Raw genomic sequence first — 70980 nt, 5'->3', positions numbered from 1 at the left:
GGGCTCTAAAATTTTAGTTTGAGATATAAGGTGGTGAGTTGGGCTTTTTAATTAAATCTTTGGGCTGATAATTAATAGTGACGAATTATTTAATTAATTCCGGAATATTTCAACGAATGAATAATTATATCCTAAGTCCGAAATAAATATAGTTCGAGGGGAAAATGCTTGCGATAATTTAATTATACACTTTTATCATTTTGGGGATTTTATTTCGATTTCAAGAGGGAAATTACGAGGAGCCATCGGAGCGTTTATTGACGTAAGCGGCTGACCGGCGTCGCACGCGACGCCTTGGGCGGCCGCCGAATAAACGAAAAATCGAGAAAACGAGATAAAAGATTTAAACTAGGGTGCATGCATTTTATTTATTTAATTGGAAAGCATGTTGATATATGTATTATTTAAATTCTAAAGGTGAGACTTCGCAAGGGAATCGAGATACCAAAGGGAAGGAAGTGTAGAGAATTAATCAATTGAGGTGGGCTTTCTTTTAAATAAGGACAACGTCCTAAGTATTTTATCGATGGAAATGAAACTGTATTTATCATGCTATGGTTTGATTTTTACGTGCCTATCTGATGGGGCTTTATGTCATTATTATATAAATCGAATTCGGGTCCTTGTAGGGCCGCAAACCCTACTTGGGCTAGTGTACACCTATGGTAGATCGTGTGCTAGCGTACGGGCTGGCCGGTCTAGTGGCTTGGTTTGTGGCCACATTCCAAGTCATGTATTGGCAGATATGGTAAACGTCTATGGGAAAATGACTTATCAGTCGATGTTTGGAACGGAAATGATTTTGAGTGCCTCGGGCATTTCTAAAGCTAAACCCCGATGGTTACTCGTGAATGGCATGATAAATTACTCTTTATTTAAAATGTTTTCGGCATGAGCCACTGAGTATTCTTATAGTACTCAGCCCTGCATGTGTTTTCCCTATGTGCAGGTTGAGCGGCGACGAGGATGTGGTGGTGTTGAGCAAGTGAATTTAAGATATTATTATTATCTCTGAACCTTGAGAGTCGTTGTATCCTCACACATGGCGTCACTCTTTCTCTTGGTCGTTTCCGCTGTGACTTTTCATTTATTCATGTTTTATTTGGGCCGACAGCTTTAATTGTTAGGATAATGGCTTTTCCGAATTTCTTGTTGGATAATATTAAACTCTTGGTTATTTAATTGGATATTAATAGTTGGTCCAACTTGTGTTGAAATCCTTATCTTATTCGTCTGTTTATTAAATTCTTTTAATCACGATCGCCCGTATTTATTAACCCTAAAGGGCGGTCGTGACAACTATAGAACAGAGATAGTACTTTCCAGGGACAAGAAAGATAGAGAAACGAAGAAAACGCGACAACTCAGTTAATTCACGGAATCATATGTGGGCGTAGCGCCTTGGCACCTGATACGGTTACAACACTCCCGACACCTATGGACGCGCTGGTGCTGACGGAAGAGGCATTGGAGAATAGCAGCGAAGAACAAGAAACTGTGACAGAGGAACCAAGACTCTCCAGGAGACAAGTGCAGAAGTCGGAGTGGTTCAAGGATTATGTTTCACGTTGATTTTGTTATTTTTGTGTTTTATTATTTTTGGATATTGTTGCTTTATTTAATTTTGGAACATTTTTTAGTCGAGCGTATTATAAGCTCCGTTTTGGGTTTTCTTGTTGGTTCTTTCCCGGAATGATCGAGTCGAACCAAACCTTGGGTTCTTAGAATTATAAATAAGTATTCTGTGCATTGAAACACCAAGATATCAATACAACAAAATTATAACCCTAGTTGGGCGGAACCCTAGGCTACTCGACGGGAAGTTCCCGCGAACGAACCTACCCCTTATCGGGCGAACTCTCGCCATCTCCGGTACGAGTAACTTCGTACCAACTGGTGCTTTCACTTGTTCTCTTCCTTCCGTGGTGTATCGTCGATCATGATAGTAAGCAACTCCAACGCTGCTAGGCCAGAAGGTAGCGGCACGACCCCGCCGCCACCATCTTCGGGTGTGACGTCCAGTTCACCGGTGGACGCGCTGTCGTCCCAATTGGTTCAACTCACCACTGTGATTAGCGAGTTGACGGCCCGAATGGATAGCCCTGATTTTCGTCCCAGCGACGCGTTTAGCACGGGTTGCCCGCTGCCGGTGCCGCCTTTCTCCGTGGCTTATTCGGTGCCTTCAACAGGTCCCTTACCGTTGTTTACATACACGCCCACTCTCTCAGTCGGCGTTCCCTCCATGGGCCCCACTCGGCCGCCGTTTTCTTCTTGGATGCCCCAAACCTAGGCATGCCCCAACCGGTCTCCTTTCCATCCCAGGTATTTTCGGACGCTGGGAATGCGATCACGACGACCACTAGGTCTCAGCCGTGGCAGTTCGGCCTCCCCGATCAGAGACCGCTGGACAGGATGCCTCTATCTCGTCCTCAAATGGTGAGCCCTTCCTCCTGTTGGGGCCCACCGCGGCCTTTCGGACCGGGCAACACGGGTCCTGGCAACCAAAAGCCACATAAGGTCAAGATTGAGCCCCCGCGATTTGACGGTACGGAGGTTAATAATTGGAAATGGGGGTAGTCCAGTTCTACTTTGACCATGTGGGCACTCATGAGGCGCAACGATTACACTATGTGATCATGCTTTTTGAATCGGTTGTCGCGGATTGGATCTGGAATTACTGCTCTAGCCACGAGTTTGTGACATGGTATGAATTTCTGGATGATGTGCGACATCGCTTTGACCCTCAATGTTACGTCAGCCACATTGGCCTCTTCAAGAAACTGCAACAGCCAGGTACAGTTTCTAACCATCAGTTAGCCTTTGAAAAGTTACAAACCAAGGCTGTGGGTGTTCCTTCTCCATCGATTGGCCTCCCTAGCCGCAGCCTTCGCGCTAGTGGTCCAGATTGCAGCCTGCAGACCTGAACTATCCCAGCCTCCGTCCTCATTCTCTCACCGGTAGTGGCAACCACGGGACACCCGCCCGCCTACTCTACCGACGGCACCGAACTGCGCGGTGAAGATGGTTAAGGCGGAGGGGCCTTTGGCGCTTTACAAAGGATTCATTCCCATGGTTTCGAGGCAGGGCCCTTTCACCGTTGTTCTATTCGTCGCGTTAGATCAAGTTAGCAAATTATTCAAGGATTTGTAAAATTAGTTAGTTATGAAAATGTGGAGTCACAATTCTTTGATTCTTTATTTACGAGGAAACATGTTTTGAATACAAAAATTCACAACTTATGAATACAGGTATTGTTTGTTTATGCTGATGGCCATGAGCTATTGGCCTTTTCTTTCTTTCCCTTTTCAAATTAATTAGAACATTCATTTTTCATCAAACCAGTTCTGCTCTCTCTGCCATTCCTACTTCTCCAGTTACTTCAAATCCTGGCCGTGCAACGAGCAGATCCAGTCACGTTCAAGCCCCTCGTCTCTAATAGTAGTAGTTGCCTCTCTTGTTGTTCGTCAAATCTTTGCAGAGCATTGACCGCACTTCAAGAATGCACCGCGGGGGCTCCAAGTCCTTCTCCAGCAGCGCGTTGCCCATCAACTGCTGCATCTGTGATGCAAACGCGTCGTCTAGAACCTGAGATTTTCAAAAGGGAAACAAGTAAATGCTCAGCTCATTCAAAAGAAACGCGGCATTTCAAACACCGTACATTTACTGCAACTCGCGAGGCTTTGTAACACGACCGGTTCTCCTTCTTGCCTTCTAGAAACTTCAAGACGTCCTGCATTCAAGATTTCCGTGAGATTGGACTCGATAACATTAAAATTCGATAATCTGATCTGACAGAAAGTTCGACCTGGCCCATTCGATCCCAGAAACCACAACAGACCATCACAAACACTTGAGCTTCAAGCACGCTGTGCAACTGATTGATTGTATTAGTCAGCATCTCCTTCAAAGGCTGCATCCTCTGCCTCAAATCGGACTCTATCACGTTTTCCTTAGCGTCTTGAATTATTTTCTTCAGCTTCGTCACATTGTGCAGCTTCGTCTGTTCATCAAGTACACAAACAGATCAGATCATAAAATGCATTCACTACTATGTTATGCAGCTCATAAACAAGATGATATTCAAGTTTATGGAAAACACGCACATTTTCAACGAGCTTATCTACGACAGCCTGTGCGTAAGCTCTGAATTTGGACCTTATCATTACTGTAATCTCGCTCAGTTTCTCTCCGGGGACCATGTTCCCGACTTCAGGCATGCACGAGCCCCACTGCTTCAACTGCGCTTCTATCTGGGGGCGCAGACTGTCCAGCATCCTTTTCATCGAGTTCAGAAGGACGCCCAACTGAGAGACGCCGTGTTAGTTTTCTTTGGAATGATAAAAGAAAATGCAAGAAACAAAGATAACTGTACCTCAGCAGTAACAACATAAGGAGGAGAATTTCCCTTTGTGAATTTCTGGACATATTTGAGGCCAAATCTCTTATTATTCGTGTTTTCTTTCAATAAAGATAGGACGTCAGCGTACTGCTTCTCCAAGGTCTCAACCACGGTCTTCTCAACATCTGCTATGGCCTATCAAAAGCAAACAATCGAACATTAGTCAAGAAAGGAAAACTGAGAAGCAACAAACAATCCTCAGAAGAAGGTAGGAACGGTCTCTATACAGTTTCCAAAGCAAAAGTATATTCCGGCCAGCGACTGATAATCACATCATATTCAGTCAGGGTCTCCTTTATCCGGCCATAGATATCATCGATGAATGGAGTTGTCGGAAAGGAGGCGGACTTTACCTGCATTATCACATCAGTTTTCAGTTATAGTTGAGATTTCAAGATTCACCACCAAGATTCCCAATGAAAGCACAGTTTTGTAAATACTGAACACATCTGACGATGAAATTACCCTGTCGAGTTTGCATAAATCGAGTAAAGCAAGACGTTTATCTTGGATCCAAATGGTTATGTACAGATGAAACAGCTCTTTAGCATCAACCCCTCCTTTGATATAACTGCAAGAAAGTTGTCACAAAAATGATATCAAAACTCTCACAGTAAGCAATATAATCAACCACCAACGACCAGTTACCTAATATTCCACAAAGAAAGATCCCTTTGAAAATCGGCCGTAGCTACCACAAGTTCTGCAACCGGAGGCGAAGGACCGGAAGGAGGGCAAGATACAAGGAACTCTTTTAATCTGTTGTAGAGTTCTGTGCTATATATTGATGATGAGAGGTTTGGAAGGTCTATAAAACTGCCGAGAAAGCCAGAAGCAGTGAGCATATGAGTTGATACATTAATTGTTTGAAGAAACACAAATTTGAAACATTTAGCTTCAAATTCTCACCTAGGAAGAAGATCTTGCTTATGGATTTCAATGTCTGTTAGGATCTCATTGCGGATGTTCAAGCAAAGTGTTTTCATTTTCTTATATGCTGTGGAGACGGCCAAGGGATCCAATAAAATGTTTTCGTTATTGGTCGAAATGAACTCATCAGTTTCTGACAAGTGCCTCCTTGACCTTTTTCTCGTAGCATTCTGCAAAGAAACGTCACAGTTATTGTCAAAATGGAAATATTAAGAGACTACAGTTTGAGCTCAGGCATCTTCTCACTTGGAAATATCTGCACAGCTTTAACTGCACCTCAGGTGAAAGAATGTCGTGCAGCATTTTGTAGAGCTTCAAAGCTGGATCAAGCGCAGGTGCGGCCACTCCTGTGGCAGGTCCGAATACATCTTTAATACCCGACGGCAATGATTCGTCAAGTGACTTGTAATTCTCGAAGACTACAGTGAGTATCTGCTCAATTTGATCAGAAACTTCTCCCAGAAGACGGACCTGATCAGTAAAACAGTCCAGACGTTCAACTAGATGCTATAACCAGCAAACGAAAAAAATGATAACAAAACGACAACTTGCCACATAACGACCTACCTCTTGGTGACTCAATGTGTGCTTACTTTTGTCTTTGATTACCACGGGCAGCAGGAAGTCATGCACCAAGTCAAGACAATCTGCTGTTGGTGTGGCGACATCCATAACGTATGAAAGGTATCTAAACGATCGAAAAGCAAGAATATGTTTAACAATTGTGGAAACATATATAGCCGTTTCAAGTAACCAACAATGCACATTTATATACCTGAGCTTTGTGTATGCATCAGAAACACCAAAATAAGATGCAAATTCATCCACCAACCATTTCCACGAACCATGTAGCAACAAGTTTCGTTGCTGAAACAGTTGGACTTTCATCGCAGTCTCCAAAACACAATCGTAAGCGATAGTCTCTGCTACAGATGTACACTGTACATAACACATAGTTAGTGATGCCCCTCTCGCCGAAGGATGGAATATTTTGAACGAAAATAGGCGTTAAGCATGAAACATAAAACATCTGCATATACCTTATAACCATTTTCATCTGCAGTGGTTGAATAGTTGATGTATAACTGTATTTTCCCAATTTGTTCGTGCTCTGGTTCTCGAGATATAATACACTGACGATGCTTCTCCCCCTGCATCAAAACAAGCAAAAAAACTTGACCCCTTCAGACACACAAACGGATTTGTTTCAGAAACAATAGAAAACCAAACACTAGGTCAAGATACAGTACCGATTCATCAGCAATGTCAGCCACCTGAACAAGAGCATGCCCACAATACTTTCCCTTTGAATCTTGGACTTCGATTATCAAATCATCTCCAAATCCATCTGGCAAGCTGCACATCAAGAGCAGAAAAATTCACTTATGCATGAACTGCCAAACATAAGAAATAACGGAAAATGAGAAACAAAACATACAAGACACGTGTTTCACCAGATCCCGGTTGCATTCTCAATGCATCCTCTTCAGGCGAACTTTTCAATCTCAACAAACAAGAATATGATTCTGCAATTAAAAATAAGATTTACAATCCGAGTAGAAGTTAGATTGGATGAGAAACAATACTCCATAATTGATATATGAGTGAATGTAAGAAACCTGCATACCTTGTACCAATTCATAAGTTGATGAACTTTTACGCCAAGCATTAAAGCCGATTTTAATGAGCTTGGGTACTTCTCTCAAGTACCTACGAGTCCCAACAATTACGTGTGCAACTCTTTTATGCAATAATGAGCCGTTTAAATTGACAACCGGGGTTATATTTTGTGTCCGCAATGCCCTTGTCTCGGAAGACACAATCGATTTCACATTTGATAACCTTTGCTGAAATGTTTCCAGCTTCACCATGGATGAAGACTTTAAAGATGTAAACGTGCAACCAGTGGGTTGCTCCATCCCCATTTTCACTTTACGAACTGAAAAATAATAGAAAAATGTTATACAGTTAAATACACGCCATGCACAAAAGCAGAAAACAATTTTCTTGCAAAACCACATATAGACCTTGAACTTTAATCTTCCCGATGGTTTTCTTAGACTTTACAAAAGCACCTTCACCCACAAGTTCAGAAGGATCTTTCCTCATCAGCTCTTCCTCTGATTGTAATAATATATTTCTCAACCTGCAAATTTAACAAGGAAAGTTAATGTAACAAGAGATATACCAAGATCTGCTTTGGAAGCTAACATGATCAGTATATGCAGCAGAAAATTAAAAACAAAATCCGGAGATTATCTTACCCAATGCATCCCTCAGCAGCGAACATTCATTTTCCAAAAAGGGAGGAGCTTCCATACAGCCCCTTGCCCACGAGTGAAGGCATAGCCGGACAGATGCATCATAAGATAAAACAGCATACCAGTTGCCTAGACCACTGCATATAGTTTAGATGAATTAACAAGTATTAGAAGATTTGCTTTCACGAAAAGAAGCTAAATGAGAACTATAAACTTCAAGATCTTTCATTTTCATCAGGCATAAAGAATCCGGATGTGCCTATTACAATATTTACTAGCAAGATTACCTTGCATGAAATGTAGGATATCGACCGCTCAAAGGATGAGAAGATACAGCTGCATTCCTGGAAAATGTTCCTTTTTTAGTTCTAAATCTTGAAAGTTGTTATGTAATATCCTCTTATGGAATTGTGGAAGGCATAAGGTTTACCTAGCAGGCACTTTAGAAGTTTCAACGTCTACAGCACCCGGTATTGCGCCCTTGTACTTGTCCGATTCATTCTCGGCTGCAGATGTTCCTAAGCAAGGATTCTCATCAGTGCTAACAGCCGGAAGTTCTTTAGAAACTCGACTTTGATGCTGAAACGACCCAGCTAGCGGAGGTGCACTTGGAGTGTCGTCATCAGAGAACTTATCCTGCTCGTTCACATTGTTCGAATCCTAAAGGAAGCACATAGTAAAAAGAGTCATACCATAGTTAATCACAGGAGAAATAATGATCACTTCCAAAATAAAGCAGAATTGATCACTTAACTACTGTAGGGAGTTTATTAAAACCATTGAATTCGGAATATGGTAAAGTAGCTCCCGGGTGGGGAACGACTCCATTGATGGGTGTCGCAATGGCTCTATTTGCGGTATTTCTATCTATTATTTTGGAGATTTATAATTCTTCCGTTTTATTGGATGGAATTTCAATGAATTAAATCTATAAGCAACTCAAAAATACAGGCATTTGTGGCTTCAATGCGAAAATTGTTATGCATTAAATTATAAGAAACTTTTATATCTTTTCAAATAAACTCCAAACACCAAATAAGATTCTATAAACCTGTCTCAAGGTTTGCCTGTTTGGCTGCACACTGGTGCTAGATGGATCAGCCCCTGCATTGTACCGTTTCTCCACTGAGACGCTGTTGCTACTAGTGGTGTCTGCGGTCGAGTTCACTTCCGAGCTAGTGACAGATTCAGACGACTCATCATAAGCAGAGCCACGGTGCCCTACTACAACTCTGTCATAATAATTCCCTGGTGCATTGGCCACTTTATCATCCTGAGGCGATGCCTCAGGGGAGTCGCGAGCACCATAGCCCCCACCCTCGGAATCAGAGGTGTCCATCGAATCCGAGAGGCTCTCGATCATACGGCTAACAGAGGGCATATGTCCACTGCGAAACTTGGAAACGGAGGGCAGCCCGAGGCTATTGCCACGGTACCTCATCCCCACCGCTGAATCGGAACGAAGCTTGTGTTTGGCCATTTCCCTGTAAATTACTTATCCACCTATTCATAACATACCAAATTCAAGATTAAATGATGCAATTATAACCCAAAAATGCACAATTTAACTAACAATCATATAAATTTATACTCAAACTTGCATTTTGTCAGACAAGTAACAGGCAACAGCCAGAGAGGAAATTCAAAATTGCACTCAGATTAGGATATTAGCAGCTACTAATTTGGTAAATCCAATTTCCAAATGCAAATTGAATATCACCATAAATACCAACTTACAATATGAATTGAAGAGAGCAAGTTTCTGTGTCTACTGTTGAAGAAGCTCTGGGTTTTGGTTCAGCTCAATTTTGAAATTCTGTGAAGCTGTTTCTATAATGAACAAAAAAAGGGGGATAAAACTGAGGGATTTTCAAAAATCTTGTTTTTAGCAACGGCAAAAAGAAGACGTTATTAAGTAATGGAAAAATGGATTTTTAATGGGAATGGTTCATTTATTTATTTTCCTTTATAAGTGAAAGTTATTTTTTTTAGTAAACCTTTTTTGATGTTCAAACTGGTGCAATTTGAATTACTGAGCTTACTAGTAGCATAGTTTATTTACATGGGCCCCACGGATAATAAAGTGTGTTTTGGAATAATTGTTTTTTTCTTAGAGATAGTGTTTCACTATTAGGTATGGTTACTAATTTTCAAAATAAAGGGGGATTGTGAATTGGCGACAGCAAACTTACAATTTAAATTTGAAGCAATGCCACGCACTTTGTAAAACTATGCAGTGTGTGGGCCCACAATAAAACTTGTATCGCAAAAATTGCATCAGAGCACCCACCATGGGACGCCCTATCGCGCAACCTAAGGCGCGCCCTATGGCTCGTCACGTCAGCAGTTTTATCCTCCTACCCTCCCACCTGCAATGGGGCGCCTTGCATTTTATTTTATTTGAATATTTAAATAACAAAAAATTGGGAAAAAACTTCATTTCATATATAAAAATTAATACATTACAATACGAATTAAAAAATTACGCAAACTCAACGACGGCGGTTACGGGCCCAAACTTCTTCAATCATGTAGTTCATGAGTTGCGCATGGTCTTGTTGGTTACGCATTGAGGCCTGTCTAGCTAGAACCTCGTCGAAGCCCGACGGCAATCCTCTAGCGGGGGGCTCGGTCGCCGTGCTGGACGAGCTAGATGCACCGTCATCATCGTTCCACTCGGTGATGCTCCCACCTTCATGTTCGACTATCATGTTGTGCATAATAATGCACGCATACATGACGTCGGCGATGATTTTCTTGAACCAGAGACAAGCCGGCCCTTTCACAATTGTACACCGTGCTTGGAGCACAGCAAATGCCACCAACTTTAATGTTTGATTAATAAAGTGAAAGAAAGAAAGAAAAAAAATACATGGGAAGTAGTGTTAGAAGTGTTAGATTATCATTAATTATACACTAAATATCATTTTGTGTGTAGATAATTTCTTCAATTATACTACATATTCAAATTCATTCCTCGTCTCTAACAACAAGAAATTTTAAAATACCACCAACTTTAATGTTTGATTAATAAAGTGAAAGAAAGAAAGAAAAAAAATACATGGGAAGTAGTGTTAGAAGTGTTAGATTATCATTAATTATACACTAAATATCATTTTGTGTGTAGATAATTTCTTCAATTATACTACATATTCAAATTCATTTTTTTGTATTTTTATATGACATAACATTAAATATGGGTATATATGGTAGCTACTGCAAAAATATTATATATTCAAAAATTGTGTAAAATTTGAATTTGATACAATAAAATTACTTTTGGTATGATATATAGTATAAAATAGTTAAGAGTTTGGTGTAAATGATTTAAGATGGTGCCAGCATATATCCATATTATTAGTAAGGGTTCATTTATAGGAGTAATTGAATTCACAAAATATTATAGGAGTACTAATTCTAATGGTAAAAGTTGTAACTCAAAATGATGGGTAAGGTTTTAAGGAATGGATGTGATATATTATACTTTAGTGGCAGACTTGGGAAGGGACATGGGGTTCCAAGGGACGAGCTCTTTCTACTTTTGTTCTAGTCTAGTAATGGAATTCCATTTTAATGAAGAGGTTTAGATGTATTCCGACTCAGGGAGTGACGCACAACAATTATGCGTCGTTATTAATGAACGACGCACAACCCTTATGCGTCTTTGGTTAATGACGCACAAGGGTTATGCGTCGTTCAAAGACGCATAAGAATTATGCGTCTTACCCTAGTGACGCATAACCATTATGCGTCACACTAGTAAGTATTTCCGCCTATCACCCGGGTGACCCGGGTTCGATCCCCGGCAACGGCGTAATTTTTTAAGTGATTAGTATTTGATAAAAATGAGTTATTCTAAACATTTATTTTTGGCAAATAGATATTACTCTTATAAAAGAATTATGCGCCTTTGCCGGAGATCGAACCCGGGTCACCCGGGTGACAGGCGGGAATGCTTACCAGTGTGACGCATAAGGGTTATGCGTCATTAGGGTAAGACGCATAATTCTTATGCGTCTTTGAACGACGCATAACCCTTGTGCGTCATTAACCAAAGACGCATAAGGGTTGTGCGTCGTTCATTAATAACGACGCATAACTGTTGTGCGTCACTCCCTGAGTCGGAATACAACTAAACTTCTTCATTAAAATGGAATTCCATTAACATGCATTACCCAAAAAAGAATTGTTCCTCCAAGGGACCCCCAACAATTTTACAAAAATTAAGGGTATTTTAGTAATTTCATATTAAAAAATAAATTAATACTATTATTTAGTATTTAAGTGGGATTAACCTTCACTATTAATCGGCAGATTCTGCACAATCCACTCCAATTGTTGTGCGCCGTATTCTATTCTTTCTTTTTAATTCTCTATCTCTCCCCTTCTTGCTTAAAACATTTTTATTCTTGAACAAAGTATTTTTTTCAATACATTATTTTGATATTGATTACTTCTATTATAAAATAAAATTTGATGTACATATAATTAAAAGTGAAAGAAATTGTAAGTAATTAACAGAGAACAATGGAGAAAAAGTGAGAAAATGATGAAAAATTGTGACTAATTGTGATGAAGTTCATTAAGAATTCTCTACATAATAGTATGGGAAATCAACTGTTACAGGATTGTTTAGTTCCTTATATTGAAAATGATGTATTTGTTAATGTTACTAATAAAACTATAATGCAGCGATGATAAAGATAGAACAAAAGTGTTATGATATGATTGAATGTTGACTTTTATATTTATACATGTGATTTAATTTATACTCCCACTATTTTTAGATCGACTTTTCGTTTAGACTGACTCCCAATCCCACTACCGCTACCACGCGGCGCACTATTCCGATATACTCCCTCTGTCCCGTTAGAAATGAAACGTTTTCCTTTTTGGTATGTCCCATTAAAAATGAAACGTTTCTAAAAATGGAAACAATACTCTCTCTACTTTTTCTTTTCTCTTACTTTACTCTCTCTTCATTAACTCACAAAACAACACTACATAAAATCTCGTGCCGAAAAGCAAATGTTGCATATTTAATGGGACGGAGGGATTACGTGATATTATTGTTAAAGACTAGATTAGATACGGCAAATTGAATTTTGGGTTTTGAAGTGAATCATGTGAGAGAAGAGCCTATTGAAAAGTTTTAGTGTTTAACCCTAATCCCAAAAAGGAAATCTTTCACCTTCGCATACTTTATGCAAAAATGCAACTCTGTACTAGGTACCAAAAATCATTTTTGATACTTTGTGATAAAAATAACCCTAGATACTAAACACGTGATTTTTAAGCTATGAAGGGTATCAAACATGTGATATTTTTTCTTCCTTTTCTCTTTCTTTTTTCTTCTTTATTTTCTATTTCTTCTTCTTCTTTATCTCCCTTTCTTCTTTCTTTTTTCTACTTTAGTTTCTATTTCTTCTTTATTCTATTTTTCATTTCTTCTTTACTTTTTTAGTGTGATATAACGAGCTCGAAATAATAGGGTATGTTTTCCGAAACTAAAGATTGTATAAAGATTGTACAAATTTTGTATGACACTAGATGATAAATATAATGACCGAAAATTAAAAAATCTCCATTTTGAAATTCATATAAATAATACTACGAATGACAATCCAAATTAATAGCTATCAATTCAAAACAAATAAACCAAATCATAATCCACAAATCACCTATCATAAGTTCTTAAAATGCAATTCTAAATTGAAAAATAAAATAAAGTAGTATCAAGTCTTAATTCACTGCCCCTAAATAATTGGTCATCTAATAATTGAAAAATTAGCACATATTTTTAACTCGGCAAGTTTTAATTATATTTAAATTAAGATATTAAAATTGAAACTAAACCTACAACTTGAAGTTCGACACAACAAATCGGACTCTGGCTCACCATATTCGCGATACGGGTCGAAAAATTCAACATTGGCCAGCCAAACTACTCAATTGTCGTCGTCGTCATCAAGAATGATGAAGTCTGAAACTTTTCGTTTTCCTTTAGACCGACTCTCAATCCCACTACAGCTACCAAGTGGCGCACTATTCCGATACATTTTGGTGATATTATTGTTAAATACTAGATTAGATACGGCCAGATGAATTTTGGGTTTTATGGTTTTGAAGCTTGTTGCCGTTTGAAGGTCTTGAGAGAATTTCTGCAAGAAAAAAGTCGAAAATACTTCAAATGATAATAACTTGTAGTTAACGGAAATTTGAAAAAGTTTGCGTAGCAAAAAAACGTTCTCTCTACTCAAAATAGAAGTAGAGTAGTTATAGCTGTATACCCAAATTGACAAAAATAAACTATTTTTTGGGGAGGAATGAAGTCTTACGTTTACCTTCATAAAGAATAAAAGAGGAGCTAGTGAATTGGCTAGTGGTAGAACAAAATACTTGAAACAGAATATCTAATCCAAATTAAGTTGAAATATTAAATTTGATTTAATCTTTTTTAGATTTTGATTCGAATCGGTTTAAATTTTTTTAACAAAATTCCGTTTTTCACTTTGTTTCAAACCAAAAATTGAATTTAGTTTTAATATAGACTTAAATTTGATATTTCGATTTAACGTTATATATTTTAATATTAAATTTAAATCCAAATTTTATACTCTTTGTATTTATTCTTTAGTTCATTTTTTAAAATTATGAACGTACTAATTTAAATAATATAAACACTACTAAACTTAAGGAAGAATTACCGCCATTTTACATCAAACTAGTGTTACCACCCGTGCTATGCACGAGACAAAAGATTTTCAAACAAAGAAGATATATTTACAACTTATTAAATATACTTAAAGAAATTATAGAAATCAAGAATAGAAACTATTTAAATGTTGTATCATAAGATTATAAAGATTTAAAAAAAATACTTTTACTTCTACATCTATCAATCCACTATAAAGAAACATTTCACAATAATAATACAATTGAATTATACAAATAAAATATCAGTTATAAGGATAGAAACAAAGGGCATGCGGGAAGGAAACAGAAATAGAATATACAAACAAAGAGGATTAAGAATTACTAAATGCCAAAGGAAATAAAGAAAATTATTTGAAAAATAAATAGTTCATTTTACAATCGATCAACAAAACATAGAATTCAAACATCTTTTCATGAATAAAACATAGAATTCAAACATCTTTTCAACAAAATCGTTAGAAACATTTCTCTTAAAGCATAATAGAGTTATAAAGATATACTTTATAATCTACAAATAAAAAATGAATGCCCTTAAAAATTCATAATATTAACATATTTATAAAAGAAAATAGAAAACATACACTACCAAACGTTATGCATAATGCACTCTTTGAATAGAAGCTCTTGAATTTTGTCACTATCATAATAATATTAACAAAGTTAACGATAAAAATAGTTATTGAAGTAGTATACCTATGGTCATTAGACCTTACATAAATACAAAAATTAATATGATTCAATCCAAATAATAATAAAAAAATACCTCTTTAAAGATGACGAAACAAAATTGCTCTCATCCGCAGAAGATGTGTCAAGTTCATCACGAACAACCTCACTTATAATAATAGGACTTTCAACGGATCCAACAACATTGGCTTCAAAAAAAATTTAATTATTAGTACAATGGAATTAGAATTCAAGGAGTACTATTATAAAAAATATAGCAAAACCGAAATATTCATAGTTTTTTAAAATTTAACATAATTATTCAATTAAAGCATAATAGAATTATAAAGATATACTTCCAAAGAAAATGGCCCAAACATAATTTATGACATAATTATTCAATTAAAGCATAATAGAATTATAAAGATATACTTCCAAAGAAAATGGCCCAAACATAATTTATAGAACCACCCAAATAAAATGGAAGAATACAACAACCCAATGAATAAATATGCTACAATGCTACTGCTTGAATATTGCAGATTTGAAAGGAAACAACTAAAAATATGGAATGCAGAAGATCTATTCAAAGCAGATTAAAAGAGAACAAATCTGGGAAGAAAGAATGTGGAGGTAACTACCTAATATTTCAGTTGCTTGTTTCACTTGATAGTAATTTTGGAAGAATAGTAGGTTTTATAGAGAAAAAAATGTGGGCTTACATTATAAAAGGTGGGCCTGTTGTGTAATCCATATGCATGTTCCCTATAAAAAGTTAAAAACATAATCATAGAAAGGACCTTCTAAATAACACAAATAAAAGTATCAGATATAAATTATCATCCTTGAAAAATATTATTATGGTTAGTAAAATATTATTATGTAGTATTATATAATTAGGTTTAGTAAATCTTAGAATAAATAGAGTTTAGTATAGTCTGTCAATTGGAAACCCATTGCATTTAATAAATAGAATTTATTATACCCACCTGCAAACATAATATTACGATTAGTAAAATATAAATGATCAATATATTAGGTTAAGTAAATCTTAATATGCATCTCAATAAACAGAGTAAATAAGGCCTTGAAATCAAATACTTTAACTTTCAAAACAAATAAAATAGACTTAAAGTAATACATCAAATAAACAAACAAACAAAAAGATTCACCAAACAATAGAATTAAGGAGTAGCCGCCACGTGTCAATTACAAAAACAATGCATTTTATAAATAGGGCTAGCATAACCTAAAAAGATAGTAGCAGCTGCCTTCTTTGTGGAATTGTGGTAGTCCCTAATAGCCTAGACTGGTTCAGGAAGAAGTAGGACAAAAGAAGATAAAAAGGTATACTATTAAAACTTCATTCACAAAACGCATAGGGCTTTAAATTTGTTTCATATATAATATGCTTCATAAGACTTAATAATTGCTGCAAAAAAAATTTAAGAATAGCACCCCTCCAAAAATTTTAAAAATTGCATCCATACAATATCATACTTTGTCAATAACTTATTTTATGAAATAGAAAGATAGTAAAAGTGTATATATAATTTGTTTTCGTTTTAAGTTATGATTTCAGAAAAGAAAAATGCAGTTATGATTGTTGGTTCAAAATAGTGTTACTAATCTTGATTTTCATAAATTGACAGAATTCGATTAGTTTTATAATCATGCCCATGTAATATAGGAGTATATGTTATTATTCTGTCAATTATGAAACATATTAAGTTTATACTCTACAATTATGCGGGGTTGGAATACTTATTTTGATGACAAATATGGTTGAAGGGATAGTAGGAATTAGATTTGTGTTAAATTTTTATTTGCCAATGTAAAAATGAAGATTATACTTTTAGTTATGGCTTCTAAATTATTTTAAATTGCAGGTTTGTAGTAAAGAGACGCACAAGAGGAGAACCGGCTGATTGAAAAGCTAATAAAGATAATCAAGATTTGTAGTAATAGATTTGGATTTTATATTTCCAATGTAAAAGCTAATCATTTTGTTTAAATAGGCCTGCAACATGGATATTGGAACAACCAAGAAAATCTCAAAAGATAGTCATCACACTGCAGTTTAACATGCGCAACAACTGGCCCGAAATTTTTTAAAATATGCTTCTAAAAATTTAAGCCTACAAAAATTATTTAAAAAAGAAAAGGAATGAAACCACATTTTCCCGCCAAAAATGTGCCAAGTGGCATTCTAAAAAACTGTCACTTTATATATTATAGATAACCCAACATGAGCCAAAGAATGACCTTGACTTTTGTTAATTATCATTGCATACGACACAACCAAAGGAAATTGTCGTCGTTGAAATTTGAATGGCAAACTTGGACCAGAAGGAATTAAAGACATTCGAGGGATCAAAACTTTATGCCCAACATTATGGCCAACCAACAAAACATAATCACCTAATCGTGTAATTAGCAATCTTGTGCCATTACATAATCCATATATACAAACTAAAATAATTTAATACATAAATAATATTAACCATATATACAACAAAGTGCAAAAAAATACCTCCACCCAGATTCAAATTTGACGAATTCAAACTAATCTAACTCACGTTACGCGAACCATGTTGATTAATAACCTATCACTTAAAATAATGGATCTATCAACGAATCCACCAACATCAACTACAAAAAGAAAAATTTTTATTAGTCGAATCAATGTAAATTAAATATAATTAAATTTTAAATAAAAAATTCTTTACAAATTTAAAAAATTTAGAGAGAAATTAACATTTACAAAACTATTATATAAAAGAGGAAATATATTTAAAACAATTACTCTTATTAAATTTAATATAATTCATACAAATTTATCATAATAATGGGCCACAAAAAATTAACATCATGCCTATTTTCTTTATCGGTATAGGTATTAGAAACAGCCCAATTCAAATACTCCAAACTAAATTGAGAAGCCCAAAATATTCTTACTCTAGATTGCCCAATTAGATTAACTGATAAAATTATAGAAGCCCAAAATATTCTTACTCTAGATTGCCCAATTTGATTAACTGATAAAATTATAGCGGCCGAATATCTCATCACAACATTCATATTTATAAAAGCCCAAACGATTTTTTCAATAACTTGCTAAAACTTAACATTACACTAACTAAAATTAATCAGCATAATTAAAGCCATTAGGAATTATTAACTTATTGCTCAGAAAATATAAATAATGTTTTTGTCACATTTCATGCGCTGCCTAGATTGGAAACCCTAATTTCTCTCTAACTTCTCCACGGTTCCACCTGCAAAAATGGAGAAAGAAAGGCGGTGGACGGTGACACCGGGTCCAGGAACAATAAATCGGCGACTCCTCCACCTTGAGGCTAGTTTCCAACGACAGTAACAACACTAATCGTCGCCTCGGTGAAAAACCCTAATTCCCTCTATCTTCTCCACGCCTCGACCGACGAAAACGGAGAAAGAGGAAGAGAACGCCGGCAACGACTCGACTGAACAACAAATCGGAGACGCTCAACCATTTGACCAGTCGCCGACGGCGGTCTAAATCCTATTCGCCGCCTCAGTGACAAAATCCTATTTCCCTCTACCTTCGAGCTGCCTCCACCATCGAAAAAAGAGAAACAGAGGACGCCGAAGCGATTTCATCAAACCCCTACCAGATCGGCAACCGATCATCTCCCCCTCACCAAAAAAGGTACTTCACAAATTTGTTTTTGTCATATAAGTTTTAAATTTTCATTACACGTTTAGATATGAACTAATTTCATTGAAAAAATGTTAGCAGGACTGGATCTAAAAAAATCGATAAGCTTTCATTTTCCCAGCTGCAGAGCTTCTAAAATCATGAAAATCAATGCCGGTTCCTGTAAAAGGTTGTCACGACCGCACTTCCTAAGGATAGGAAGCACGTGGAACATCGTGACTAGTGGGGGAACTAAGAAGCGGGGAAGAAGGGGGAATAATCAATTCAAGGCAATACAACTTAACAATCAAAGAGGAAATTCCATTTAAATCGATCAACGTTTCAAAACCCAAGTCTCATAATGAAAGATAACAGAGTTCAACCATAAAGGAAGTAACAGAGTTCAACAGTTCAAAGAAAAATAACAGAAATTCTGAAAACATTGAGTAGCGGAAGCAATTTTGAGAGTTTAGCTACTACTATGTATGAAGACATATTAGTAACCGGAACAGTAATTTAATACGTTCTTGGATCATCGCTCAACATTCTCCACCTCCCGACCCCGCTCAACCTGCACATAGGGAAAACATACGCAGGGGCTGAGTACTTGGTGCACCCAGTGAACTCATGCCCAAAAACATTCACCGTTAAGATATGTCAAGCCATCATCGAATGAATCCCGGGTTTTACTTTAAAAAGGCCGAGAGACACTAAAGTTCATTTCCTTAAAAAGTGTACGCACGGACCAACATCATCCTCCATCATATACCATATCTGAACCATCATGTGAAACGAGACTGTGGCCACAATCTCGATCACTGGACCGGCCGACCTAGGGGACGGCTCACGATCCCCATCAGTGCACTAGTCTAAGTAGGGCGTAGACCCTAGTTAGACCCGAATTCGTTAACCATCAAAGTCTAGTAGAGTTTTATTCTAGTAGACAAACAGATAGGCAGTTTCAAAACATAAACACGGCATAACATACTTATAGAAACATCCTTATAACACCGTAAACATATTGATTTAAAATAAACGTTAAAGAATAAAGCCCACCTCAAAAGCTTATGATTTCCGTAAGAATTCCTCGTTCCGACTGTTAGCGTGCGTGCGAACCACCTTCTCGGAAAATACATAAAATTCATATCAATTCTCGGTAACGACGATATTTAGAATGCATGCACTCTAATTCAAATCTTTTAATTCTCTTTCTCGATTTCCGTGCATTTTCGGTTATTCGGCGGCCACCCAAGGTGTCGCGTGCGACGCCGGTCGGCCGCTTACGCTCGTTCTTTCCTTCTTTGGCTCCTCGTATTTGCCATAACATCGAAAATAATTTCTAAAAAATTATTCAAGCGTATACTTTAAATTTTCATAATTATTTACCATTAATAAAAGGTATCATTTCATACTTAGGTAAATTATCCATTCTTTAAAAAGTCTTCCGGAAATTAATTAAATATTTTTTTCCGATTAAATTTTAATTTCCGGCCCATAAGATTAAGCTTAGCCTACCTTATTCCTCCAAAAAATTTCATTAGGAAGCCCATCAATTTAAAAGAAGTACATGGCCCAAACTTAAAAAATGTTGGCCCAAAATCATCTCCCTCTCCAACACACACACTCTCTCTCTTCCCTCTTTCTCTCTCCCCGTCGTCCTCTCTCTCTCTCGGCAATCACACAGCAGCCGACCGCCACCACTGCCGTCGTCGTCGTTCTCCCTCCGGCTTGCCACCGTCGCGGCTGGAGCCGACGAGGAAGCTGCTGTCTTCGCTGCTCGCCGGCGGGAGCTGCTGCCGCGGAGGAGAGTCCACGTCGCCGCTGCCGTGCGGCTGGGGCTGCTGCCTCACCGTCGCGTCACCGGCCGCCGTCATCCGCACCGAGAACGTCGAGCGCAGCTGTCCGCCGCTGCCCGTCGCCGGCGGCGGCTTCTCCCCCTCCGAAACCACTCCGAACCCGCCCGGAACACTCCGCAAAGGCTCGCAACACGTGTTATGAACATAAAGCTAAGTTCTTTCTAAGTTTCGGTTACGCGCGGCGATCGTTCGGTTGATTCTTAGTTGGTTTCTTACTTGAATTGGTTATGGAGGATAATCAAAGCTATATGCATGTAAAGCTTAAAACAACACATGCTTTATGATAGGAATGGATTATACCTCCAAGAAGATTGAAAAAGATGGAAGAAAACTGTAACACCCCGAGTTTTCATGCACAGATTTTTGGAGTATAAAAAAAAATTTTGGACGAAGAGAATTAAAGTGCAAGGAATTTAAATTTTTTTTAAGAACTATAATTGTTGGAAAGAGGAAATGCCAATTAATCAAATAGAATGCTCTACACCTTATTATACACAAGAAATGAATAGCTATATCTTAGCTATTCTAAAGGACAAAGTCTACAAGTTTGACTCTAGCTATAAATGGTAATGGAATCAAGGAAAGCTTGAGCATGAGTCATCTTCTCTTTCCCTCCTCGATTTTAGCACCCACAATACTCCAAATGTGCAGCCTTTCATCTACAAAAATAACACAAAAATGAGGTTAGGAGATGAGCTCATACATTAAAGAGAAAGGAGGCACAAGCCCAATTTAGAAATAGATGAAATAGACTACACAAGTAGCCAAGAGGCTGCAATAGAGGGCCTGAGGTCAGCCTCCAATCAACCCCAAGACTTACACCATTTTGGAGTAAACAACAACATCCCAAGGCTCAAAAAGAGAGCAAGCTGGCAGCCAAAAATAGGAGACTTTGTCCCCAAGATTTCAGTCACAAACAGCCAAGAAAGGCCAGCCCAGACATTCACCAAAGTAGCATGAAGAACACAATCACAAAAGCTTGAAAGGAAGCTAAGAGAAAGCCCAAAATAGGAGGCTTCCTTCCCCAAAATCGGGCACAAAATGCCAAAATTTAGAGCTATATAAGCAGCCCCCCACCACCTCCATTTCCCTTCACTATTTCATCACCCCAAGCTCCACCACACAAGCAAGAACTTAGAAAGGAAACGAGCGAGGCAGTGGCAGCGAAGGAAGCGCCACAGACCGAGAAGGTTTCACCAAGCGAGGTAATCCCCTCAACACCATCACACTCTTGCATCATGTAGAACAACCATAGATAATCCGGGAATTTAGCAAATCAAGTGTAACTACAAGATCACAATGCTTTAAATCCAGAATCATGACAGAGCATGATAAAACTTAGAGAGCACAAAAAAATAGCACCAAGTGGAAATATGAATAACTACCAGCTGCCTCTTAGGCCTTTAGCAATAGGAATAAAATGATTTTCAAGAACCTCAAATCGTTCCAGTAAGCTATCCTCTTCCTCCTCAAGATCACAAATTTAGAGAATCAAATCCCAACACCACTGTCATGAATTTACTTCCGTAATGGAACAAATCGAGTAGAAGGGATAGGGGAGAGGACTTAGCTTTCGGACGACGGAATCCCGGAGGCTCCGTAGGGTGGTTACGGGCCGTGGCTGAGAGAGAGAGAGAGACGCCTCCTCCTCACCGCTGACTTCGCCGAGAGGGGGGAGCACTCACCGGAGGGCGTTCGACGGAGGGAGCGGGCGCGAGCTCCGGGGCGTGTTGCGGCCGCCTCGCGAAGGAAACAACGGCGAACGGCGCGGAACGATGGCGATAGAAGCCGCTGCTCACGACGCGGGGTATAGGTCGGCGAAAGGGCCGCATGAAGGCGGGCTCCGAGATTTCTATCGAGGTGGCAGCGGTTCGCCGGAGAAGAGACAGAGAGAGGAGTGGCTGGAAGCGTCGATCCTTCACGATTGAAGGAATTCCAGATCCGAAAAACCAGAGGGGGACTCGTCGTAGATGGAGGGAGAAGCTCTGGTCGTGAATTCGCCGGAGAGATCGAAGGGGGGCGCTGCTACGGTGTTCTTCGATTTAGGGATTTGGAATTGAAAATGAAAGAGGAAGAGAGGGGGGTCACGTTGGAGAAAGAGGGAGTATAATGGTGGGCAGCCCATTTTTTTATTTGGGCCAAGATAATTGATTGCTTTGGGCATCTAAAATAATTACATGAGTTGGGCCGATTAAATGACAGCTGGGCCATTTAACTAAATGAGAAGTTGGGCTGAAATGGAAGTGGTGTGATGTTCCATTTGAGATTGGGCCGAGAACTTTTAATTATTGTTGGAGAGGAATTAAATTAAGAAATTAAGCTTGGATGCTTGATCATAAGCTCATTAATTCCCGAATAATTTACTAAGTTTTCGAAGATGAAACGTATTAAAGTTGGAGACGCGAAGGGCCGACCGACGCCGCCCCGTAACGCCTCGGGCGGCCGCTAAGGAAATGGAAAGAAAGAGGGAGACGACGTTCTCAAGTCGCGAAAATAATCAAGCTTAAGAAAGAAGTGCTATTAATTAAATTTCCTGATTTAGTTAATATGCAAGTTCCTAAAATCTCTAGAAATGAAGGAGGAATAAAAGAAATCAATTAGGGCATGCATTCCTATAAGTATAAGAATTTCTCAAGTCTTATTAGTACGTTGTTATTTTCGAAGGTTATCTCCGCGAGTTAAGGGTGGAGTCAGGAGAATTCAAGTTAAGGAGTTTAAGCAAACGAGGTGGGCTTTCTGGTTACTATACAAATTTTACGAAAAGTATATTTGTGGACTTTCTGTTAAAATCACAGTTTTAAGAAGAGTATTTCCGTATGCTTCTATTTAAGATGTGATGTTAAGTGCGAGCTTGCTATTTAATGTGAAGTATTATGAGAATAAATGCTACGTGCGCTTGGTGTTATTATATGATGTTATGTGTTGCTTTATGAGTACTTCTGAAGTAAAGCCTTCGTTGAAAGATTAGAGTTCGGCTTTGACCGATAGAAATGAGTATATGTTTCAAGAATAGTTTTGAGGAAAGAGAAGTTTTGAAGTCATGCCAAGCCATGTTTTATTTTGAACTTCGCCTATCTGATTGCCTAGCAAGGGCGATGTCCCTACTAGACCAGGAGTTTCGTGAATTTATTTCTCCAGGAGTTTCGTGAATTTATTTCTCCAGGAGTTTCGTGAATTTATTTCACCAGGAGTTTCGTGAATTTATTTCACCAGGAGTTTCGTGAATTTATTTCACCAGGAGTTTCGTGAATTCATTTCACCAGGAGTTTTGTGAATTCATTTCACCAGGAGTTTCGTGAATTCATTTCACCAGGAGTTTCGTGAATTCATTTCACCAGGAGTTTCGTGAATTCATTTCACCAGGAGTTTCGTGAATTCATTTCACCAGGAGTTCTGTGAATTCATTTCACCAGGAGTTTTGTGAATTCATTTCACCAGGAGTTTTGTGAATTCATTTCACTAGGAGTTTCGTGAATTCATTTCACCAGGAGTTTCGTGAATTTATTTCACTAGGAGTTCTGTGAATTCGTTTCACTAGGAGTTTTGTGAATTCATTTCACCAGGAGATAGTTCAGATACGGCATATGTTCCAGGAAAATAAGATCGGCGCATCGCTTTTAATAAAAGAAGAAGGAAAATGTTTAGTGTTCTCGGACTTCTCCTAAAACCCCGAGTTCACTCAAAGAGTGGCTTGACATAATCAGATTTTATGAAAATATATTTCGGCACGTGTCCACTGAGTACACCAAGTACTCAGCCCTGCATATGTTTTAAAAATGTGCAGGTTGAGCAGTGATGACGGCGGACGGTGTTGAGCATAGACGATGAAGATCCTTCGATAAGAATAGTACTCGGATGCGACGTGTCTCCATACACGACGTCATCTACTCTTGACTCTTCCGCTGCAATGTAAAAAAATCGAGTTTGCACTCTGTATCATGCACTCTGATATATACTATTTGAGTTATTTCGGTTCAAGTTTCAGTTGTGACACAGTATTCCCCTTTCTTCCCCGCTTCTTTCATCCTCCCCTAGTCGCGATCAACCGGGCTTTCTATCCTTAGAAAGTGCGGTCGTGACAAAAACACAAGATGGATGGCTCAAAGCTTCCTCCTTCTCCTCGGCACTTCCTCTCGCCGCCTCTCTCTCTCTTTTTTTTTGTTGTGTAATATGAAAGTGGGGGTGGCTGTTGGGGTGTAGATATTGATGGGGAAGTGGGGAGGTGAAAACCGTGAACATCATGGGGGGGGGGAAGAAAGAACCGTCGGACGTGGTGGGGGGAAAGAAGAATTAATTTGGGCTTAGCTAAATTAAATCCATACTTGGGCTTCCCATGATTTAATTTCAATTGGGCTAAAATCAACAATTAAATTACAAGCCCAAGCTAGAATGGATTTAAAGAGTTATTAAAATTCAAGTTATTTCATATTTAATTGGACTTCAAATTTATTTTTGGAAAGTCCAAAATAAATTCATACATTTATATTTTTCGTATTTCCCTTCATCAATTAAAATTCACGGTCCTTTATTAAATTTTGTTATCTCGTTCTTCATAACCAAAAAAATTAAAGTACGAGAAATCGTACATAATTTATATTTGGTGTTGTTCCAAATATAATATTCATTCAACCGTTCATTGCTTTACGCGCGTCGTTATCCATAAAACATATATTTCTTTCCATTTAATTCATTCGTCTTGCTAAAGAATAGCAATTTCATCATCGACCTTTCAACGAGACCTTAAACGTGTCTCCCAACGTTCATTTTTAAAAAGAAAACACATTCCTTTTCCCATCAAACCCATAAACCATAATTTTTCCCATATCACATTTATCGAGAAGCATAGCATTTCGAAATAATTTTATCAATTATTCCGTTACAAAAAAGTAAATTTCAAACTTAAGGTACGGGTGTTACATTCTACCCACCTTAACAGAAATTTCGTCCCGAAATTTACTCATTTCTAACGAACAGTTCCGGGTTTTCTCTTTCATTTTATCCTCGAGTTCCCAAGTAGCCTCCTCGTGGCCATGGTGTTTCCAAAGTACTTTCACGGACGCGATCGATTTGTTTCTCAACTCTTGCACTTTCCTGTCCAGAATAGCTTCGGGCTTCTCCTCGTAACTCAAGTCAGGATTCAGAATCATTTCCTCCTGATGAACCACGTGTTTAGGATCGAACACGTACTTTCGTAATTGTGACACATGGAAAACATTGTGCACAGTCCCAAAACTTGGTGGTAGTGCCAACCTATACGCTACGGGTCCCACCTTCTCAAGGATTTCATAAGGCCCTACGTATCGTGGCTTCAACTTCCCCTTTACACCGAACCTCGTTTTCCCCTTCGACAGAGACACTTTCAAGAACACCTTATCTCCCATATTGAACTGTAAATCCGTACGCCGGACATCAGCATACGACTTCTGTAGGTCTTGAGCTTCCTTTATCCTTTGTCGAATTTGTCGCACGATCTCTATCATTTCTTCGACCGAATCTGGCCCGAGTATTCTTCTTTCACCAACCTCATCCCAGTAAAGTGGTGATCTACATTTCCTCCCATACAATGCTTCATACGAGGCCATATTTATTGTCGCCTGGAAACTATTGTTATAGGCGAACTCGATCAATGGTAGTACTACTTCCCAATTTTCTCCTCTGTCAAGCACCACGGCTCTCAGCATGTCCTCAAGAGTTTGAATCGTTCTCTCGGACTGTCCATCGGTTTGTGGATGGAAAGCAGTACTAAAATTCAGTCGCGTACCAAGCTCTCGTTGCAAACTTATCCAAAATCTTGAAGTGAACCTGGTGTCTCGGTCCGACGTGATTGTCACTGGTACTCCATGTAGCCGAATGATTTCTTTCACATAAATCCGAGCTAGCTTGTCGGATCCATGTGTTATAGGGATAGGTATAAAATGCGCACTCTTGGTGAGGCGGTCTATGATTACCCAAATGGCCGTATTCTCTTGCCGGGTCTTTGGTAAACCTGTCACAAAATCCATAGTGATATGTTCCCATTTCCACTCTGGAATCTCCAACGGTTGCAACTTCCCATAGGGTCGTTGATGTAAAGCTTTTACTTGTTGACATGCCAAACATCTCTCTACAAACGAAGCTATGTCCCTCTTCATTCCATCCCACCAAAATGATCCCTTCAAGTCCTGGTACATCTTTGTACTTCCAGGATGGGCGGTGTATGGAGTCTCGTGTGCTTCAGTCAAAATTTCATTTCGAAGTCCTTCGTCGCCTGGCACACATAGTCTCCCCTCGTAGGTGAGAGCATTATCAGCCTCTTCTCGAAACTTCTCTTGTTCGCCCTTCCTCTCTTTCAGTCGAATTTTCTCCAAATTTTCATCGTTGCGTTGCCCTTCTATTATCCTTGTTCGTAGATCGGATGCAATTACCAAGGTTGCAATCTTTCCCTTCACAGTTTCCGGAGCTCTCACCACCTCCAATCGCATCTTGCTAAATTCACGAATCAACTCCGCTTCCTGAGTGAGAAAAGTAGCCAATTGCGGTTGAGCTTTCCAGCTCAGAGCATCCGCCACCACGTTTGCTTTACCCGGATGATAGTTAATACCACAATCATAATCCTTGACTAGCTCGAGCCATCTGCGTTGCCTCATGTTCAAATCTTTCTGCTCAAAGAAGTATTTCAGACTCTTGTGGTCGGTAAAAATCTCACACCGAACTCCATAGAGATGGTGCCTCCAAATCTTCAATGCGTGTACCACAGCCGCTAGTTCTAAGTCATGAGTAGGGTAGTTCAACTCGTGTGGTCTCAGCTGCCGCGAAGCGTAGGCAATCACCTTACCATTCTGCATCAGAACACACCCCAGTCCAATCTTCGATGCATCAGTGTAAACCACATAGTCTACTCCCGGTTCCGGCACGGCTAGAACATGTGCGGTGGTCAATTTCTCTTTCAACAACTGGAAGCTAGCCTCACACTCCGGTGTCCAATTGACCTTGGTCTCTTTCTTCAATTGTTGAGTCATTGGCCTTGCGATTTTAGAAAATCCTTCAAAATCTTCGGTAGTATCCTGCCAGTCCAAGGAAACTCCGAATCTCGTTTGGGGTCTTTGGCGCCTTCCACTGTTGTACGTCCTCCACCTTTGCGGGGTCAACTCGAATCCCTTCGGCTGTCACAACATGCCCCAGAAAATTCACTTCCTTTAGCCAGAATTCACACTTACTGAACTTGGCGTATAACTTCTCTGTTCGGAGTGTTTCCAGTGTGATCATTAGATGCTCCTCATGTTCCTTTTCATCCTTCGAGTAAACTAGCACATCATCTATGAATACCAGGACGAACTTGTCCAAGTATGGATGGAATACTCGATTCATTAGGTCCATAAATACCGCCGGTGCATTTGTCAGTCCAAACGGCATTACTACAAACTCATAATGCCCATACCTCGTTCGGAATGCCGTCTTGGGTATGTCTTCCCTTCGTACCCTCAGTTGATGATATCCCGACCTTAAATCCATCTTTGAAAATACTCCTGCTCCCCTGAGTTGATCGAACATGTCGTCTATTCTCGGCAGAGGATACTTGTTCTTGAGAGTCAACTTGTTCAATTCCCGATAGTCTATGCACATTCTCAGCGTCCCGTCTTTCTTCTTTACAAACAACACATGTGCTCCCCATGGCGACACACTGGGTCGGATAAAACCCAAGTCCAGTAGTTCTTGTAGCTGGATTTTGAGTTCTTCCAACTCCTTCGGTGCCATCCTATATGGCGCTTTCGATACAGGTGCGGCTCCTGGTTCCAGATCGATAGTAAACTCCAACTGTCGGTCAGGCGGAGGGCCTGCCAACGCATCGGGAAATACATCGGGAAACTCACGTACCACCGCCATATCTTCAACTTTCCTCTCCTTCTTGTCATGTCCCTGTAAATACACCAGATAGGCCGGACGCCCCTTTCTAATCATCGTGGTTGCTTGAAGTGCCGATATCACACAGGTTCGTTGATTCATTGAAATTCCGTGGAAGGTAGAGGGCTCCTTCTCCGGGGTTTGTAACGAGATTTGCCTCTCTTGGCATCGGATAGTGGCATAGTTTTCAGCTAGCCAGTCCATCCCCAGAATAATGTCTACATTATCCATCGGCATAACGTGTAAGTTGTGCGCCACTAAACTAAGTTCTCCCACCGTGAGTTCTATATTCGAGCAAGATCGTGAGATTTCTACAAGGCCTCCTACCGGTGAGTTCACGTTCATCTTATGTTCAAGTTCATCAACAGGCAGTCTTAAAGCATTCACGCAGGAGTGCGATATAAAAGAGTGCGACGCACCCGTATCAAACAGAACAGCAACAGGCATGTCAAATAATGTTCCCATACCTGCCAGATTTTCTTGTTTCGGCTCCCCCTGTGGGGCTTTCGCTTGCTTGCGTCCCAAGGCATAGGCCCTAGCTTGAGTCGGGTATGGCTGGCGACGCTGCTGCTGCTGTGGAGGTGGTGTAGGATTCCCTCGAGGTCCGTTCGGCATTCCCCCACCTCCAGTATTGTTGTTGCTCGGGCACTCTTTGGCGAAGTGTCCGACTCCCCCACACTTGTAGCACACGTTGGTCCCGACTCTGCACTCTCCCATGTGGTTCTTCTGACATTTGGCACAAGGAGGTGCTCTCTGACGGAAATCTCCACTTTGGAATGGAGCAGCTTGTTTTCCTTTTCCCTGGGAAGAGTTTGGGGTACTCCTGAACCTCTTGTTGTCGAAGGGTGCGCGGTTCCCATCCCATTTCCTCTTATCCCGGAAATTCTGCTGTGAGGTCGGCGGTGTTGGAGTAGTGGGTGTAACCGTCCTTTCCCGTGGCATCACTTTCTCCACGTCCAATGCACGAGATAATGACTCGGCATACGAGAGTCTACCACGGCACGCCAACGCCATCGTGATTTCGTGCCTCAGGCCGGCACAAAACTTCTCCGCCATCTTCTCGTCGGTGTTTACTTGCTCGGGTGCATAACGAGACATGTCACATAGGGCACGGTCATATTCTGTCACAGTCATCCGCCCCTGCTTTAAATTGTAGAACTCGGCCTCCTTTGCCTTACGGTAGCTCCTTGGAATGTATTTGTCATACAGTTCCTCCTTAAAGTCTTCCCACGTCAGAGTGTCTAACTGTTCCTGCGTCATTGTCCGTTGCTTAGTCTCCCACCAGAATTCTGCGGACCCGGTGAGCTGATAAGTCACGCACGATAGGCGCTCCTGGTCAGTGCACCTCAAGAACTTAAAGATGCGTTCTATGGCCCGAATCCCGGTCTCGGCCTTGGTTGGATCTCCCATTCCATCGAACACGGGAGGACGTTCCTTTCGGAACTCTTTCTCGATGTTCCGTTCCGGCTGTGGCGGTGGTGGAGGTGGTGGTGGTGGTTGTCCTTCGGGACCCACACTGCTTTGGGTCTCATTGCTTGCCCCATTCTCGTGGTGAACTGCGGCACGTCGGGGAGGCATTCTGTTCAACACATGCATTAGTATAAAAAGCAACTTTACCATCACCACTCCACACAACCTTTCCAAAGCGATAACACAACTTTCCATACATAGCATGGTAAAACGAACACAACGATAAAACAACGGAAACTTAATTATCTTAAAACTAACAAGTACGTGTTTCACAAGGTCTTTGAAACAGGGAAGGAAAAACAAACGTCAAAAGAAACTACCACATAGTTCGTCAAAACAAAACATTCGAAACTAACAAAACAGTAAAAGAACACTACTCCTTGGGAGCTCTCTCATAATTCGCCCCTTCCTCGCTATCAACTTCAAACCCCTCTCGCAAGGGGCTCTTCTTCGGGGTCTTCCTCATCCTCCATGGGATCCTCCTCGTCTTCAAGGGGATCTTCTTCCTCTTCCTCATCACTCTCTCGCACCTCAGTAGCGACGTCGATATGCTCATCAACCACCAGGACTTCCGTCGCGGGAGGTGCGGAGGTGCGCATCCCAAGTCTTCTCCTCTTAGGGCAGTTTGGTTGGGGCGTCTCACTCTCGTACCGACCCCCGCTGTAGGGACTGCGGCTCGATGAGGACGCCTCCTTCCTAGGAGGAGCATAGGGTGGCGGTCCATCACGAGCATCGACCAGTGCTTCCAAGAGAACCTTCACAAAACCATGCATGTCTCCCTGCATGCTGTAGTCGGGAAGCTTATGCCAGACGTATGACCGTGAAGCCTCGTCGGCCCACCTATTCCAAGGTGCCGGTAGTCCATCAATCAATCTCTTGATTCCCTCATAGTGCCTCACTCCGCAGCCATGAGCATCCCGCCATAAGGTCAAGTAATCAGCGACATAAGATATCAAAGGGGCCCTCGCGTCCCTCTCGAACCCGTGGTACATTTCCACCGCCCGCAATCCATTCTTGACATACCTTCCCCTTAGCGGTGCGTGGATCGTGATCGCCATCTACACAAAAGTAAGTTCCCTTAGCAACCAATCGTAGAAAAAGAATAAGCGAGGTAGAAAAGATAAAACGCGTAGAGAACGTCATACGTGTTGCCGTTCATATACCTGTCGATTTCCATAGGAAAAAGTCATAAAAATTCTTTTCTTTTTAAGTTATCATCTAAGGATAGATGTTTCGTATTTTATAATCGTGGTACCTTTGCAACTTCGTCTATCCTTCAATCTAACGCAAACCGCGCTTCACAAGGTTATCCTTGTCTCGTCATTTCATCGTCCTTTGGAATTCGCGCCCTTTTCGCGCCCCATTCATTCTATCACTTCTATTATGCTTCGTTTCAACTTTTGCCTTCTTTCGTGTTGAGCGCGGTGAGACGGAGTGTTGAGTGTTAAGCGAATACTCTTTTAGTCTAGCGAAACGAGTCTAGACTAGATTGAATAAATGACTCTCGGTTCAGAGCGGAAGGAAAAACCTGGCTCTGATACCATTCTGTCACGACCGCACTTCCTAAGGATAGGAAGCACGGGAAACATCGTGACTAGTGGGGGAACTAAGAAGCGGGGAAGAAGGGGGAATAATCAATTCAAGGCAATACAACTTAACAATCAAAGAGGAAATTCCATTTAAATCGATCAACGTTTCAAAACCCAAGTCTCATAATGAAAGATAACAGAGTTCAACCATAAAGGAAGTAACAGAGTTCAACAGTTCAAAGAAAAATAACAGAAATTCTGAAAACATTGAGTAGCGGAAGCAATTTTGAGAGTTTAGCTACTACTATGTATGAAGACATATTAGTAACCGGAACAATGATTTAATACGTTCTTGGATCATCGCTCAACATCCTCCGCCTCCCGACCCCGCTCAACCTGCACATAGGGAAAACATACGCAGGGGCTGAGTACTTGGTGCACCCAGTGAACTCATGCCCAAAAACATTCACCGTTAAGATATGTCAAGCCATCATCGAATGAATCCCGGGTTTTACTTTAAAAAGGCCGAGAGACACTAAAGTTCATTTCCTTAAAAAGTGTACGCACGGACCAACATCATCCTCCATCATATACCATATCTGAACCATCATGTGAAACGAGACTGTGGCCACAATCTTGATCACTGGACCGGCCGACCTAGGGGACGGCTCACGATCCCCATCAGTGCACTAGTCTAAGTAGGGCGTAGACCCTAGTTAGACCCGAATTCGTTAACCATCAAAGTCTAGTAGAGTTTTATTCTAGTAGACAAACAGATAGGCAGTTTCAAAACATAAACACGGCATAACATACTTATAGAAACATCCTTATAACACCGTAAACATATTGATTTAAAATAAACGTTAAAGAATAAAGCCCACCTCAAAAGCTTATGATTTCCGTAAGAATTCCTCGTTCCGACTGTTAGAGTGCGTGCGAACCACCTTCTCGGAAAATACATAAAATTCATATCAATTCTCGGTAACGACGATATTTAGAATGCATGCACTCTAATTCAAATCTTTTAATTCTCTTTCTCAATTTCCGTGCATTTTTGGTTATTCGGCGGCCGCCCAAGGCGTCGCGTGCGACGCCGGTCGGCCGCTTACGCTCGTTCTTTCCTTCGTTGGCTCCTCGTATTTGCCATAACATCGAAAATAATTTCTAAAAAATTATTCAAGCGTATACTTTAAATTTTCATAATTATTTACCATTAAAAAAGGTATCATTTCATACTTAGGTAAATTGTTCATTCTTTAAAAAGTCTTCCGGAAATTAATTAAATATTTTTTTCCGATTAAATTTTAATTTCCGGCCCATAAGATTAAGCTTAGCCTACCTAATTCCTCCAAAAAATTTCATTAGGAAGCCCATCAATTTAAAAGAAGTACATGGCCCAAACTTAAAAAATGTTGGCCCAAAATCATCTCCCTCTCCAACACACTCTCTCTCTCTTCCCTCTTTCTCTCTCCCCGTCGTCCTCTCACTCTCTCGGCAATCACACAGCAGCCGACCGCCACCACTGCCGTCGTCGTCGTTCTCCCTCCGGCTTGCCACCGTCGCGGCTGGAGCCGCCTGCCGCCGCAGCTGGAGCCGCCGAGGAAGCTGCTGTCTTCGCTGCTCGCCGGCGGGAGCTGCTGCCGCGGAGGAGAGTCCACGTCGCCGCTGCCGTGCGGCTGGGGCTGCTGCCTCACCGTCGCGTCACCGGCCGCCGTCATCCGCACCGAGAACGTCGAGCGCGGCTGTCCGCCGCTGCCCGTCGCCGGCGGCGGCTTCTCCCCCTCCGAAACCACTCCGAACCCGCCCGGAACACTCCGCAAAGGCTCGCAACACGTGTTATGAACATAAAGCTAAGTTCTTTCTAAGTTTCGGTTACGCGCGACGATTGTTCGGTTGATTCTTAGTTGGTTTCTTACTTGAATTGGTTATGGAGGATAATCAAAGCTATATGCATGTAAAGCTTAAAACAACACATGCTTTATGATAGGAATGGATTATACCTCCAAGAAGATTGAAAAAGATGGAAGAAAACACAAGATGGATGGCTCAAAGCTTCCTCCTTCTCCTCGGCACTTCCTCTCGCCGCCTCTCTCTCTCTTTTTTTTTGTTGTGTAATATGAAAGTGGGGGTGGCTGTTGGGGTGTAGATATTGATGGGGAAGTGGGGAGGTGAAAACCGTGAACATCATGGGGGGAAAGAAAGAACCGTCGGACGTGGTGGGGGGAAAGAAGAATTAATTTGGGCTTAGCTAAATTAAATCCATACTTGGGCTTCCCATGATTTAATTTCAATTGGGCTAAAATCAACAATTAAATTACAAGCCCAAGCTAGAATGGATTTAAAGAGTTATTAAAATTCAAGTTATTTCATATTTAATTGGACTTCAAATTTATTTTTGGAAAGTCCAAAATAAATTCATACATTTATATTTTTCGTATTTCCCTTCATCAATTAAAATTCACGGTCCTTTATTAAATTTTGTTATCTCGTTCTTCATAACCAAAAAAATTAAAGTACGAGAAATCGTACATAATTTATATTTGGTGTTGTTCCAAATATAATATTCATTCAACCTTCCTTGCTTTACGCGCGTCGTTATCCATAAAACATATATTTCTTTCCATTTAATTCATTCGTCTTGCTAAAGAATAGAAATTTCATCATCGACCTTTCAACGAGACCTTAAACGTGTCTCCCAACGTTCATTTTTAAAAAGAAAACACATTCCTTTTCCCATCAAACCCATAAACCATAATTTTTCCCATATCACATTTATCGAGAAGCATAGCATTTTGAAATAATTTTATCAATTATTCTGTTACATAAAAGTAAATTTCAAACTTAAGGTACGGGTGTTACAAAGGTAAAGCTTAGAGCTATTTCATTTACAGATTAACTGTGGAGCTCTTCATGATTGTCAACGTGTGACTTGAATCATGTTATGTTGTAGCATGAGCCCTTTCCTGATTATGAGCTGTATATTTTTCCTGGAACAAACCCTCGTTTATCTTTCAAGCTGAGTTGTGGAAGGAACAAATGTGGTGATATCTCTCTGCTTAGTAACTATATTTATTGTTGATGATGGAATTTCCGTCACTCTGATTGAGAACTATTCTTTGCCTTTGTCTTCCATTGTTCTATGCAAATCACTTTAACGACTATGTTTATAGAGCTGCATTCATTCATACAATAGTGTAAACTGATAGTATTAATAAAACTTTACCTTAACCGAGATAGTAGATCAATTAGAGTTTGTTGATGGTCTTGCGTACCAATTTCTGTATGAAAAATAGTTGCATCTAATGGCTCTCACTCTACTTGAATTGCAATCCCAATGTCACATTTACTTTGACATGTTGTGCCTCTAATTCTCTTCGGGCTTTTGTTGTAACAGGAAAATTTTGTTATTCTAATTGGAAATATTGTGGAGAAAGACTTGATAGTTCTGTCCTATTTATAATTCTGATAACCTGAAGTGTATTCGGTAAGCCAACTTCATATTTATTAATAATTCAAAACTCATCTCTGCGGATTAATAACAATTTTCAAAAATGTTTCAAGCCTCTCTGAAAATGAGCCTCTACACAATCTTGGCACTTGAGTCGATGTTGATCAGCTTTTTTGTGAGCCAATTCTGTTTGAGGCTAAAATTTTAAATATATCTAATTTCTAATTATCTATTTAAAGGTAGAACCCCTAGGCAATTTTAATATAAATATGTTTGCACCTATGCAATTTTCGATGCATGAATTACTAACATAATTTCATATCTTTTGTGCAGAGACTGATTGAAAAATAAGGTATTGATGCATAAATATTCATGAGGTAATGCCTAATTTAGTTGAACTGAATAGACTATTAAGAAGAAACAAATATGGTAGAAACAAAAGTAGATACTAATATTGTTAAACATCACATAAAAAATGGTAAACATACCATGCAGGAGAATGAAAAGAACAAAAAATGAAGCTCAAATCTGAATGCATTAATATTCAGAGGAATTACTATTTGAGAATCAACAAATAATGACATAACTTCATTCTTTTGTGCAGGGATTGATAAAAAAAGTATCGATGCCAGCTATGGAAAGCAGATTATATATAAATACTAATGAGGTAATGCCTAATCTTCATAAACTAAATGCAATACTGGGAATAAACAAATATGGTAGAAACAGAAGCAGATACTAATGTTAATAAAGATCACATAAAGATGGACAAAATAGCAAACTAATCTCATCAATTTAGAGCTAATATTCAATTGGAATGATTTCAACTTCAGTCATTTCTTCCTATTAGTATGCAACAAATTTACATATAATTATATTTCTAAATAAAAGAAAATAATTTAAACATTTTTTTGCAGGTGATGATGTTCATAGATTGCAAATTGAAGTGGCAGGAAAAGATCCAAGAATGCATAGAAACTGTAAAATAAGGTAAAATGACTATTAACAGGAGCTAACTACTAATTTAAAATGGTTTGAAACATAGTGAACATCGAAACAGAGAAAATAATACTCCGTATCACATATTGATTGCAGGGAATGATCTACAAAAATATCAAACAACGGAGGCATGACTTGAAAAAATATGATGTAAACATGGAGGCGATGGCAGATTCAAGGTTAGAAAACTACATTCATTATAAAATGAGTTTTTACTATGCTAATTATGCTAATTTTAATAACATTGAGAAATAAGACCACATAAACATGGAACTACTGACAATTTCAAGTTAGATAACTGCATCATCGTGTAACTAAGTATTTACCGGAGCTAAATATCATAAACTAACTTCAATACATATAGAGCATTTCAGAAACAGGAAGAAATATAATATAAAGAAGATTCAATAAAGAGGAATGCAGATAGAATTTGAAAAGAAACTTATCCAAGCTTGTGTTGTTGATTCGGTTGAGTCTTTCAGTTGTGAGGAGTTGGTGAGTGATAGTAGAAGTGTAGGAAAGGGTATTTATAGGGTAAAAATGGTCAGCATACTCCTTAAAAAAGTAATTTAGGTTTCCAAAGCACACATGACATGACACGTCAGACATGAGGGGCTCAAACCTATTCTACTTCGTCAACATAAAACATAATAGGTATGAAATTCTTTTCTTTTTAAATATGAAAACAAAATGACTCAGTTATATGTCTTGCATCTCGCTCTAATGCGTCCAAATTAATTACTATACCTAGTCAGAATTATATACTTTTAACTACATATACTTTAAATACTAACCACATAATACTACATCTTCTTTGCAATTAGCACAATACAACTTAGATTACATTTAATAATCTGTCATTCAGATTGAATCAGTTTCAAGTTACTAATTCCATGCCATTCCTGAGCATAAAGGAGATTAGGTCTTCAATACTATTAGTGAATCAGAGTTAATTTAGAATTAGTAGTCTTAGATTTGATTGCGAAGCAAAATACCTTCGAAAAATAACATTAAGACTTAGAAAAGATTAAACTGCTACAAATAAAACAATAGTTCGAAATAAATTTCATATACTAATCATTACAGTGACATTATTACTTTGCATATACTAATTACTTAATGCTTTGTAGTTAATATTATTGACTTTATTGGGATTTCTACATTTTTCCTATTTTATTTACAAAAACGAATTACATTGATTACTAATATATGTTGCATTTATTATCAGAGACAAATTGCATTAAAAATACACAAATATACCAATGACAGCTTTGGAAATATGTAAAATATATATTTTGTAATAGAATACATATTTAATGACTACAATGGCTACTCTTTGCAAATCCTATTATCTATTTATTTAATAGGATGTATTATGCCTCCAATTTTCTTTACACAAATTTTCTTTACACAAACGAATTCAATGCTTTGTTTTTAAAATATATATACTATTTGATAGGTTTTTCATTTGGTATTGTATCTGTTTGTTTAGAACAGATTTATAAATTTATATTCTGTCCCACTCTAAGACCTTTCTTTCTTATTTTTCATGTTCTAAAATTTTGATTTTATTCTCTTTCTCTCTCTTTTTCATGTTCTAAAATCGTATGTATACATTATAGGTTTTGAGTATGAGTGCTAACATGATATTAATATTTGTTCAGGGATTAATTGCATTGGGAAGAGATGGAAAGATATTATGGAAGAATAGAATATACAGTATACATATTTTGTGTAATATAATAGTATTTCTTTTACATAAGCCTATGCAAGTATAAAACACATAGGCTGCATCCTACCCCACACAATTCTCGGTACATACAAACTGATATAAGCTTTACTTTTAATCAAACTGATATAGGCCTGCTGCCTCTACATATTTTTCCAGAATGGCCGAAAATGGTGCAAAAAACATGATATAGAATATTAACACAAAATGGTGCAAAAAAACACAAAAAACAGTTGTGGTAATGCACAGTTTCCCGCCAAAAAGGGCAAAACTGGTATTTAAAAAAAATTCCCAGAAACTGTGACTTTATATATTGATAGATACCATGAATTTAATTCTTGCCCACCCTTTGAGCGACACAAAAATTAAGCAAACAAGACTCAGAGCATGGATGTGGGCTTAGACCCATATTTATTAATATTTTACTTCCTGCTATTCTGCAAGAGCACAACACCCATATCCATGTTCTTCCGCAAGATCATGCTCAAGGATCTCACCATTCCATTATTCAATTTAAATACTCCAATTACTAAAAACATTTCCACAATATTAAAATGCAATAAAATACCTGATACCATTACAAATTACTAAAAAATTAAAAATTACATAATTAAACTCCTAAATATTAAAAATTACATAATTAAAATCCTGAAAATTGAGATTGAGAGAGTTGTTTGGCATATTGTCATTTTTTGTGTTTGAAATGAGAGCATTTATAGATGAAAGTATGAATTTTAGGGTAAAAATAATGAAAAAAAAAAAATTAAAAGTGGGGAAAAAATGGATATATTTATTAGGAAGTGGGAAAATATTTTTTTTATTAAATCTGAATTTTTCATATTTTTTCAAAATTTTCAAAAAAAAATAATAAAAAATAATAAACCAACGACCAACCAGAGCATGCCACGTCGGCTGCTCGTGCTCTTACCTTTGGCACGGACGTGCTCTATGCATCAAGTAGGGCCGTGCCGTCGGCAAGAGCACAGCGGCGGACAGCAGGGTGTCGCGCCGTCAGCACAGACAGCGTCCTTCCCCAAGAACACCGTTGGGATGCTATCAAGAGCAACTCTGCATTTGACATCACAATTAGCCCACATACCACATTGAGTCAAAAGATTACTTATGTAAAACTCTGCAATTCTCCTAAGAATACCAACTCTCCATTTGACATCACAATTAGAAAAAAAGTCAAGTTCCTTCTACTTCTAATGAATCACAACACATTAATCTAACAACGTGTTCACTATGTAAGAATTGGGCAATTATTGGCCTAATTAGAGGAATTATGGTTATTCACCTTTCACTAATTAATTGTTGGAGGCCTTAATATTGGAGGTTGGCCCGCACTGTTCATACCAATTGAAGAAGAATTCAAATCTTGCCGTATATGTAAGATTTGTTTGTGCATTGTATAGGTAAAATTTATTTGTGCATTGAAAAGTGCACCAAGAAATGAACTTGGTTTTACATATTTGCTCCACCTTTCCACCTTTCTACTTGGATGGATAAATTTGTCAATCCATAATTCTATTAGTCAAAGTCAACATTTTGGGTTACTATTTGGCCCTTATTTGAATTCAAATCTTGTATACTAAACAATGGGGGCTAGAATTATATATGTGCCCAATTATACCTCAATTCTTGAAAGATTTTAATCTTAGAAAAATGTTAGAATTGGAATTCTTATAGAGTGAACATACCCTAAGTCTAAATAACATATCTCATGTCTCAAATGATTGTCGTTAAGTCATCAATATTGTATGTCTGACTATTCTATATTTCGAATCAAAAAAAGTTTTTCAACAAAAATAATAGAAACAATTAGTAACATCAATACATATATCAAAATGTCTTCCATATTTGGTTGCAATAAGCCTTTAGGTACATTAGAACATATCAAGGGGACATAGATAAATGGAGAGGTAAAGTTATATTACTACAATATTTACCTTTTTTTATGAAAAATTCTTCTTCAAGGGAAGATGTATTTGAGAAGGTATTATACACTTTTCCTATTTTGAAGATATATCTTTACCTCTCTATCAATGGAGAGGTAAAATCTTATAACTACCATATGTCTTCTTTTCATGAAAAATCATTCTCCAGTGAAGGAAGTATTTGAAAAGGTATTGCACTTTATGTTTTTAATGCATTTTGTATTATTATTACTTTTTTAAAAAATGATGTACCTTTCTATAAACCTTTTTCCTTTGGAATGTGTTACTTTTTAGAAGGATATATTTCACTTTTTAAAAAGATGATATACCTCTTTTATTTATCTTTCCTTGTTTGAGATGCTATATCATGTGAGATAAAGTTCAATAAGAAAGCTCAAATCACATCTATTCAACGGGTTTGGATCCCCTGCTGTGCTCAAAGCCACAACAAGGGGTATTGTTTCATACAAGCCATTATTTTAGTATATAATAAAATTGATATTTTAACATTATTTTTATAAATAAAATATTTGTGTATTTGTGCACAACATCCCCTGCTGTGGCTTTTAGCATAACAGGGGATCGAGATCCCTATTCAACAACCACTCTCAAAGCACAAACTTAGGCATTTTATACACTAGTTTTACCACATGTACTATGCACGGGCCAAATGATTTTTAAAACATAAGAAAATATATTTAAAATGAATTAAATCAAAATAAAGAATATATAAAAAAATATAAGTTATTTCAAATCAAGAATAGAAACTATTTAAATGTTGTATTCATAAGATTATAAAGATTTAAAAAACATACTTCTACTTCAACATCTATCAATCAATCAATCCACTGTAACGAAAGGACATGAGGAAAAAAATAGAAATAGGATAGGATATACAAACAAAAGATTGAGAAATACTAAATACTAAAGTAAATAAATAAAATTATTTGAAAAAAATAAATAGTTCATTATAAATTCGATAAACAAATAAAGTATTCATAACACTGTAAACAATTAAAAGTATTATAAATAATAACAAAAAGGGAAATGTACTTCTCTCAACTCGCTCTAAATGAAACATTTCATATTCGGCAAACAATTTTATGCAATTTTAATTTCTGGTATGAGTAGAGCAAAATAAAATAGAGCAAATGACAAAGAGGAGATGTTCGACTAAGGATCAAATAGTTTGAGTTAGTGAGAATAAGATATACAAATAAAGAAAAATATACGACTAAGTATCAAAGAGGAAAAAAACATATAATCTGATTAAATAAATAGTTAAATAGTTTTGATCAACAAAACATAGATATTCATATATAGGAAAAAAATTAGAAAAATAACAACAAACCAATAGTTCATAATTCTTAAAAAACTTCTTTATAAACAACATTAACGACTTGTCACTCTGGATATAGTAACATACAGTTGTCAGTATCTGAAGAATGACATTTTTTAAAAAAACAATCCAACATGAGAGAGAGATTGATATGGACTTTTGCTAATCGTCATTGCATACAATACACCTAAAGGAAATTGTCATTGTTGGAATTTGAATGATAACCTTGATTACGACTTTAGTGGATTCATCCACCCCACGCAGCCAGGGCAGGGAAGCTCATCTCTTCAGCAACCCCCACCAGCGTCTAAGCCCTTGTTAGCCCCATCTGCATCCAAGCCCCTGACTGTGAGGAAGCCCGTGTCAAAGCAACCTGAGACTGAGGAAGAGAAGCCGGCGTCGCCGGCTAGGAAGAAAGTAAAGTGAACTGCCCCAACGTACCACCCTTGCCTGGCTCCCGCGGGGGCCAGACTCAGAATTGATACCCCCGATGACCAAGTAAATTTTACTTTTCAGTTTTTTTTTCGTTTTCTTTTCATCTGTTTATATGTTTGTTATTCTGAGTTTGTGATTTTGTGTTCGTTGCTCAAGCATGCCGCGTATGTATATATGTGTATGTGTTTTCTCCCACTTAGCCCAATCTTTGGTCTAAGTGTGAGAAGTTTGTGTTTTTTTGGCATGTTTTGGTTTCTGTTTTGTTTCTCCCACTTAGCCCGTTACTCGGTCTAAGTGTGAGAAGGTTGTTTTTTCTTTTACGTGTTTGGTGTTTTATGTGCCGTCTGTTTATGTTTTGTTCGCATTAACTGCCCTGTTTCCCCCCTTCACTGGGATGGCATGGGGATACACTTGAGTGAAGTGGAAGGGGGAGGGAGTCAGTGCAGTCTGTGTCTAGCATGAATAGGAGTCTTTAGGTCTAGGTTTTGTGTGTGCCGCATGAGCTGGTGAATATAGTAAGGCAAGATTCCCTTAGTGAGAGCAATTGAAGATAACATGTTAACTTTGAGGCTTTTTTTCCTTAATAAGTTGAAATCGGTTTGGATGAAGTGAGGACGATAGAGGATGTCTTAGCTGACCTAGTTGTGAAGCCCTACTATATAAGTGAGTTATAAGCCCAAACACTTTGAGCTAACATATACAAAAGAGGGCCGCCACTGGATGTTTAGGGAGAAGAGTCAGAAGGAAAAAATATATTAAAAAATAGTAGAAAAAATGAGGTATAAGTTGGACGAAGTCCAGGGAAAAAATAATAAAATTCGGAGGTATAAGCTGGACGAAGTCCAGAAAGAAAGAAAAAAAAATCTAAGGGCAGGTAGCAATAGTAACCTGACCCGGGAATGAAGGGAAAAGAAGCTGTAGGAAGGAGAAACTCTCATAACCCGAAGCATCAGTGGTGTGGCAATGACTTAAGAGTGAATCGATCCTAACATCCCTGGTGAGGAATGAGTGATCGAGTGAATCCAACAATTGGGAAGTTAATAGGTTATCTTGACGAACTGACAAACCGATTAGGTAGAAGAAGGGAAGGGGAGGATTTGGAGACTGTAGACGTTCGGTTAGACCTTAAGCTTGTGGGGACGGTTGCCTAAAATTTGAAACTGGTTCATGCATTTCTGGTTTATTTTCTTAAAGTGTTTATTTTCTTTGTGGTTGAGTCCGTTAATGTGTTTAGGTTTAGAAGTTTGTGTCTTTTATGTGCCTGTAGGGTCGGTCGTAGAATAACCGTGCATTGAAATTCACCTTATTTCTTTTTCTTGTCTTTATACTTGAGGACAAGTATGGTTTAAGTGTGAGCAGTTTGATAAGGCTAATTTCATGCATCGGTTATGGGGTTAAATTCAACAATTTACGGGGTCTAACACATCTTTTAAGCCAGATGTGTAGAAGAAATCGCCAGGTCCAGGAAGGAAGGAAGATAATCGTCTGGCGAAGGAAATTGGCGAGAAAGTGAGCAGAATGAAGAAAAATTGCCAGACGGAGGAGATCATTAGCTGGAGAGCAAAACAGAGAATTCAAGAGAAAAGCTTCTAGAAGATCGCCTCTACATCTATAAAAGAGAGAGCATGCAACATGAATGGGGATTTTTTTACTTTTTGGCTCTGAGCTCACTTTCACACACTTCTACACACACTTGGGGTGATCGGAAATCTGGGGGTTTTGGGGTCAATTTCGGTTTGATGTTGTGTACCACCGTCCTTACGTAGGGCGAAGAAACATTTTACTGTTTTCATTTTAGTTTTCTGTTCAGATTTCTACCGAGTCTTCGCTGTTCGAAGCTTGGCTTTCGTTGTATTGTTGAAATCTCATTTAGCTATCTATGGAATTTCTATTTTCTGTCATGAATGATGCTGATGTTGAGGTTTGTTTGTGTTTGATTCTGAGTTTGTGGTTGTTTACTTGAATGGATACTTTTCGCACTTGATCTGGTGAATTAGAGTTGAATCGTGGTTGGATTGTCGTTGATCGGAGTGGATCTGTTGAATCGGAGCTCATGGAGTTGTTTTTGGTTGTAGTTTGGTTCGGATTGCTTGGATCCGGAGTGGATTAAGCGTCCGACGTGTGGATCTAAAGCAGAGTTGGGGGATTGTGCATGAACTTGATATTTCGTTTCTGTGTTTCTGTTTACTTAGTCTAGTAGGTATAGATCTGTTCAGTTTTCGATTAATCACCAGTTTCCAACGTCTGAATTATGTTGTTCTGTTTGAATCTGGGTTATTGCTCCGTTTTCTCCATGTTCGAGCTTGAATCAAGTGATAAGATGCAGATCGTTGTTTGTTAATTTCAGAGTTAGTTATTTGCAGCTTTTCATCCGTACTTTACCGTTTCGGGAAATGGTCCTCACTGCATGTTTGATCTCTGTTTAGTTAGTTTAGGAAGTCGTTTACTAGGTCGAGGAAGTTTGTTTGAGATATTAAAGTTAAGATGATGTCCCATGTCCGCATGATATTTACAGTTTCCTAGGTCTAGTGTTAGTTTTCATTCCCCAGCCTAGTTGTAATTTTCTTTCTCAACCCAAATTTGCGTGGCAGCAGCCAATTCCTTTTCCAGAATCTTTTAAATATCTTCTTACGCATCCATCTTCGTGGGAACGATCCCTACTTCCCTGTACTAATTCATAGTATAGCGGGTTGAGGGTTTTGAACGCGGAATTTGTGTGTCCGACGACCGAGACTCCCAGGACCCTCTGAGTTCCTAGACCTTGTGATCTAGCGGATTCTCTTGGCTTGAGAGGCTTGACCTAGCACAAAAGCACACACACTTTCTCTAATACCAAGCTTTCAATATATTTTTCTTCTTTTTCTATTTTGCTCATATTTCCTTTTTTTTTTCTCTGTCTTGGCTTTTTCTTGATATAGATTCTCTTTTTCATCATAAATAAATACTCCATCCGTCCCTAATAATTTGTACCATTTGTCTCGGCACAGGTTTTAAAAGATGAAATAGAAAGTGGGTTGAAAAAGTTAGTGGTACGTTGGTCCTACATTTATATATTAGTTTTATAATAAAATGTGAGTGAGAATGAGTTTTTGGAATATAAGGTCCGCTATAAAAAATGGTAAGAGTGAAAGGTGACAATTTTTAGAGACGGACGGAAATAGAAATAAGTGACAAAATTTCAGGGACGGATGGAGTAAATAGTAACCCAACACTACTTTACATCTCAAGAGTAAAATATGTACCACTTCAATGAATATTTGAACCACTTAGCATCTTACTACCAACAAGCACTTTTAAGGACATTGAAAAAGACTGAAAAAAAGGACTATAAAAATGTATACCAGCATGAATGACAAAGACAAGCTGTTGAATTGTTGGAGCTCAACAGGTCATTGCTTGCTTATAACATAACATCATGAATATGATCATGGGCTACTGAGAGGTAAAGACTAAAGCCTAAAGGGGTCGATTCCAACATAGCTACAAAATTTGAAATTTTTATCCTGAATCTCAAGAATTCCACAAAAACAGAATGCACTCTCGTATCCTCGGAGATTAAAGCATTGTCAAAAATAAAATTTAGGAAATGCAACGACGATATTATAATATTTCCACAACAAAAAACATACTACTATGTGTTACAGAAGGATCCATTACTCACTTAGCTAAGCAAAATCCCAATTCCAGCATATTATTTGTCCTTGGAACCAAGCACCTGCTGCTTAATCTGTTCAACCGTAGCAAACAACTCATCCCTATTCTCCTGGAAATAGAGGATGACCTGTTCAGATTGGCACCAGCAAAGGTATGCAAGATTTATTCAATAAAAAATTTAGGATGCCGACCTTGAAGATAAGGTAGCGTGAGCTGAACCAGATCGTGTAGCCAAGACCAACAAGTTCCAACACTTTTGGAACCTAAAAGTTGATCAAATTTCAGAAATATTTTGGTTACTGAAGGTTTTATCAGTGTGCATATCGAAAAGTATGTTAGGGCTGAGTAGGCATTACTTACCAATGGAATAGAATCAACTGCACCAACAACAGCTGCTGCTAGCCAAAGGGCGACAGCACCACCACCACCAAACACAAGAATTGAAGATGTGTCCTCATAATCCAACTGCAACAGAAGACATATGAATCATGAGACTCAATAGTATCACACGATAACCAATTTAGGCCCATAGGAGTTTTCCAGTTTGGGAAACAAATGCAGACATCTTTAGGGTTAAAAAATGAGGGATTTATAGGCAAATAACAAGAAAAGGCTGCTCAGGTAACCGCTCAGCACTGACATGATTGTCAATGTTTCATCAAGCATTCACGAGCTTCTCAAAAATTGAAAGTACTCATCATAGCAACCAAGCTCTCATAATCAAGATATTCAGCTTGCAACAACTATACATTGAAGAGATTCGGTGGATAGGTTGTCAAAGGTTATATTTTTATTACTAGCTTCTACATTCTCATTGAATATGAAACTCACCACATTAATCTCACAGGATTTTAGCTACCAAGAAGTTATGAAAAAATGGAAATCACATTAAAATCCGGACATTACACACTATTCAAATAGCAACCATTTACTAGCTATGCACCGGGATCAAAAGGAAGCACCTTAATATCGAATTCCTCCAAGAACTTCAGAAACTGCAGATTATCAACCAAAGAACCTTCTTGCGGTGCTTCATTTTGCTGCGTTTCACAATCTACGATATTTTCATCAACATCAGTTTTGTCCACAGTTATATCACCATCCAGAACAGGTTCATCGGTGCCATAGGAAGTCCTCCCGGCCGAGGTCTCCTCAGGTGTGGTTGATCTCAGAGATGAACTAGTACGGCATCTCAATCCTATTTTAACAGCCAATTTCCCCCAAAATCAATACAAATTATTCACAAAACTGACAAATTGAATCGTTGCTTACAAACAGAATGTTCATAAAAAAACTCAAACAATTAAGAAAATTTAACTGAAATACTCGCATAGGGCAAAGAATTGAGCAACGCCAAAAAAAACAAATAGCATCGAATCACAGTAAACTGTGAATAATTCAGAATTTATGAACAGCAATCTAAAAAACCGAGTAGTGCCACTCCAAAATCATAACAAAAACAAAAAAAAAACTTTCGAATTCATAACGAAATTAAAGAGAGGGAGCTTAATCGTTCTGAAATAGACAGAAATCGCATTTCGATATGCAGAATCGATGAGGAAAATTGAGAATCGAGTGAACTGACCGCAGTTGAATCTGGTTTGCTTGAGCAGGGAAGGAAATTGAGTTTTGCAGTGAACGGACTGAATTTGATTGGTAGGGAGAAGCTTGGGATGGGGCGAAGCAACGCTCGAGATGCCTCGAGCTGTGCAGAGCTTCATAGTTGAGTTCATGATGGAATTGGAAGAAGTGAGGGTGAGGGTTAGGTTTGTTGGAAATATCAAATGAATAATCACTAGGGTTTAAGTTTGGGTTTATCGAGTAAAATTGTGAAACACGAGACGAGATAGGTTGAACCCATTTTCAAATTATCAAATTACTTTATTAAAATTTAACAACATTAATTAAAACAGGAATTAGATGAGTTAAATATAAAAAACAAAATTAGACTCTATTAAGCATCTTCAAGTATTATGTGGCCAGATTTCTTGATCAAATGTTTTTGGAGTTGGCCAATGGCCATTAATAAAAGAAATTAATAAAAGGAAATTGGACACAATAGAGTCGGAAATCTGGATTGACCGTCGGCCTCCGCTTTCTGTACTACAATTGAGTCGCACCTGAGCTGGCTCGAGCTATAACCACTTGAACCTTAGCTGTATGAGTGTTTTCTCAAGCTATTTAATGCATTTTCGTGTAATTAAGAGCACTTAAATGGTAAGCACATTACTCTATTTACATTTATTATTATTATTATTATTATTATTTTTGTTGTTATATACTCCATACTTTGATCAATTCCATAAAAATAGTCTCATTTTCTATTTTAATTTGTCCCACAAAATTAGTCTCTTTCTAAATTTACCAATTTTGCATTACGAACATATGTCGTTCTCAAAATCCCTAATTTATGAGACGAAGGGAGTGTAAAAATTAAGTTTTATGAGTAAACAATATTAATAATGTCATTAAACAACAAAAATAACATGATAAATTAAAAATACATAATTTTAGGCATTATCTACGTGGTCGAAGCGTGCCCTCATTTAGAGAGAGAGAAACTTGTTAAAAGAAGTGGTGCGAATGAAATGAAGTTCAACGAGCCGTATATATAGACTTTTAAACAAAAAAAAATTAAAAAATCCGGACGTCCACACGGACGTCTGCCGTGTCTTCGCAATGGCGGACGTCCGCACGGACGTCGCTACGGACGTCCGCGGAACGCCGCGGAACTCTGGTGTCCGCAGCGGATGTCCGTATCCGTCGCGACCTTGCACAATGGCGGACGTCCGCCGGGACGGGTGTCATTGCTGATGCTCTTATGCAGCTTCTGAGGGACGACCTCATTCTTTGTACATCACATATGCAGGTTTGCCATAGCCACTTTACTAATTACTAGTATTAACACGTGTTATGCACGGGATATAAGAGCACTCATAATGGGGGGCCGATCAGTTGAGGCAATGATCGGCTCCCCCAAGGCCCTCCATTGCAACCACAGGGCCTATAATCGGCCTTTCCACCTCCTCCCCATATGGCCATTGTATCGGCCAGGGCCCTCCCATAGGGCCTGATCGGCCCTATCATTGTGGGGATTGGGCCGATCATCTGCCGACCTATCAACAATTTAATTAATTTTTTAAATTTATTATTCACTCTATATATATACTTGTCACTCTAAACTTCTTTTCCTTCTTTACAACATGGAATCCGACAACTCTCTCTATACTTTTTTTAAAATGTAGGGTTTTTTTTTAACTTAGTATGTTTTCTATAATTTATTTGTCTTGAATTTATTCTTATTTAATTCTTCCATCCCATAAAATATGTGCACTTTCCATTTTCGTCCGTCCCACAAAAATATATGCATTTCATTTTTGAAAAGTTATATCAATTTAAAAATGTAGGTCCCACTATCCACTAACTCTACTTTAACGATCATTCTCCTCATCTTTCTTACTTTACCATATCATTCTCCTCTTCACTCTTACTTTACCAATTTTATCTTAATACTCGTGTCATCTCATCTGCCCATATTTTTATGGGATGGAGGGAGTACCATTTTCTCGCATTTTAGTTGAGTGAAACAATTAAAATTGAAATATACAAATATTGATGATGTGAAAATGAAATGGAATGTGAGATAGGCCTTTGATAGGCCATTCCATTGCAGGGAGATAGGCCCTAATAAATGGGATAAAATAATGATGTGGTTCAAAAAATAATACTCTCTTCATCCCGGCCTAAGCGAGACGTTTCTATTTGGGCACAAGAATTTAGGTAGTGGTGTTTAGTAAATTAAATTATTAATGGTAAAGTAAGAGAGGGAGTAAAGTAAGAAAGAGAAATAGAGAAAAAGGTAAGAGAGAGGATAAAGTGAGAAAGAGAAGGAGGGAATAAAGTAAGAGAGAAGATAAAGTATGAGAGATAGGAGGATAAAGTAGGAGAGATGAGTGAGTTGATTGTTGCAAAAAAAGGAAACGTCTCACTTAGGTTGGGACGTACCAAAAAGGAATACGTCTCACTTACGTTGGGACGGGGGGAGTACAAATTATAATGAATACATACGAAATAAGAACTCAAAGCAATGTGAAGATTTACATAAACGGAATTGTACTTATCTCGTCCCATTCTAAATGGAGAATTTACTACTCGCTAATGAATGAAATCGTTCAAATTCGGCAAACGATTTTTTACAATTTTAATTTATGATCTAAGTGGAGTCAAAAAAATAAAATAAATGACAAAAAGAATGTGTGACTAATAATCAAAGTGATGAATTCGTTAGAATAAGATATACAAATAAAGAAAATATGTGTGAGTAAAGATCAAAGAGTAAAAATCAGTTAATTGGAATAACCAAAGAGCTCAACAAAACATAAATATTCATATATAGGAACCAAAACTTAGAAAAACAATTACAACCCAGTAGTTCATAAGTTTTGAAAAACTTCTTTGTAAACAACATTAATAGTGGAATCACCGTTGCTATCATTACAAAACAACATTAACAGTGGAATCACCGTTACTGTCATTATCATCTTTACAAACTAAAATCTTCAGACCTCCACTACTCGTAACTCTAGATATAGCAACACATAATTGTCCATGATTGAAGACTGGTTTTCGTAAAAATAATCCAACATGAGACAGAGATTGACCTTGACTTTTGTTAACGGTAATTACATACGACACAACCAAAGGAAATTATCGTCGTTGAAATTTGAATGGCAACCTTGGATCAGATGGTATTAGAAACATTTGAGGAATCAAAACTTTATGACCAATATTATGGCCACCGAATACTTGTCCATGATCACCGAATATTATGGCCACCGAATAATCATCTAATTATATTGCTCGAATAGTTTTATATATAACTTTTACAAAACACTCGTCCATGATTCAGTAGGAAATAAAATAGTTATTAACAATAATTATGACTAATAATTCTATTCATTAAATAATAATTTCACTGTAGTATCCCTTCTTTGTAGTATAATTCGCAATTTTCACCGTAGTCATTTCCTTCCAAAGTAGGCCTTTTTTTTTACATTTGTATATTGAATACCTAACAGAATCACCGTAACAAAAGCACCTATCAATAATATAATCCTTTCAGTAGCTAAATCTCAATTAAATTTCTCTCTTCAGCTGTTCCTTCACACCTCTCCATTTGAGTTTGAAAAACAATCTCTCTTGGTGTCCTCTTTTTTCTCAGGTCAGCATCTCTCATCCATCTTTATCTTGTCTTCAATCATAAAAAGAGAATACCTCTGCTAATTAATTTACGCTTTTGTAGCTTTTTTTTGTTGCACAAGAGTTTCTATCCCAATTAATGTTCAATGTACATTTGCGTTCTAGAACCTCAATTAGAAATCAACCATAGTTGATTTGAGCACAACTAATTTTACAAAATAAAAATGTTTAAATATTTTAGTTTGGTACTCCCATTTTATTTATAATCTATTATCTAATTTACTAAGTTGACTGTATTTAATTCATAATCTATATAGGCTTTGTGGAATTTATTGAAACAATATGGATAGAAGTTGGATTACAAAGTCAAGAATAACAACAGAATACCAAAATGGACTGCAATACTTTTTGGACTATGCTTTTCGCAACACAAGCATGAACGATAAGATATTATGTCCATGCAAACGTTGCGGAATGGGTATATGCGTGTCTAGAGATGATGCATTTGAACATTTGACAGTAGATGGATTTATTCCGGGGTACACCCAGTGGATAGCTCATGGAGAACTTCCTAGTATTCTTTCAGCTAGGGGTGAAAATCAACGTAATACTTTGGGCGATGATGATGTGCAAGGTTCAGTTCATGATGCCTTTGGAGTTCCAAATGAAGATAGATATACAGAAGAATATGCAGGACAAATCAAGGGGAAGGATAAACCCGAACATTTAAGGATGATGGGTCAAGGAGTGTGCCCCTCGGATATATTGAATGGAACTCCTAAGAGTACATCAAACCGTTTAATAATGGAGTACAAAGAAAAAATTGCTCGTCTAGAGGCAAGGCTTGAAACACAACAAAAAATTTGTGCTTCGCAAGTACACAAAGGGACAGATGGGAGAGTTTCTGAGTCTCTCTCCTTAAATGCTACTTCAACTCAAGTTGATCAGGTATCTTTGCTTTTATTTTTATACAATTTTGAAAATATTACATATTAAAAAGGATTATTAATCTATTTTGGTTTCTTGGAGGTTGGAACATGTGTTTCTCTACGAAGTATTCACACAAACAAAATCGTTGCTAAAGGATATATTATTAGCATCGATCCAAATACAAAAGTTGGAGGACAAGCCATAGGACATAATTGGTGTGAAATATACGTCAAAGTTGTAGTTGAACCTCAAGAGCAATTGATCAAGCCCTACGACAACTTTCAAGAGTTGTCTCAAATAGTTGGTCATATGGTTGCTTGGCCACGTTCTTTGGTATTTTATCAATGATTTATCAACATATGATTACCTATTGCATTATAGTTTGATTCTTATTGGATATATTCTCCTTATATATGTAGGTGACACCTATTGAGCACTGATAATTTCCCGATTTACATTTGGATTCTAGGTACTCCAATTTTAATTGACTAATTATATTTATATGATCAATCTTGGTTTGTGCTTTTCATTATGTTATATAGCATGAATTGATTTTGAGATCTTCCCATATTTTCTCTGTGGCAGTTTATATGATTGCTAAGTACTAACTCTGGTTGTTATTCTCCTTTTGTTGAGTTCTAGTATTTGGCAGTTTGCACTAAAGCATGGATAACCTCTAAACAATGTTGATTTGGATTCTGAAATTTAAACGTTACAACATAAACAATTATCACTTTAATTTGCCACTAGTTTCACTAGTTTCCGACATTGTATGAGTTTGGAATGAGTTTTACAAGTTGACTGTTTTGTTGAGTTCATGTTTTTGGCAGTATGCATTAAAGCATGGGTAACCTTTCAAAGGTGATGATTTGGATTTTGAATTTTGAATTTAAACCTTATAACATAGACAAGTATAGCTTTAGTTTTCCACTGATTTTACTAATTTCAGACATTGCATGAGTTCGGAATGATTTTTCAAAATTCTGGAAATTTCTGAATTTGTGCTGAAAATTTGTTACTTGTATGCTTAAGTGATAAATTGATGTTGAGTTTATACTCGTGTATAATCATTCTAATCTGTTATGTTGCTAGTCTTGTATTTTCTAGAGTTTTCTTTGTTCTTGATGAAAATGCTACTGAGTTATAAATAGTCAATGTTGTTTTGATATTTCAAATATGTGGCTAAAATTTGGGATTTGAATTATTTATTTAACTTGTTTTCTTTTAAATTTTTTCCCGATGTTATTCATGTTACCTTGAGATTATCGAATTTCATTGTTCCAGGTTATGCAGATTGCTCGGATGATAGAAGAAGCACATAAGACCATCTATGTACCTACAAACATGTTATGCTCTTTTGGATAGATTAGAACTTTATAATTTTTAATACTAGTGTTGGTTATGTAGTTGAAGTAGTAACTATAGAATAAAATAAGAGAAAGAGAAAATGTGTTACTTTTTGACATTACTACTATGGAACGCTCAAAATAAAAAAAATGATTCTAATACTAAGAAACAGAGGAAGTACAATTTTAAAACTGATCTTGATAAGTAGTGGTCTCAACGCCCACATTTTCTTGAATCTTGTAAAAGGAGCGAACTTATAATTGTATGAAAAGTAATATAAATTCAGGTAGTAAAATTTTAAGAGGGTTATCCAATGACATATATGAGAATCACAGTTGAATAGGTTGGGCTGCAGGGATGAAAGTGACGTAGCAAATTTAAAGTAGAAGACTATAATAGCAAATTTAATCAACAAACCTAAGTTGAGAATAAACTCCAACTCAATAAAGTCCTCAAATAAAGCTCGAGCTCTATTCCATCTCATGGGGACAGGATTTGAATGATATGCAAAATCAGAATATACTTATTCCAATGATAAAATTCTGTGGTGTAACAAACTTTTCACTATCCCAATCAAAGGAATGTGAAGTTCTTTCCCACAGCTGAAAGTAAAAAAATAATCTTATTATGACAATGTGAATGCTGTACACTTGAAAATTGTTGGGATAAATAGGGTGAAACCACAAGGCAAAGGCAGTCCATTTTCCTCTACTCTGCAGAATGAATTGTCTTGTCTTTGCTTCTTGAACATAGATTAATTAGATGAAGTCTGGTTGGCCAGTTGAGGTTAAGCAACGATGCCACATGCGGCTGTTCGGGTCGAGGACCTTGGGCTGAGCTATCACTTCCGGAATTGGGAAATATGCGTAGTGTGTATTGCATATTCCCACTGTGATGCCGCTGTACCCAGCAAATGCTCCATGAACCTGCCATGATATTTGTCTAACTTTGAGCAAATAGTTCCCACAAGCATGTCTAAAACAACGTTGTTCGAGAACACATAACGCGCTAACACATTTTCCACATTAAAACATGGTTCAATCATCAAGTTAAGTCTAGAGATTATAGAGACTTAAGCTCAAAAGAGAAGACCTCAATTCAGTTAGAAGATTTAAGTAAACAGTGCCACTGATTTATATAGAAATTTAAACCATAGGAAGAAGAAATTGTATTGGCGTGGTTTGGTCAATGTATGTCGGTTTCCACAGAAATCGTAGTAGCAGATTTCTGTTCATGCAAAAAATTTGAGGCGTATGAAGAAAATGGTATTGGGATTAGTTTGGTCATTGTATGTTGGTTTCCATGGAAAAGAGATAAAAGTTATATGTTAAACATGACTTACAGCATTTTGACCGAGCACAGTGCATAGAATCCCATCTGATGCATTGGCACGGCATGCACGTATCATGTAAGTCGGATCAATGTATTTGACATCTGCTGGATGTCCCATCTCTTTGAAGAACTTCTTTACCTGTAAGGTGTGAGGTATTAGTAGAAGATGATAAGGAGAAAAGCATTTACCATCTCAAAGTTTTATAATTAAAATATGAAGGCAAGGACGGAAGAAAGAGAGAAAAAGAATATAAATGATATAGAATTCCAATATGGAAGGTCTCAGAGTCATCTCATAAAAGACAATGCAACAAAGCTTCAATACAAATTGATTCATATACCTATGAAATATTCAATTAATTTCTTATAGAAGAGAAGAAAAAACATGTGCTTCCAATTCATCTATCAGATGAACTGGATTGCAGATGAACTCGTTTAATCTCTAATTATTAATCTAAATCGATATTAATTGATCTAAATCACTAAATAATTTTCACATTTCCTTAAATAATCACCAATTAATTATAAAATCAGTTTTCCATAGTAATACTCCCTTTGTCCCACTAAGATGACACACTTTCCCTTTTAGTTTGTTCCAAATAAGATGACACATCATTTTGGAAACAATAAAGCAACTTTACCTTTCCAATTAATATTCAACCACCTTTTCTCTCTCCAATTAAAATATTCTAACACTTTTTCTCTCTCCATTTAATACTTGCATTCACAAATTCTCTCTTCAATTAAACATATCAACTGACAACTCCAAAATTCCAACGCCGACTAAGATAAGAAATGTGTAATCTTAGTCGGGATGGAAGGAGTAGTATATTACTACAAATTTAGCAATTTTAAACAACAATTACATATCTGACTTTCATATACAAAAATATTCATATATACTAGTAATATCATTTTTGCCATTCCAACGTTTATCTGTCATGCTATTTATAAGGACTATCTTATTAAACAAATACTAGTAACATCATAAAAACACTATCTTAGCTGCCGCCCGAAAATCCCATCTTAAGTTAACTATCATGCTAGATCTAACCCATTAAACCAAACGACAAGGTAATGCAAACTTTGTTATATTGTAGCATACACTGAGAAAAGCTGCATTAAGTAATTAAAAGCATGCACGAAAATGAGAGGTCAATTAACTAAAGAGGATAAGTATCAAATTCAGTGAAGCAAAAGCATAAAAAGTCATCTATAGTTGAAGGACTACAACCAGGTAAACTAAAGGTACCAACCTCTTGTTGTATATGAACACCAATATCTCCCAGAACAACGTTCCCTGATGCATCTGTAGCATTGGTCTTCTGTAGAAGATCCTGAATGCAACATAGGAATAAGAGTTTAGTTTTTCAATAGGAACCATCTTAAACAGATATACTGAGTAAATTTTAATCTTTCACCAATTAAGAGGATCTATCAGGTTTGATTTTCAACATTCAGAGCTAGCATGGTCTAATTCACAAAGTAACTTGGATTATAAGATGATGAAAATCAATTGTGAAAGTCGACTTCTGCTGATAGGAGTGGTCTTTTCAGGAAAAGGTGAATATGTTTTTAGATTACAAAGGGAATTCAGCATCTGACTGACCTGACCAGCCCCCTCTGCAACACAGACAACAGCAGACCCCTTTCTCTCAAGCAAATATTTTAGGTGATTTAGAACACCATGAGGTCCATGCAGATTAAATTTTACCTGATTGATCAAGACAAAATACTGAGGCAAATGACCAGAATAAAAAAATACTAGTATCATTGAATCTACGGAAATGGTACCTCTGGAATCAGGCATATATCAATTTGTCCACTAGCAAGAGATGCCTGCATAGCTATGAAACCACTACTTCGACCCATCAATTTCACAATCCCAATGCCACGATAAGCACTATGCGCCTGTCAAATCAAAGTGGGAGTCATCTAAATATGGAAGTAAAATGAGAGTCGCACTGCATAGGTTGGAGAAGGGTTTGCATAGCAAGTGAATGAGCTATCAAATCTGTTATGAAGATACTGAAAAGATAAAAGAGTAGAATGACTTTTAACCTCAATATATGCAGAATTTATTGCTCTTTGTGCCTCTTCAACAGCTGTATCAAAACCAAATGTCTTATCCATAAGAAGAATATCATTGTCAATGGTTTTTGGCACGCCAACTACAGCTATCTTCAAACCTCTTTTACGGCACTGGAGGGAAGCAAAAAATTAAACAATTAGAGGTACAATGCATAATGTTGCTCCTTTTTTTGCTGAAAATGCAATTATGTGCAGCAAGGTTTGATTAAAATGCAGAAGCAATAAGCCAAAAACCTCTTCGTGTATGGCATTAGCACCAGCATGCGTACCATTTCCACCTAGTACGAAGAGCATGTTTATCCCTCTTTCCTGGCATCAATTCTTGAATTAGTATTGAAACAAATATTGCATTTCAAAACTAAATATGATGAAACCAGATATCAGCAGCAACTTAAAATTTACCTCCATACTTTCTACAATGTCAGTCACTGTTGGTCCTCCACGTGAAACTCCTAGCAAGCTACCTCCAGAAAGATGAATATTTTGGACCACTTTCCTGGAGAGCTGACATACCACAGCAGTTATGGTGAGATCAAATATGATAGTGATATTAAAAATGCAGAACAGCACATTTTCTGAATAAAGTTATCATTCCTGACTCTAACATATCCAACTTGATAAGAAAGAATTCAATAATATCATAGCAAATATGCCATTTATTGAGAATATGGCAAGGAAAAGTATCAGAGATATTACATTATTCATTCAGCTACCAAGTGGAGTGGATAGTCCTTCAATTGTCAATTTAAGATAAGCTAAAGAAAAGTAGACGATCATCTGATGGTAACATCTACAACATACAGATTTTTTAATGAATTTTTTACAGGATTTCATGTGGCAAATTTCTACTGCAGCATTAGTCGTATCGGTGCACTTGTTGGTGTGCATTATTAGCCAATACACTTTCTCAACCAGAGCATGTAAATGAACTTTGAACAGAAGCAAAGGATAACACGTCAAGTAAGAAAAGCATCTTTTTCTTAGAGAGATCATTGGCTGATAAACAATATCCTTGGTTCCTAGTAAAATATACTCACTGGCATCTCAGCTAAACTTGTGTCAGAAAAGCCACGATAACCGAAAGGGATCCCAACAATCTGTTTCACACCATATATCTCAAGGGTGATGACTATCTGCGACATGAAAAAAACTTCAATTTACAAACTCGTAATCAAAAAAGATCTATTATGCTTATGAGAACATATATAGTCCTGTTGTTCCATGTTGGGCCGTCCACAAAATTAGTCTATGTCTATTTACAATAAATTTTTCCTCTATAATGAGGTGGGTCCCATTTTCCATAACAATTTATCTCTTACTTTACCAAATTTGCATTAAAACTATGCCATCGGCAACCAAGACTATATTAGTATATTTTGTGGAAAGAGTTAGTAGTACTTTTAGCATCCCAAATTCACTTTAAGTTAACTGATCCCAGTTTTTTAGCATACCAAATTCAACTCAGCTAGGAAAGAACTAAGAGAAGCATATATTTGATACTACAATACCTAACCGAAGAAAGGAGGACAATAAAGAGAGAATAACCAGTTTTCTGTAGATAGTTGTATAAGCTAATAATTGCAATTAAAGAACAAATAGCAAATGACTGTCATAATCATCTCCTTATTCATGTAAGAATATACCTGTCGTATCACATCATTGAGACCAGGACAAAGGCCTCCACAAGTAACAATTGCTGCCTTGACCTCCTCTGGCTTGAAGTATATTTTTTCTCGGGGTCCGGCACGGTGAACCCTGACATTTAGTAGAAAAAATTTAAAACTACAGAACTCTTACTGTAGACAAATTGTCAGAGCACACTATGACCATTTTCAATTCTCTCTCTTTCTCTGGGGGGGGGAGGTAACAGTTCCATGTAAATATAACGGCCGTGAAATTTTTCGTAGATTTTAATGGTGCTCTGTTTATCAACCTCAGAGAGTGAAACCCTGTGATAGGATTTTTACCATTGTTCAATCCACGAACAATTAGGATCGATACACTCAGCACCTGCAGATGTTGGAGAAGAATAACGTATGACCTGAAACATTGGACACAGAATTTTAGTGTTGAGTAGGCTTCTCGTGTAAAGAGATATGAAGTGGTCATATTATTGAAGAAGGCCGAGTAATGCATGAAATTACGGTTTTTTCTGTTTAACTTTCTCAATCTTCTAAGAGCAATCTATTTCAGTGTTGTCAAGTTTTATGTCTACATTTTCCCAATTGCAGGACCAATGATACTTTATCAAAGGAATGTTAACGGACAAAATTATGTTAAAGAGTTAAGTGCATTCACTATTAAATAACCTCTTCCAATGAGACACTACTATTGATCAGAGACAAACGCTAATATTTAGCATGATCAAGTATGAGGAAAAATGTATTTATGCAAAAATGCATATAATTATATAATATCAACGGTCTTCCTGCATCCTTCCCTGTAGACTGAAGTTGCAGAAGTTAAAAAGTATGCCTTCATACATCTAACACCTGTTTCCAGGAATCCTGTTGTTTGTAATCTATTATAACCATAAAAATAAAATATATGTTCCTATTCTCCCAATCATTCATAACTAAGTATAAACTCTTAGTCTTACATACTCCATATGTAGATCATGGAACAAACGGCATTTTGTGCAGTAATTACAAAGAACAGTGAAACAAGAAATTGAAGTGGCATCATACCTTAAGCAGTACTCTGTCGTTGTTATTGATATAACCATTCCACGCTTCATCCGAAGGATAACCTTCCGCAAATTCAGAACTTATAGGACTCCTGCAACAGACACTTAAATAATCAACTCTCTCAAGTGAAACTTTTAAGTGCAGTATTTCCTCTCTCTTTCAGCAGCAAGCAAGACAGACATTTCCACATTTTAATTTCAAGGGTAAAATACAACTATGTCACAATTCCATCAAGGGAAATCAAGCTCATGAATCACGCATAATAGCATAGTTCGATCAAATTAACCAATTCAGGAGGATATTGCCATTCAAATCCGAGTGCAAACCTCATTTTCAAGCAGAAAGTGGAAGGATATGAGGCGGCGTCAGGAATCACATCAGTTAAATGAGGAATGCGGAAGCGCGCCTCGAAATCGCTCTCATACTTTGACTTCCAATCCGGATCGCTGAAATCAATGGCCGCCTGCTTCGCCGCCTCGGCTCTCACCTGAATTTTTCTCCTCCGAATCCGGCGGCTCCGCTTCGCGAACGACACGGAAGAGAGGAGAGAGTGATCGGCGCGAGCAGTCGTCGGCGCAGCGAGCAGCGCCGGTATGGTGGCCGGCGAAAGCGCGTCCATTAATTTAGCAGGAAGAGGAATGGTTTGAAACCTCGAAGTTTTGAAAATGTAGCTGTATATGCAGTGAGCGGGGAGATCGGAGTGACGGAGAAAGAGAGGGAGCTTTGGATCAGTCCAAATGTGCTTTTCTGTTTTCTTTCGTTTTCTTGTCAGAGTCCAAACAATTTATGAAAGAGCCTCTTTTGCTAAGAGCATCCACAATGGCGGCGAGCGGACCGGCTAGCCGATCCCTAGCGCTCCCCGGTCCGCTCGTCAAACCATTGCAGCAGGCGAGCGCCAAATCGGTGAGAAAACGGCGAGTGCACGCCGATTCCCGAGCGCTGGTCGATGCGCTCACCGATCGACTGACCGTCATTGCAGGCTCCCAATCAGCGAGCGATTCGCCGGCGGATTTTTTTATTTAATTTTCGAAACACTATATATACGCGATTTGCACGTCATTTTCATTTGCACCACTTGTTTTAACGAGTATTCTCTCTATCTTAATTTCTGTACAAGAGCAACAACGCGAAATGGAGCACAACAACGAGCCTACTCCAGGGACGAGCGGGTCACAAACTCCCACGGTACCCATGGGAGGTGGATGAGGTCCGATGGCCGGGTACTACAACATGTACCCTTGGCAGCAGATGATGCCCAAGATTGCATCCAGGGGTGGTATGCCAGGATGTGGATGCCGGGGGGGCCGGCGATGCCGAGCGGGCAGGGGGTACCGGGGATGCAACCCAGGATGCAGATGATGTCGGGGTGGGCACCAGGGATGCAGATGATGTCGCGGTACCCAGGGATGCAGGGGACGCCGGGGGGGGACAACGTCTATCGCCCCAGTTTTGATTTTGTGACTGCTTCTTCGCACACATCGATCCCATCGGAGACGCAGTTCACTGGGTGTGATACTTTCTCTTTAGAGGAGTTGGGGATAGATCTTGGGGATGCGGACACCCCCGTTCAAACGGGGGGAGTAGGGCGGGGTCGGGGCGCGCCAAAGAAGAAGAAGGGGAAGGGCAAGAGGGTGGTCGGCGAGTCGTCGCAGCCGGCTGATGACGACAGCCCGGTATGGAGGAAGTGGACGGACGCGGAGAACGTCGCGCTGTCCAAGGCGTGGGTGAGTGTTTGCGATGATCCCCTCGCCTCGAACAATCAGAGGATCGTCAACTTGTGGGTTAAAATAGCAGCAGCCTACAAGGCATTTTGCCCGGAGCGGAGGCCACGCAGCGGGGAGGAGTGCCTGAAGGGGTGGGACCGAATCAGGGCTAGGGTCTCTCGATTTTCGGGCTTGTACACCAACGCCCTCCGCATGCAGACCAGTGGCCAAACTGAGGACGACTGCAGGAGGATAGCGGAGAAAGCCTCCCCCGTGCCCGAGCTTTATAAGGAGTTCACCTACTGGAACTACTATGAGGTGCTGATGGACTCCGAGAAGTTTCGGGCAAGTGTCGATGCAGGCTGGCCGAAGAAGCAGCGCCTGAACTATACCGGTGATTACAGCGGCGGCAGCAGCGGCGGTTCCCACGACCTCCCCAAGGATGTACAGGAGTTCTCGTCCCCTCCCGCGTTTGCTCGCCGCACTCACCCAGTTGGTCAAAGGCGGGCGCAACGGGCTCGCCAGGCCTCCCAGGAGGTCCAGTCGGCATCCCCCCTGTTGGCGGGTCGACAGCCGAGCTCCTCTTCTTCGCGCGTCAACAAACACGAGCTCAGATGTACAAAATCTTAGCTGAATAGAGAGCGGCAACTGACCCCGAGGTGAAGAGTTTTCTTCACGCAATGCTCGTGAGTATGCGGGCCGATTTGAATCCCGCCGCGGCACATGTGGGGGGCTCAGATGCGGGCTCAAATGCCGCAGATTTGGGGTCCCGGATAGCGGCGACAACGGCGGCGGGGATGGCGACGACGTTGAGGAGTGAGGCGGAGGCGGGGGGCTCGTGTGTGGCGTAGGAGTTTTTTTTTAGATTAATGTAATTTTTTTTAATTAATGTACTTTTTTTTAATTAATGTACTTTTTTAAATTTCAATATTATTATTGAGTTTTCCTGTATCTGTGTCGTAAATTTAATTCCGTATTTTATGTGATTGTTAATTATTTGTTTTTATAATTTTGTTTATTGTGGCAAGGCTATGGCTGGCCTATTGCTTGTCCAGTTGCTTGTCCTGATGATCTTGTGGGAGGAGTTTTTAGTGCTGCTGATGTGGCAGGAGGAGTTTGTGGCTAGGCTATGGCTGTGCTATTTCTATTGGAGATGCTCTAAGAGTATCCAGAGTAGGGTGGAAACTTGTCACTTTTTTTTATCCTCCGCAGTCATAAAAAAAAGTTTCTGCGGCAATAGTGGACACTTTTTTAGCCACATTTACTTTATTTTATTTTTTTATATTGTAAGTCAATTATAATTAAAATTATCGGACTGTAAATAATTAGAAAACGAGATAATACTAAAATTAAAAAAAATATATTGGAACCAAATATTCGTTGTATTATGGATACGGAAAAATTATACAACGAACATTTAAAAAAAACAAATAAAAACACCGCCACCGTCTACTCGGTGGCGGAGTCGGAATCCGCCGCCTCTTCTCCACCGCTTCCGCCTCCGTCGCCCGCTGCCTCCGCCGCCGCCGCCACTGCACCAGACAACCCCAGCTACTCCTTGATCCTACACATGAGCGCATAGTATATCTCCTTAGTGATTAGATCGGTTGCGGCCTCGTAGAAACGGTAGTTATCTTGCAGTTGTCCACGGAGTATGATATAGACCTCGTGGGGACCAGTGCCCACGAAGTACGATCTAGAAGCGGGTTGCGAGATGCGCGATCCAGAAGCGGCCGACGGGAGGCGGGAGGAATCTATTGCCCCGGAGGGTGTGGGCGCCTAGTGTGTGTAGCGGAGGGCTCCTCCGTTTGGGATGACATGTGTTTTAATGTAAAATTAGTGAAGTAACAGAGAGAAGGAGAAAAGTAAGAGATGAGTAGTATAGTGGATTATAGGCACTACACTATTAATACTCCCTCCGTGCCAACTAATTTGATACAAAACTTTTGGCAGAAGATTAAGAAATTATGTTGAAAAGTAAGAGAGAATGAATAAATATGAGAGATAAAGAGTGAGTGAAGTAACTAATGGAATAAAGTAAGATTGATTGAATGTTTATTTTTTTGTCATAAAAGGAAATTACTAAACTTAGTAGAGAAAAGAGATGAAAGAATGATTTATTTAATATGGAAAGTGAACCTCTTGAATTGGACAAATTTAAAAGGAAAGATGGACATTTTGAATGTGAGGAGGGAGCATATTTCTTTTCTCTTTTAGTTTACAATTCATGTCATTTACCGGGAGCGGGAGCAAGAGAGTACGTGGAAGAAGATGGAAATAGAGAATGAGATTTGAGAGTGAGAAGTTTGAGTTGACTGCGGAAATGTTCGTCAGAGATAAAAAGACGAGGGGAAGTGGAATCCCTTTCTTTGAGTTTCTTTATCATCTTTCTTTTAGTACTTCTAAATTATTCTTTTAATTAGTTCTTTTAAATTGCTCGTCCGGTGTTAATTTGTGGGCGGATGGAGAGAGTATGATTTTTTCAAAACGAGTATAAAAAAAAGAAGTAATTCATCTATGAGGGAATGGAGTGAGTACTAGTAATATTTCTCTGGAATGCTTCCGCTGAAACGTTATTTTCCTTTTATGTTTCTATGTCGTTAGATATTAACATGTTTTGAATTGTTAAACTATTGAGATCGCTACTCTGTTTTATTTCGCTAATTTCTATGTTTTTGAACTATGATACGTGCCAAAAAGATCGTTTCCCCATTCTTCCTCAAAAATCATTAGAGCAACCACAAATAGATTCTTAAACGAGATTTTGGGTAACGAAACTTGGGTAGAGAATGAGATTTTGATAACAAAACTTAGGTAGAGTTGACACACACTTAGACACAAATAGATCCTTAAACCAACATTTCCAAGTCATCAAGTTTTTCAAGCATATATATATGCCCATGTGGACCGCAACTATGAGCGTGATTTAGGAAGGGGAAAAAATATGGAAAACGGAATCAAGAATCTAAACCACGTTTACAATAGTCAATTGAAAATACTTCGGATAAGACATACTCGATCATGAAGAATTCAGTACAATGTCCGGACAATATCACATGATCAGAGTCTTGAAATAAAGATAGAACTAATTCTTGCTTTGAAAGATCAACGGAAACAACTGAACACAGTTCCATATTTGAATACACGAACCTCTAAAAATTTATTATGACTAGGTCAATGTCTTCCCACAATAGCACTCACTCCACCATTCCATTGCTCAACCTGCATAATTTGAGACATGCATGGCTAATCATAGAGGTACTTAATGAACATATTGCTAAAAATACAATAATACTCCATCCATCCCGGATTATAAGTCCTATTTAGTTACGGCATGGGTTTAAGAAATTATTTGAGTGTAATAAATGGAGTGAGCTAGTAGAATGTGAGACCCTTTTAACTTTTTTATATGTAAAAGGTGTTTCTTTTGATTTGTAACTTAAATTCATTACATAATTTAATTTATGATTATTAATATATTGAAATGATCAAGATTAATTAAGTTTGATTAATCCAAGACTTAATTAACTTAACTTAACTTAACTTGTTGTGCATTAATGAAATAAAAAAAGAGCAGGACTTGAAAATATGGTGGATTCGACCTTCATATCTAAACCAAATTAGAAGAGGGAAATCATGAAAATTTTCATTAAATTGTCTCCAACAAAGTAGGGAAACAATACAACCACATAGAGGGAACAATAAAAAAAAGCGTTCGAAAGCCAAACTACTCCTATAAATAGATTCATTATCCATTTCAGTTGCTCACTTCAATTCCATCAACCAAAAACAAAGGAAATATATTTATAGCTCAAATACACTTATAAAAATCTCACCATAGGGCAATGGAGCAGGGGCGAGGGCCTCTTTGAGTTTGAGCAGCCAAGAGAAGAAACTTATCGTGCAGTTTCTTCAACAACAATGTCTAGCTGGAGCGTTTCCACATGGTGCATTTGAAGAGGCAACCAAAAGATTCAAAGTGTGTGCAGGAACTTGTTCTAATGAAAGACAAAGCATCGGGATATCAACACAAAGATAAACTCATTCTTGATTAAGAGAAGGTTAGAAACTTGTCTATGCTTGAGAGATCAACAATAAGAAAACTTGCTAATAAGATGGAAGTTAGCAAGTCCACAGTCGATAGATGGGTGAAGGATAATCAGATGAGACCACATACAAGTGCCATAAAGCCATCACTCACTGAAGAAAACAAATTTGCTAAGATGGGATTGACAAACTCATAATTTAGGATGTTTAGGTGAGTGATTAACACAAGTTGTTGAATAAGTTGAGGTATAATGTCTAGGTTTCATCCACTTATTTGCTATTTTTAGAACTAACAAGTTTGTCGAAGTCTTGATCCAAAAACAGGTCTAAAACGAGCTTAAACGGAGTTGAACGGGCCAATACAGAGATTTTGCCCGCCCGGGCTTTTTCTAGGCGAAGAAATACCCACCCGGGCGTTCTGGCTGGAAATGCACATAGAGAGACAGAGTATTCGCCCAGTCGGGCGTTTCCCATCCGAAGAAACGCCCGCCTTGGCGTTTTAAAGCGAGTTGCGAGTTCCAGACAAAACACCCGATCAGATGTTTTTCACAGCTTCCTTATTTTGCCCATTTTTCACTCCAAATATAAAAGGGACTTCACACATTTCGACCCCTAACTCCCACACTACCAAATCAAGCAAGAGATCGAGAGATTGAAGAGGATTTGAAGGCAAGGAGCTTCCATCTTCAAGAGATTGAAGGAGAAGACTCCTGAACATCAATTCCACCTATAGGGAGTTCTAGTTTTCATTTCCATTATGTTTTGCTTGCTTCCTTTGTTTTCCGTTTGTTTTGACTTTGATCATGAGTAGCTAAGTTTCTAGTAGGGATTTGGTGAAGTTTGGATGGATTGTTTAGATTGATTCTATGGTTGAATGCTTATCTATCTCATTTTGTTGGTTTTGTTGATTCTTGAGCTTTCATTGTCTAATTGCTTAGTTACCAATTGGATACATCTCTTTGCCTAATTGTTGTCATTGATAAATGCATGATTAGGATAGATGTGTAATCAACAACTCCATGCAACCCATGTGATCGAGAGATGCATGTGCTAGAGAGAGGGCTTGGGTCCGTAGGTCTTAGGAGTCGGCCTTGACTTGTAGGAAGGAGACTCTGACATTATAGGCCGACCAGCGCATTAGATGCACTCGAGAGAGGGTCTAACCAGCCATCCCGACTTTCCTAACCACACTTAAGGCCCAATAGATGAGCATGACCCGTAGAAGATAAGAGTGTATCACTGATAGGATTTAGCCTCCTATTGATGGAACCAAGAGCACACACGTTTGAAAGTTGTAAAGTAGGAGAGTTTTCCCTAGTTGAGGTGCTAGGGTTTGATGGGTTTTGAGAAGAGAAACTTTATTTCATAATTCTCAATGACTCTGATCTATTGGGAATTCTATAATTTATAGAATTCCCCCTACTTGATTTGGACTTACGACTCAGGAAAGAATCAAGAAGAAAACCCGAGAATAAAATCGTTCAAAAATAATTAAACATAAAAATAAGGAAACAAATCTAATAATATGTTAAGGGAATTCCCCTCAACTCAGCTATCGACGACGAATCAACGAACGGTGGACGTCTCAAGCTCTCCCTGAGATCAGCTCCAATTTGTAACTTGCGTGAAAAGAAAAGAACGAAACTAGGGTAAAATATTATGTTATTTCTCTATCGTAATTCATAACATTCCTCCCTTTTTATATCTAAGGACCCTAGACGATTCGACTCTCTTTTGCGATCCGGGAAAGAATCGACAAGAAAACCCGAAAAGGAGCTTATTGGGCTCGACTAAAAAATAAATCAAAATAGTCCATAAACTAATTAAAATAACCGAAAATAAGCTATTAACTAAGTAAGAAAAATAACTAAATAAACACATCTCCTCTGCTTCTTCATCGCGAGACGAAGTCGCCATATCTGATCACCGGCTTCGGCTGCCTCCGGGGTCGATCGCTGAGCCCCGTCGTCTTCCTTGGTATTTCCTCGACCTCTGTCGTCGCGAACTCCTCCGCAGGCTCCTCAATTCTTGGCTCCTCTGCATGTTGTTGCGGTTCGTCGGCATGCTGATGCGGTCCGGTCACCTCTGCCTGAGTCTCGATGATCGGAGCAGTAGTAGTCTCCGTATCAACTCCCCCCCGTTAAGAGCCTCCTTGTCCACAAGGAGATGTGGGAAATGCTTCTCCATCAAGGCCATCGGTTCCCAAGTCGGGGATGCGCCTCCGTCATCACTCCACTGCAACAGCCCTTCCACATGGGCCTCCCCGTCGCACAAAACCATCCTCTTGGCCATCAATTTCGTCGGGCGAGCAATGGGGTGGCCCCTCGCAAATATCACTGGAAACTCCGACGACTCTCTCAGCGACCCCTCCACAAAAGGTCGTAGCAGGCTAACGTGGAACACATCGTGGATCCGGCTCCCCTCGGGTAGCTTTAATCTATACGCCACTTGGCCAATACGCTCGAGGATCTCAAAGGGACCATAAAATCGCCGACTAAGCTTTGCCGAAATCAGGCGGCTGACGGAGTGTTGACGGTACTGTTGCAACTTTAGGAGCACACGATCCCCCACCTCAAACTCCACGTGCCGCCTATGGCGATTTGCCGCTGCGCGCATGCGATTTTGTGCCTTCTCCAAATTCCGTCTCAATGCCACAATCAACTCTCCCCGTTCACGAATGTCCCGAGCTACATCAGGCGGAGTCGCCACTGATGGCGGCGCCGCGATAAGAGCCGGCGGTTCACGACCGTACAATGCATGGAATGGGGACGTGCCAAGGCCCTCGTGGTGGAAACAATTCAGTGCCAATTCCGCCCATGGTAAGAAATTAGCCCACTTCGTCGGACGATCTGCAACAAACGTCCTTAAATACTGCTCGAGGCCCCGATTCCTCACCTCTGTCCGACCGTCCGATTGGGGGTGATAGGCCGTCGTGAAGTGTTGCTTAGTCCCGCTCAACTTCAACATGTGTTCCCACACTTCGTTCAAAAACAACGGGTCCCTGTCCGAAACCAACGTCTTCGGGAACCCATGGTGCTTTACCACAGTGTCAATAAAAAGATTGGCCACACGCCACGCATCAAATCTCGCCGGAAGAGGGACAAAATGCGCATATTTGGAGAGTCTATCCACCGCTACTAAGATTGTGGTGTAGCCTCGTAACTGCGGTAGACTAGTGATAAAATCCATGGAGACGTCCTCCCACACTTGCGACGGTATCGGCAAGGGCTGCAGTAAGCCCGCCGGTTTCTGCGTGGAGTACTTCGTCGTCTGGCATTCAAAACACGCCTCGACGAACCGCTTGACATCTTTGCGCATGTGGCGCCAAAAGAAAGTAGTCGCCAGCCGGCGGAATGTCCGCTCAATACCCGGATGACCTGCCATCGGGGTACTGTGATGCTCATAAAGGAGTGTCTCCTTCGCTGCTGATCTTGTTGCCACAACCAACCGCCTGTCGAAATAGAGCATGCCGTCCGCCACGGAAAAATGGGGGTTCGCGCTGCCCTTCTTGACTGCAAAATGCAACTCTAGCAATTCCCCCAAAGTACTATTCTCCTCTCGTAAAATCTCAATGATATCCGGAATGGGGTGGCACACGACAGACATCAACCGCGCATCGGTGCTTGCATCCGGGGTCTCCTCATCACGTCGAGACAAAGCATCTGCCGCTTTGTTCGACGCTCCAATTTTGTACTCAATGCGAAACTTGTACCCCATCAGTTTCCGCAGATACAATTGCTGGTCCGGGGTCTGGATCACCTGCTGTAACAACTCCTTCAAGCTCTTTTGGTCACTGCGGATCACAAATTCCCGTCCAAGTAAATACTGGCGCCATTTCTGCACGGCCTCCACAATTGCGTAAAGCTCCTTGTGTTAGGTGGATGCCACCCTACGTCTCGGACCCAGTTTCTTACTGAAGAAGGCCAAGGGGTGCCCCTCCTGAAGCAATACCGCACCTACCCCGAAATCAGAGGCGTCTGTCTCCAAATAGAAGGTCTTGGTGAAATCTAGCAACCGCAAGACCGGAGCGGATGTCATAGCCGCCTTAAGCACCACGAAGCTCGCCTCTGCGCCGGGGGACCACTCAAATGCATCCTTTCTGAGTAGCTCGGTCAAAGCCGCTGCGATTGACGCATACCTCGCGATAAAGCGCCTGTAATAACCCGTAAGGCCTAGAAATCCGCACAGCTGCTTGATCGTAACCGGAATTGGCCACGCCACCATGGCCTCTATCTTACTCGGTTCTGCTCGCAACTGGCCATCCTCAATCAAATGGCCTAGATAATCCACCTGCAACAGAAAGTGCATTTTGATAACTTCACAAAGAAACTATGCGAAGCGAGGATCGAAAGCACCTCCTGTAAGTGGACAGTGTGGCTTTCCATACTCGGGCTGTAGACCAGAATGTCGTCAAAAAACACTATGACAAATTGACGGAGCAGCGGGCGAAAGATGTCATTCATCGCCGCTTGAAAGGTGGACGGAGCGTTCGTCAAACCAAACGGCATCACCAAGAACTCAAAATGCCCATCGTGCGTGCGGAACGCAGTTTTAAACATATCCTCCGAGTACATCCGAATCTGGTGGTACCCTGCTCTCAGATCCAATTTCGTGAAGACCCTTGCTGCTCCGAGCTCGTCAAACAACTCGTCTGTCGTTGGGATGAGGAAGTGATCTTGCACTGTTGCAGAGTTAAGGGCTCTGTAATCGATGCAAAACCGAAACGACCTATCCTTCTTTCTAATGAGAAGCACCGGCGATGAAAAGGGACTGTGACTGCGCCGGATAATCCCTGAATCAAGCATTTCTCGAACCTGCCGCTCTATCTCCGTCTTCTGGAAATAGGGATATCTGTAGGGTCTGACATTCACTGGTTTCGAGTTAGGTAACAGGTGAATTCTGTGACCAAAGGGGCGCGGTGGGGGCATCCCCGTCGGAACTCGGAAAACCGCACGATTGTTCTCCAAAACTGCCACAATCGGAGTCGGAAGATTCGCCGGAAACACAGCCTCCTCCTCGGCCACATCCGAAGCTGGCGGCAACTGTACTAATTCAAAAAATGTGCATCTGGCGCGTGTAGCCTCAATAGCGAAGCCGAACGGAGAGATACCTCCCTTGGCACAGACGGAGCCACCTTGAGACAAACCGGCACTCCATCTCTCAGGAACTCAATCGTGCCCGCCACGAAGTCATTCGTCACCCGCTGCAACGAGTGTAACCAGTCCAAACCCAGCACCACATCAGGCCCGTGTATAGGCAAGATGTGTAGAGTAATCGAAAAGATTTCTCGTTGAATCTGGAGCTTTGTGTGCACACTGGCGAACGAACATACCAAAGAAGCCCCATTCCCCACATATACCCTGAACGAGCGCACCGCCGTAAGGGGCAACTTGAACCTCTCGGCTACTCGGGGGTGTAAAAAGTCGTGGGAACTGCCCGTATCTACCATCACCTGAACCGGCTCAGACCCAATCTGTCCTTGAAAAACCATAGACCCGCCCGCGGCTTTCCCTTCATCGCGTAAATGTGTGAAAGGTCGGCGGTAACAAGTTCCTCAGACGACTGCTCCCCCTCTACTGCCTCGTGATCACACTCATCAGTGCCCATGTAAGCCAGGAATGTCTTCTTGCAAACATGTCCGGGTAGCCATTTCTCCGGGCAGTACCAGCAAAGGCCCTTCCAAGTTCTTTCGGCCTTTTCTGCCGCAGTCAACCTGATTACCGGGATCCCCGCGTAGTCCGCGACCTGAGAAACGTTTGGGCGGCCAGGTAACGTGTCAGACCCAGGCTGCGTGGCCTGATTGTTCCCAGTTCCCGTCGGCACTCTCGACTCCCGAGGCTGCCATTGCCGTTTCTGAAAAGGTGGTTGCGTCGGCGGTCTCTCCACAGCCGCGTCAAATTCCACCTCAAGAGCCATCGCGGCTGCCATCGATGGTGGATACTGAAATTTCACCTGATTCCGGACCGGTTGCTGTAAACCTTCAACATATAAAGTCACCAATCTGTGTTCCGGAACCCCGCGCACTCTATTTAACATCCCTTCGAACTCCGCATTATACTCTGCCACCAATCCCGTCTGACGCAACTTGGCTATCACACCAAAATAATCAACAAAGCATTTTGGGTCAAAGCGGCGGCGAACATCCTCCAAAAATTCACCCTATCTCGCCGTCGGGTTGCCCTCGCGATAGTTGAAAACCCATTCCGCCACCTGCGGATCGAATAGCATAACTGCATAATGTAGACGCTGATCCTCCGGAAGCATAAAGTGATCGAAGTAGAACTGAACCCTCGAAATCCAACTGACGACGTTGGAGCCGTCAAATCGCGGAGGTTTCATCGGTAACCCGGAGGGTTTGTCCCCGAACGGTAAGTGTGGCTGCTGTCGATTACCGGGTGGGTCCCACGATGACCTACTTCCATGGCCGTGGTGATCACCAAAGCGAGTACCCCACGTATCCCCCGCCGGGGCAGTCCGAGTAGGCATGCACAATCCGGCCCGGCCCGCCGGTTAACCGCCGGTTCGGGCCCGCCGGTTCATGAACCGGAACCGGGCCCGGAACCGGCGGGTTGAACCGGCTGAAGGGTCGGAGGGTCATAAGGGCCGGTTCAGGTTCGGGCATAACTTGAACCTGAACCGGCGGTTCAAAACCGGCGGTTCGGCGGTTCGAACCGCCGGTTCAAAGGGTCGAACGGCTAGGGTTCGTAGGGGTTCG

General features: G+C 39.3%; 4 protein-coding genes, 3 long non-coding RNA genes and 1 other non-coding gene across 10 annotated transcripts in view; 3 read left to right on the top strand and 5 right to left on the bottom strand.

Annotated features, from left to right (window-relative positions):
• Positions 1 to 360, bottom strand: part of LOC121770898 — a 1526-nt gene extending 1166 nt beyond the window's left edge. The window contains exon 1 of the long non-coding RNA XR_006043878.1: positions 1 to 360. This exon is cut by the window's left edge and continues 556 nt beyond it. This is a non-coding gene — a long non-coding RNA (uncharacterized LOC121770898).
• Positions 1 to 1671, top strand: part of LOC121770897 — a 2782-nt gene extending 1111 nt beyond the window's left edge. Inside the window, exons 3-4 of one of the 2 annotated variants that reach the window (XR_006043876.1) lie at positions 418 to 481; positions 950 to 1671. This is a non-coding gene — a long non-coding RNA (uncharacterized LOC121770897). The remainder of the gene's footprint in view (positions 1 to 417; positions 482 to 949) is intronic. The other variant, XR_006043877.1, reaches the window with a different exon arrangement.
• Positions 1672 to 3171: 1500 nt separating this feature from the next.
• On the bottom strand, positions 3172 to 7934 carry LOC121770894. The gene is made up of 19 exons (XM_042167675.1): positions 7878 to 7934; positions 7594 to 7727; positions 7357 to 7475; positions 6957 to 7268; positions 6768 to 6855; positions 6580 to 6685; positions 6370 to 6480; positions 6105 to 6268; positions 5897 to 6017; positions 5576 to 5800; positions 5309 to 5499; positions 5048 to 5215; positions 4865 to 4970; positions 4627 to 4752; positions 4373 to 4534; positions 4104 to 4304; positions 3806 to 4000; positions 3659 to 3730; positions 3172 to 3585 (listed from the first exon to the last, which is right to left on the bottom strand). Exons 2-19 carry the CDS (start codon positions 7617 to 7619, stop codon positions 3433 to 3435), a joined length of 2646 nt encoding a protein of 881 aa, XP_042023609.1. The 5' UTR covers positions 7620 to 7727; positions 7878 to 7934; the 3' UTR covers positions 3172 to 3432.
• A 10842-nt stretch (positions 7935 to 18776) lies between these two features.
• On the top strand, positions 18777 to 37687 carry LOC121769976. Of its 2 annotated transcripts, XR_006043730.1 has the most exons (8): positions 18777 to 18842; positions 34252 to 34426; positions 34783 to 34872; positions 35170 to 35213; positions 35441 to 35503; positions 35754 to 35826; positions 35932 to 36014; positions 37500 to 37687. It is a non-coding gene; the product is annotated as an uncharacterized LOC121769976 (long non-coding RNA). The 2 variants fall into 2 exon arrangements; XR_006043729.1 differs by lacking the exons at positions 18777 to 18842; positions 34252 to 34426 and adding an exon at positions 23046 to 23235.
• Positions 37688 to 44756: 7069 nt separating this feature from the next.
• LOC121769975 (protein CURVATURE THYLAKOID 1D, chloroplastic-like) lies at positions 44757 to 46730 on the bottom strand. Its single transcript, XM_042166760.1, has 5 exons — positions 46515 to 46730; positions 45892 to 46127; positions 45290 to 45394; positions 45121 to 45192; positions 44757 to 45038 (listed from the first exon to the last, which is right to left on the bottom strand). Exons 1-5 carry the CDS (start codon positions 46660 to 46662, stop codon positions 44967 to 44969), a joined length of 633 nt encoding a protein of 210 aa, XP_042022694.1. The 5' UTR covers positions 46663 to 46730; the 3' UTR covers positions 44757 to 44966.
• On the bottom strand, positions 45543 to 45635 carry LOC121773136. Its single transcript, XR_006044707.1, has one exon. It is a non-coding gene; the product is annotated as a small nucleolar RNA snoR128 (small nucleolar RNA).
• Positions 46731 to 50070: 3340 nt separating the features above from the next.
• Positions 50071 to 51498, top strand: LOC121770353. The gene is made up of 4 exons (XM_042167095.1): positions 50071 to 50150; positions 50446 to 51076; positions 51158 to 51391; positions 51478 to 51498. Exons 2-4 carry the CDS (start codon positions 50471 to 50473, stop codon positions 51496 to 51498), a joined length of 861 nt encoding a protein of 286 aa, XP_042023029.1. The 5' UTR covers positions 50071 to 50150; positions 50446 to 50470.
• Positions 51499 to 52850: 1352 nt separating this feature from the next.
• LOC121772211 (ATP-dependent 6-phosphofructokinase 5, chloroplastic-like) lies at positions 52851 to 59262 on the bottom strand. The gene is made up of 13 exons (XM_042169221.1): positions 58842 to 59262; positions 58516 to 58606; positions 57796 to 57869; positions 57472 to 57583; positions 56866 to 56961; positions 56231 to 56332; positions 56063 to 56137; positions 55799 to 55939; positions 55532 to 55648; positions 55347 to 55451; positions 54994 to 55074; positions 53748 to 53876; positions 52851 to 53331 (listed from the first exon to the last, which is right to left on the bottom strand). The coding sequence occupies exons 1-13, from the start codon at positions 59132 to 59134 to the stop codon at positions 53164 to 53166; spliced, it is 1584 nt and encodes a 527-aa protein (XP_042025155.1). The 5' UTR covers positions 59135 to 59262; the 3' UTR covers positions 52851 to 53163.
• Between the last annotated feature and the right edge of the window lie 11718 nt (positions 59263 to 70980).

This window comes from Salvia splendens, chromosome 16 (genome assembly GCF_004379255.2).
Source record: "Salvia splendens isolate huo1 chromosome 16, SspV2, whole genome shotgun sequence".
Taxonomy (NCBI): Eukaryota; Viridiplantae; Streptophyta; class Magnoliopsida; order Lamiales; family Lamiaceae; genus Salvia; species Salvia splendens.
The sequence above is the reverse complement of the archived record's forward strand: the minus strand, read 5'-3'. Positions and strand labels throughout refer to the sequence as shown.

What these genes read in the sequence shown, in the direction of transcription:
- LOC121769975 (XM_042166760.1), bottom strand. Translation starts at nt 46,662, where the DNA reads ATGAACTCAACTATGAAGCTCTGCACAGCTCGAGGCATCTCGAGCGTT. An exon ending in GCAAACCAGATTCAACTGCG is followed by an intron (nt 46,128 to 46,514) that starts GTCAGTTCACTC and finishes CTGTTAAAATAG; the next exon opens with GATTGAGATGCCGTACTAGT. An exon ending in CACGCTACCTTATCTTCAAG is followed by an intron (nt 45,039 to 45,120) that starts GTCGGCATCCTA and finishes CTCTATTTCCAG; the next exon opens with GAGAATAGGGATGAGTTGTT.
- LOC121770353 (XM_042167095.1), top strand. Translation starts at nt 50,471, where the DNA reads ATGGATAGAAGTTGGATTACAAAGTCAAGAATAACAACAGAATACCAA. An exon ending in CTTCAACTCAAGTTGATCAG is followed by an intron (nt 51,077 to 51,157) that starts GTATCTTTGCTT and finishes GGTTTCTTGGAG; the next exon opens with GTTGGAACATGTGTTTCTCT. An exon ending in TTGCTTGGCCACGTTCTTTG is followed by an intron (nt 51,392 to 51,477) that starts GTATTTTATCAA and finishes TTATATATGTAG; the next exon opens with GTGACACCTATTGAGCACTG.
- LOC121772211 (XM_042169221.1), bottom strand. Translation starts at nt 59,134, where the DNA reads ATGGACGCGCTTTCGCCGGCCACCATACCGGCGCTGCTCGCTGCGCCG. An exon ending in TCAATGATGTGATACGACAG is followed by an intron (nt 56,962 to 57,471) that starts GTATATTCTTAC and finishes TTCATGTCGCAG; the next exon opens with ATAGTCATCACCCTTGAGAT. An exon ending in ATATATGCCTGATTCCAGAG is followed by an intron (nt 55,452 to 55,531) that starts GTACCATTTCCG and finishes TTGATCAATCAG; the next exon opens with GTAAAATTTAATCTGCATGG.
- LOC121770894 (XM_042167675.1), bottom strand. Translation starts at nt 7,619, where the DNA reads ATGTTCGCTGCTGAGGGATGCATTGG. An exon ending in CTGACATTGCTGATGAATCG is followed by an intron (nt 6,481 to 6,579) that starts GTACTGTATCTT and finishes GTTTTGATGCAG; the next exon opens with GGGGAGAAGCATCGTCAGTG. An exon ending in GATGCATACACAAAGCTCAG is followed by an intron (nt 6,018 to 6,104) that starts GTATATAAATGT and finishes TCGATCGTTTAG; the next exon opens with ATACCTTTCATACGTTATGG.